Genomic DNA, 58873 nt, shown 5'->3' with positions numbered 1-58873 from the left:
TAGTAGCTTATTTTTTTGAATATTTCCAAAAGAAAAACAAATTAAAAACCTAATTGAATTCACATCCATTTTTTAGTAGAATCAAATAAAAATTAACTATAATTAAAATAATAAAAATGTAGAAGATAAGAAATTAGAAAATATTATGAAAATTAATGATTAATATTATGATGCATAAAAGTTAAAAACCAGTAAAAAATAATTTTTTAATTCACCTTTTGTTATTTTTATAGTATTAAAAAATTATGGATATTTTATTTTAACTATAATTAATTATTTTTTTTATAGAATGAATTATTTAAAAGGTTATATTAATTAAAGTAATGTAACAATCTGCAATAACTTGAAGTCATAGAATTTGATTTTAAATTTTTTTTTTTTGTGAAAATCAACAATACATGATAGAAAAATTACTAAGATAAACAAACAAGTTGTTAATGGATAAATTTTTCACAATACTATAATAAAAATAAAAATAATACAAAACAACCTTTTTTTTTTTTTTTTCAAAATCCAAAACTACAACTTGAACAAGCCCTTCACACCTATTTAGACGGCACCAAACCGAAGGGTTGAAAACATTGTCACCCGTCCATTGATGTTTCCTTGATAATTCACTCAACAAATCACAAGTAAAAAATCAAACGTAAAACCTTAAGATCATTATAGAACTTTACTCTTACCACTTAAACAAATTTTAGGTGCATAAAACAATACCCTTATTTATTTGTTTGTTTATTTGGTGCAAATCCTTTTTCTTCTATGCAACCTAATAAAAAAGTCCTCCATCTACTCCATGCCTCCTAGCTACACCAAGCTACTCATGAGACTCAAATCTCCCAATTGGGAGTTGAGGGTCAAAAAAAAATTAAACTATGTGAAAGGATAAGTGTGTGTGTGTGTGTGTGTGAGAGAGAGAGAGAGAGAGAGAGAGAGAGTTGAGAAATGAACTCAAGTTAGGTAGAAGTGATGTACCTTTGGCCAATAAAAAAACAAAACAAAAGTGGAGCACATTAAGCCATTGAGTCTACCCTTTTGATAAACAATTGTCAAATTCTACTTACTGCTCTTCCTCCCATCCTTTATTTATTTTTCTTCTTTCTTTTTTTAATATGAGTGAAGTGATGTGCTATATTGACTCACTGTTTCATGGATATTTCATCATACCAATTATGTCAACTTGCCAATTTGTCCAATTGTGATTAAGTTCATATTTAAGATTTGAATTCTCAACTTAGAGTAAGTCTTTAATTTCATTTACAATGTTGGAGATTTCCATTTCAAATTTTAAAAGGATTGAAAAAGATTGTGAAATAGGAGATTACTTTTTGTAGTGTAGCCTAAACTTGGTGTAGGCCACCAATCCAATCCAAAAAAAGAAGAAGCTGATTTTGCCATATTCCACTCAAAGTTATATACAGTGATTGAAGTCTATACTACAAAGTAGTGATAAAGTATAAGTTTGTATGATTGCCTTAATAGAATTAATATAATGTTCTACTACCATCCACCCAACTATCTTAGTCAGCCCTCCTGATCGGGAAAAAGTTACAAAAAAATTTATCAAAAGCATTGTAATTTATGATTTTTAATTGATAAGTCTTAATATCAAATCCTCTTGGTTGACAAAGAAAGTAATGAAATGGTAAATAGTGTGAGTGTGTGACAATCTGATTTTTCTACCATTATTTTTTTTTAAATAATAAACAGCAATAATAATCAATCATCAGTCAACTAACTCTGATACCACATATCAACATAACCCGACCTGAAGTGGTGTACCGGGTTATCAGTCTATCACATATAGGTATACCTAACAGCGGAAGTTCATATATATACACCATCCCAAATACAAATACCAGAACACTATACCATCATACATGTGTATATACATATTTATATACATCCCCAAAATCCACAAAGTACTCCAAGGGGTTACATAAAACACATCCCCAACTCAAAATATTTACCCTGACTACTAGAGTACCAGCTCTCCTCTATCTTGGAGCTCTCTCTACTCGTGTGTCCTAATTACGTGAAATGTTTAGATTTTGAGGTGAGACACTTCTCAGTAAGATGAAATAAATTATTGACAGTGTGTGACACATGAGTTTTAATATATCATCACATTCATTTAAATAATTATAATAACCGAAAAATATATAGATATGTACTCATAATCATATATATAAAACATAGTGTCATAAACTTTCATATCATTTTCATAATCATATACATAAGTTTCCATATCTCATATCATATACATACTTATTCATTTCTTATATCATATACGTACTCTTTCATTTCTTATATGCTACAACTCTCCTTCGCTGTATCAAAACACAACGGAACCTTTTGTGTGACGCATCACCGTAGATTACAAAGCCTTTTTCTCTCGAAGGAATTGTCAGAACTGGTGTAGTGATGAGTTACTACTTCAATTCTTGGAAGCTCTGTGCACACTCATCTGTCAATTCAAACCTTGCATTCCTCCTCGTCAATCTAGTCAAAGGGTTCGACAGTTTAGAGAAGCCTTCTACAAACCAGCGGTAGTATCCTGCCAGTCTCAAGAAACTTCTGACTTCCTGCACATTTTTTGGTCTTTTCCAATCCACTGCCGCCTCAATCTTGCTCAGGTCCACATAAATGTCACTCCTAGATATCACATGTCCAAGGAACGCTACTTGCTCCAGCCAAAACTCACATTTCTTAAATTTGGCATACAATCTCCTTTCCCTCAAGATTTTTAGTATTGTCCTTAAATGATCATCGTGCTCCTCTGGACTCCTTGAATACACCAGAATGTCATCAATAAAGACTACAACAAACTGATCCAGGTACTGATGGAAGACCCTGTTCATTAGGTCCATGAATACGGCAGGGGCATTAGTCAGCCCAAATGGCATAACCAGGAATTCATAATGGTCATATCGCGTTCTGAACATTGTTTTCAAAACATCCTCCGCCCTGACCTTTACTTGATGGTACCCAGATCGTAGGTCAATCTTCGAGAAAATATGTGTCCGTTGTAGTTGGTCAACAATTCATCAATGCAGGGAAGCATGTATTTATTCTTAATTGCCACTTTATTGATTTTTCTATAGTCGATTCACATTTTCATTGACCTATCTTTCTTTTTCACAAACAATACCGACGCTCCCCAGGGTGACACGCTAGGCCTGATAAACCCCCTGTCTAACAACTCTTGCAGCTACTTTTTCAACTCTTTTACTTCCGTCGGTGCCATTTTGTACGGCACTTTAGAAATCGGCGCTGTTCCCGGAGAAGTCGATAGCAAACTCACCTCACGATCAGGAGGCAGTCCTAGCAAATCTTCTAGAAACACATTAGGAAAATCCCTCACTATTGGGATATCCTCTAACCTCAACTCTCCTTTTGATGCTTCCTTTACACAGACCAAGTTTCCCTAACATCCCTCCAATAACAACCTCCTCGCCTGTATGGCTGATAACATCAGTGGTGGGGTACGCACATATGTCCCCACAAATCTGTACTCTCGTTCTTCTGGAGGTTGGAATACTACCTCTCTCGGGTAACGGTCAATACTGGTGTAGTTAGCAGCTACTCAACCCATTCCTAGAATTATCTTAAAACCATACATATTTAAGACTACCAAATTAGTTGGCAAGGTCCTCCCCTGAATACAGATTGGACAGTTTTTGAGTACCTTTCTACACAACACTACAGTTCCAGTCGGTGTAGTCACTGACAAATTGGCATCTAATGACTAAGTTTCTAATCCACAAAACTTGATAAACTCCCGCGCTATAAAGGAGTGAGTCGCCCCTGAATCGAACTTGATAAACTTCGATTGCTCTTTTTTACCTCACATTATCCAAATACTTGAAAAATGTAACGACCTAATTTTCATGCCATTTTTTTAAAAATTTATTTTCACGTATATAAATTGTAAAATTTCACCATTATGATATCTTCTAATATGAACCATAACATCATCACGGATCAGGTAAGGACCGTGGAACCTGTATTACCATCAACTACCTATGCAACGGAAAGCGAAAAGCAAATATCCACATCAAATATATACATTTCTAAAGAGTTAGTATCTCTCCAAAATATACATACTTAACCATTCCCAAAATGCCCTCACCTGGATTTAGGGACTACTCAAAAAGTGACTTCCCAAAATACTTACCCTCCAAATAAGGTAGTATTGCAGTCCCTTTTACCTGCGAGCCTGATATGCTCGCCTATCTGGTTCACCTGAAAAATAATGGAATGAGACAACTCTCAGTAATACGAAATATGCTATTACCAGGGTGTGACAGTTGAGTTTACATAATGGTAAAATCTGATTCAGAAGTACTGCAAATATTTGAGTATGAGGAAACACGTATAAATAATACATAGTATATCTTATACTTATGTTGCTTAACATAAACTATTTTTTTGAATATTCTATTCATAATCCTTCTAATATTTATGGGTATGTCTACGGTTTCTGTAAATCTAGATATATATAATAACTAAGAAAACTTCCTTGGATGGATAACTAAAAGTCATGATTTAACCCCTTATGACAGGGTTGTGCAGCCCGCAGACAAGACCTATCACTAGCTGGCCGACCAGGATAAGTCAATTGAATTCCGAAAGTCAGATCGTCCTCCTCAACCCTAACTGACGGGGAGCCTGTCCACAATATAGGCACAATCGACTAGCGAATATCCACATACTATCTAAGTTATGTGGTTGCACTCTGAACTGAAAATAGTTACTGTACCGTGCTCTAAAACTGATCTGGTCCATCAGGGCCTGATACTATATATGTAACTGATATTTCTATATTGCTGTTTTACCATGATTATGATATAACTCCATAACATGAAATAACTGATCTGAATATGCTGTATAATCTGAATACTGAATATCTGAAGATTTAAATACTAAACATTTGAAGTGTTATGGTTCTGAAATCTATAAATCATGGTATATTGAAAATGCTGTATTATTTATTTTTTGGAATATATTCCATAAAAATGTGATTATGCAAAATATGAAAATATCTATCTATTTGTAGATATTTTTACATACATATATATACCGTACATCGTGATATTTTGAAATTAGTATAAATTCTGTATAATAATATTTTCTACTAATATGTTGTAAATCATAATATCTGTAAGCTATAAAAATACTATACTGATCTGATACTAACTCATGCTACACAACTAAATAAAGAGCCTCTGTACTGAAATCTATACTTTCCCGAAATACATAAACCTACTTATAATATTACTAATTTAACTGGTATAGCATATTTTCCTTACCTAACTATTTGAGCACTAAATGCTATTTACAATCTCACACATGTGGCGTTCATAATTTCAACATCCTGAGATAACACACGTATAATTTCCCAATCAAACCACTGAATTCACCTAGATAATTATCACATACATATTCTCCCCAAATCCACATATGCACAATTTCTAGACTATAAACCATTTATCATTTTACCTGGATTCCTGAAATATCATCCACTGGGATCCTCAATCCATACCTGCAGGGTCTCAAAACACCCTATCCCTGAAAATATAATATCTTGATTTTACTTCATAAAATTTCAATATATTCTCATAAAATACCAAATCTAAACTCAAATAAACGTGGTAATACTAAAAATACCCAAATAATCTTCTTACCCTGATTTTGAGATGGTTCTCAAATTACTCAAATCGAATTTCTGCTTTAGTTAGTTTGTAGAGAATCTCCCCACGATTACCGTGGTAGCTTCTAATTGTCGAACTAAGGAGAATAGGAGCCAAAAACCTAGAGAGAAGGAGGGAACACCGACTTTTAGAGAGAAAAAGTGAATTTGGACGAAATTCTGCGCTAAAAAGTGAATTTTTGGCTATATATAGGTGGCGGACCATGTGGCCTCATTGACGAGCCACATCACCTCGTCGACGAGTTTATGAAGGAGGTTCGTCGATGAGCACATAACCCTCGTTGACAAGTTTCAAACCCTGGAACATGCCTCTCGGTAAGTTCTCATCGACGAGGCATGCATCCACGTCGACGAGCCCAAGAAGCCGATTCCCTTTCCTTTCCTTTCCCTTATTATTTAATTGTTATAAATTCTCCGAGTCTCTACATTCTCCCCTCCTTATAAAATTTCGTCATCGAAATTTTCTATTTGTATTGAACACTATCCTTAAAGAAAAATTAGGTAATTATTTTATTAATTACCCTCACTTATGGTAAAGGAATACCGTGGTTACATTCAAGGTTCTGGGAAATTACAAATACATAAAAAATTCTCTCAAAATCAAAATACTACCTATTATCACAAAATTTATTACATACACTAACTAACTTACATAAAAGAAATCTTACATGCTTACTTGAGTCTTTTCCTAATTATTGTTGGTCCCCACCAAGCTCCCAAGAAGCTTCTTCCACCGCGTGATTCCTCCACAAGACTTTTACTAATAGTATTTTCTTACTATGCAATTCTTGTTCCTTTTTTTTTTTTAAGATCTATACTTGAGTCTCCTCATAAGCCAAGGTATCACTGAGTTCTAACTTTGCATATCTAATGACATGAGAGGGATTGAGACGTATTTCCTTAACATTGAAACATGAAATACGTCATGTATTCTGAACAAAAATGTTGGTGAAGTTAGCCGCTAGACAACTGACCCAACCTTCTCAAGTATCTCAAATGGGCCAATAAACGTAAGGGTCAACTTAACCTTTCTATCAAACCTCATGACTCCCTTCAATGGTGCTATTTTCAAAAACACATGGTCACCCACTTTAAATTCCAATTCCTGGTAGCGAGTATCTACGTAACTGTTTTGCCGACTCTAAGCTGCATTGATTCTGTCTCGAATAAGCCGGACTTTATCGTACGCCTGCTGCACTATTTCTAATCCCAAAACTCACCTCTCACCCAACTCATCCCAGTATAAAGGAGAACGACACCTCCCACCATAAAACGCCTCGTAAGGTGTCATACTGATGCTCGCTTGATAGCTGTTATTGTATGCAAACTCAACCAATGGCATAAATTGGGTCCAACTACCTCCAAAATTCAGCATGCATGCTCGAAGCACATTCTCTAATATCTGAAACATCTTCTCAGTTTGCCCATCCGTATGAGGATGAAATGTCGAACTGAATGATAACTGAGACCCTAAAGCCTCCTACAAGCTCCTCCAAAACCATGACGTGAAACGTGGGTCTCGGTCTGAAACTATAGACATTGAGACACCATGTGATTGCACAATCTCCTGAATATATATATCTCTGCTAGTCTGTCCATGGAATAGTTGACTTTAATAGGGATAAAGTAAGTGGTCTTTGTCAATCGATCTACGACCACCCAAATAGCATTTTGTCCCTGCTGCGCCGGTGGTAAACCTGTCACAAAATCCATAAAGATGTGGTTCCATTTCTATTCTGGGATGAAAAGTGGCTACAATTGTCCTACCGGCCTCTGGTGCTCAGCCTTAACCTACTGGCACGTCAAGCACTGCTGCACAAATCGACAATCTCCCTCTTTATGCCACTTCACTAGAAATATTCTCGCAGGTTCCTATACATTTTTGTACTACCTGGATGAACCGTGTACAGGAGTCTGTGAGTCTCCTCTAGAATCATCCTTCTGATATCCACATCTGCAGGCACACACAATTTGGAACGGAAACGTAAAGTTCCATCATCAGAAATGTTGAACTCCTCTCCTTGTCTGTCTTGTACCCTAGCTATCAACTCTGCTAATTTTGCATCATCCCCCTGAGCGGCTTTAATTCTTTCTTGTAGGGTAAACTGCACCAGCAGGTTGGCACTAAATGCACGGTGATCACTCTCTACTAACTCTACACTGAATCTCTTTAAATTCATCAAGATCGGGTTCTAAACTACTACTGCTAACTGTACTGCACCCTCTAATTTATGGTTCATTGCATCAGCCACCACATTTGTTGGTTTAAGTAATTTAATTATTATTTATTTATTTATATTTATTTAATTTATTTTATTTTTATATTTATATTTATGGCCTTATTGGCCTTAGTTTGACATTATAATTCTTTATATAGACATAACTTAGAATCATTTTTTCTTGAGCCGAATGAGGAGAAAAGGTGTTATATTGGATTTGAATCAGATTTCGGATCAATCTATATTGATTGACTGCCTCCATTATGTTGTTGCTAGAAAATACCACTATTTTTGGTTTTGGAGATTACAGTATAGATTACTATGTAATGGGTACTAGTTGAACCAATGACTATTCATGATTCCATAATTGAATCAATTTCATATAGGTTCCAAATTATGTTATAGTCATCCATATTTTATATGTTCCCATTTCATATAAGGAGTGGGGTAAAATTTCATGTGATTCCGTAAACAGAATATAAAAATTCAAGGGTTTTCCATGAGATGGGAAATGAAAACTATTAGCCCCACATGAAGTTCGTGAATAAGTGATTGTCTGATAATGAGCAAGGAATATCCGTCTTTCACCACAAATGAAACTCGAAATGTAACTATCATTGTCATTATCATTACCGCTTAAAATGGAACTATCAATATGGATCTGAGAATGAAGATAACTGTCAATGCAACTATTAATGTAATTGATTCCAAACATATATGCCATGGTTCCTTACTTCGACAGGGTACAAATATCTAAATTTTATAGAATTAACAAATAAAAGAAATGATCAAAATCGATATGATTTGCCAATTTTATTCCATAGTGATTCAAAGAAGGTTTCATTTTTGAATGAAGGGTTACTAACTCAACGGTAAAGCACTTGACTTTTAAGTGCGGCTAGAATCTTTTACACATTTGGATGAAACAAGGAATTCGTAACATTCAAGACCTTTCTGTAAAGTAAATATTTGTTTTGTATACATATACAAATTTATTTAATATTATATTATCTCACCGTACTGGTAATGCCTCTAAATCTTCAATGCATGAACTACTGCAACCAATTCTAGATCGTGAGTGGGATAATTCTTTTCATATTCTTTTAATTGTCGGGACGCATAAGCTACCACTCTGCCCTGTTGCATCAATACACAACTGAGTCCTTTCAAGAATGCATCACTGTAAATCACATAACCCTCACCCCCTTACGGGATGGTCAAAACTGGTGTAGTGACGAGCCTCTGCTTTAGTTCCTGGAAGCTTTGCTCACAACTGTCATCCCATTCAAACTTGATATTCTTCTTAGTGAGTTGCGTCAGAGGCGCTGATAATGTTAAGAAACCCTCTACAAACCGGCGGTAATAACTTGCCAATCCTAACAAACTCCTTATTTCCTGAACGTTTTTCGGTTTGACCCAATTCAACATTGCCTCAATCTTGCTAAGATCCACTAAAATTTCATCCCCTAATATAACATGCCCTAGAAACACTACTTTCTTTAACCAGAATTCACATTTGCTAAACTTAGCATACAATTTCTTTTCCCCGAGTGTCTGAAGTACCAGCTGTAAGTGTCCCTTATGCTCCTCAAAACTTCTCGAGTAGACCAGTATATTATCAATGAAAATTACAATGAACTGATCTAAATACTGGAGAAAAATTCTATTTATCAAGTCCATGAATACCGTATGAGCATTCGTCAGACCAAATGGTATAACTAGAAATTCATAATGGCCATACCTGATCCTAAAAGCTGTCTTAGAGATGTCTTTTGCTTTAACCTTCACCTGGTAATAGCCTGATCTGAGGTCAATCTTGGAATAAACCCGTGTACCTTGAAGCTGATCAAATAAGTCATTTATATGGGGTAGAGAATATTTGTTCTTAATGGTTACCTTGTTTATCTCCCTATAATTTATGCACATCCTCATAGACCCGTTTTTCTTCTTTACGAATAGGATTGATGCTCCCCAAGGCGATACGCTAGGTCTGATAGACCCTTTATTCAACAAATCCTACAACTAGTACTTTAATTCTACCAATTCTGCTGGAGCCATTCGGTTAGGAGCCCTAAAAATCGGCCCCGTTCCTGGAAGTAAATCTATAGCAAAATCTACCTCGCGATTGGGAGGCAACCTTGGTAGATCTTCTGGAAAAACATATGGAAATTCTTTTATCACTAGTGTACTATCAAACTTTAATTCATTTTCAAACACCTCCTTTACAAAGGCCATAAACCCCTGACATCCATCTAGGAGCAGTCTTCTTGCCTGCATGACTAACACTAACTGAGGTGGGGAACACACTTATGATCCCACAAATTTAAATTCTTGCTTGCCTGGTGGCCTGAATATCACCTCTTTCATACGACAATCAATATTAGCATAATTAGCTGCCTACCAGTCCATACCAAGTATTACATCGAATCCATACGTATCTAACACAATCAGTTCAGCTGGTAACACTCTTCCCTGAATTTCAATTGGATAATTCCCGGAGCACCCTACAACACTTCATCATTGATCCTGACGGTGTAGCTATTGACAATTCTACATCTAATAACTAGGTCTCATTTTCAGACAATTTAACATAGGCCGCAGACACAAAGGGATGGGTGACACCTGAATTAAATAAGACAATAACTTGATATGATAAAATAGTAAAGGTACCTGTCACGACGTTACCTGCAGTCTCAACGTCTCCCGGCTTCAAAGCATAAACTCTCGCAAGGGCTACATTCCTTTGTTGGCCTTCACGGGGCACCTAATAAGCTACCCAGTAGAGTCTAGGTGCTGGGACTTGGATCGGTGGTCCTGGGCATGCTCGTGGAATGTGGCCGAGTCTTCCACAACGATAGTAGGCATCTCTCCCAGCCCGACACTCTCCAAGATGCTTCCTCCCACACGTATGACACACAGGGTAGGTTTGTACACCCTCATTCTCACGAGGTCCCGTCATCTGCCTCTGACTTCCACTGTAATGGTCTCCTCTCCATGGGCCTCGGCTGGAACTCGCCTAGAAACCCTGAGGCGTAGGTCTCTTCCTCTGACTCTGAGCTGCGGTACCCCTCTACATGCCACTCTCAATAATCGCAACGCTGTCTACAACCTCCGCGAAAGTCTGAACCTGAAAATCAATAACCTGTTCAAACAAATTAAGTATGTTGTTATAATTCAGAATAAATTAAGTATAAATGACTAGTAAATTAAAATTACAACAATTTAAAATGACTTTGATTAAATTGCAGTAGTTTAATATATATATATATATATATATATATATATCTATACATATACACATATACATGTATTACTAACACATCTACAAAACTATTAAAACAATCAACATAAAATTTTTTTGGGCAAAAGACACCCACCTCTCTTGAGATTTGTCAAAAAGACAAGAACTTTCATTGAAAATTTAAAATCTCATATATATCTCCTCAAGTTTGAATTTATGAACACTCATACTCCCTTATGTCAACTTTCTATTAACATTCAAATAGAAGTTAAAAAATATTTTTAATTTAATTATGCCCTATATGAGGAGCTGCTAGCTTCTTACACGTGATGGGGTTGAATTTTTTTTTCCCTTTTTGCCCTTATTTACATAGTGTCTTTAGAAATAATTTTTAATAATAATTTTTTTTAATTACACCCTCAATCAGGAATTGTTAGTTCCCCACATGTGATGTGATCATGTGATTGAATTTTTTTCCTTTTTTGTCCTTATTTACATAATGACTTTAAAAATAATTATTTTTCCTATTTTATTCTTAATTTTTTGCGAGCATGGAATTTGTATTTGAAAATATTTTTGGTCTTTTTCGCTTTTAATTACATACTGCACATGACTCATTTGCCTTTAATATTCTTTTTTTTTTTTAGATTAATTCTGCGCCCCTTAAAGTTGACTCCACAACTCCAAAGTGAGAATAAATTCAGGAGTCCAAGGGCAGAAATAAGTTCAAAAAGATTTAAACACCTGATCTCGTGAAAGGTACTCCTGCAACCCGCACTATCACCTGAAACAAACCTAGGCATACTCTTCTTCTTTCTTTATTCTTATTAAGTTCGGTTCACATGGCCTACGTTCATCTCTATCAAATGAAAATTAATGCTGCAGCATCTTTGCAATATATAATTAAGGGTAAAATAGGAAGAAAAAGAGAGAAAACAATTATTTTCTTTTCTTGGGAAGAGTCAGGAAAGTGACTGTCCAATCTTATCTAAAAATTGAGAAAAGCGACAAACGTGGGGAACCATAAGCGTCACGGGGATGTCACGTGGTCCCTCTGGTATTCTGCAACAGAGCTTTGTCTAGTTCTTGCGATGTTAGTTCCCATGGCTTCCAGTCGTCATCAATCCCATGATTAATTTCTCTCTCTCTCGCTCTCTCGCTCTCTCTCTCTCTCCCTCATGGTGTCTCCCTTTCTTTCCAATGGCTTCGCTTCACTCACAGAAAGCTAATGGCGATACTTGCGACTCTGCCCAGGTATCCAAGAAGCCCAGGCTCTCTCTCTCCCCATTATTCATCACTGACTCTGATATCCGATCCGAATTCGCCCACCACGACCACGCCGTCGCCCGGCTCAACAACGGCAGCTTCGGATGCTGCCCGGCCTCCGTCTCCGCCGCACAGGCCCAATGGCAGCTCCGCTTCCTCCGCCAACCAGACCACTTCTATTTCAACCAGCTCCAACCCGGAATCCTCCGGTCTCGGACCCTCATCAAGGAACTCGTCAACGCCGACGAGGTTGACGAGATCTCCCTCGTCGACAATGCCACCACCGCCGTCGCCATCGTCCTCCAGCGCACCGCCTGGGCCTTCTCTGAGGGCCGCTACTGCCGCGGCGATGCGGCCGTCATGCTTCATTACGCCTACGGCGCCGTCAAGAAGTCCATCGGAGCGTACGTCGCACGCTCCGGCGGGTATGTAATCGAGGTCCAGTTACCTTTCCCTGTAAATTCAAATGAAGAAATCGTAAATGAATTCAAAAAGGCCCTGGAGAGAGGCAAATCTGGTGGTCGGAAAGTGAGATTAGCCGTAATTGATCACGTCACTTCGATGCCCTCTGTGGTTATACCCGTTAAAGAATTAGTAAAGATTTGCAGAGACGAAGGTGTTGAACAAATCTTCGTAGATGCTGCCCATGGAATTGGGTGCACGGATGTTGATATGAAAGATATTGGGGCTGATTTTTACACCAGTAACTTGCACAAATGGTTTTTTTGTCCTCCTTCTGTTGCATTTTTGTACTGTCGGAAATCTCCGGCGATGGCAGCTGCGGCGGATTCCGACTTGCACCATCCGGTAGTGTCTCATGAGTACGGAAATGGATTGGCCATAGAGAGTGCTTGGATTGGGACTAGGGACTACAGTGCTCAACTGGTTGTTCCTTCTGCGTTTGAATTTGTCAATAGGTTTGAGGGTGGAATTGACGGAATTAAGAGGAGAAACCATGAAGCTGTTGTTGAGATGGGGGAGATGCTGGCAAAAGCTTGGGGGACGAACCTAGGGTCACCGCCAGAGATGTGTGCGAGCATGATCATGGTTGGTTTGCCAGCTTGTTTGGGGATTTTGAGTGAGGCAGATACTCTGAAGTTGAGGACACATTTGAGGGATAGATTTGGGGTTGAAGTGCCAATATATTATCGACAGAATGGTGGGGAGATTGGCCTTGTAACAGGGTATGCTCGGATCTCTCATGAAGTTTACAACACCATTGATGATTATTTCAAGTTTAGGGAAGCCATTAACAAACTTGTTCATGATGAATTTACTTGTGCCCTGCTTCCAAATTGAAAGGTTTGTTCTTCATCTGTGGATTGAGTTTTTGATTTAGTTTATGAGCTCTTCATCTATACATGTGTGTTTTGCATTAGACGAGAGCTTAAAAAATATCTTGTAATTGTTTGTGATTTTTCTTTTGCCTTGGATTTTGGTGCCTATGTTGAACATAATTGTTAGCATGTGTTGTACGTAATTGGTGTTCTTAAGGTATGCCTGCTTATATTTCCAAGTCTACCAAAATTACTAGCATTCATAATTTAAAGTATTTACTACATACCCATATAATTATGAATTTGATAGGGTTATTTGTATAATGGTTATTTGATCATATAACATTGAACTATTCACTTTTGAATTTGTTGAGCAATTGGGTAAAATGGAAGACCTAAAAAAAACGATAGGTCTCTCACTCCATTTATAATATATATAAGTACAATAGGAATGACCATAATACCCTTACTAACTCATGCTTATTACTAAAAAAATTCTAACACATAGTAATAATGCTAAAAGACTAAATAACCTCCCCCTCAAGTTGGAGCATTTATATCATATGCTCCTAGCTTGTTACAAATAAATTTCACATGAGCACCTCCCAAGTCTTTGGTCTGAAACTTACTCAGTAGAAAAAGCTTTAGGTCTTGGATGCCACAACCATCATCACCAGTGATCACAATGTCATCCACATATACAATAAGAAAAATACTGTCTGATGGAGCATGATGATAAAACATAAAGTGATCTATACTGCACATCGATGAAGGTTGAACTCAAGTACTACAACACTAAAATGGCCAAACCATGCTCTTGGAGATTGTTCTAATCCATACAATGACTTCTTGGGTTGACATACTAAGCCTGACTCCCTTTGAGAAACAAACCCAAGGGGTTGCTCCATATATACCTCCGCATGAAGATCACTATGTAGGAAAACATTCTTCACATCTAATTGATAAAAAGGCCAATGACAAGTGGTGGCTAAAGAAATGAACAAACGTACTGAGGCAAGTTTAGTAATCGGGGAGAATGTGTCTAAATAATCCAAAACATACACCTGAGTATACCCTTTAGCAACAAGGCGGACCTTCAAACGAGCCACATAATCATCAGGATTTACTTTCACATTGTATATCCAGCGACAACCAACCACGGACTTATCAGGAGGAATAGGTACCAAATCCCAAGTATCATTATCATGTAGTGCACGCATCTTTTCAACCATTGACCCAGAATGGGATAAGGCTTTAGAAATAGATCTTGGAAGAGCAACAAAAGACAGAGTACTAGCAAAACATTAATATGAGGGTGACAAGAAATCATAATAAACAAAATTACAGATTGGAATAGGGTACAAGTGCGATTACCTTTTCGAACAGTTATTGGAGGATCAACATCATGAGAAATAAGATCATCCGATGAGGAAACTAGAGACACTGTAGTAGAAATTGGAGGAGGCACTTCCCCCTTGAGTCGCTGTGTGTATGCATGCAAATTGAAATGATTCATGCGATGATAAGGACTCAAACTGGATGAAGATGTAGGAGGAATGGGCACAGATACTAGGTTTGGATCTGGAAGGCAAGGCAGAGGAAGGGAGTCATCAAGTTCAATATAACTTAAGGAATCGGATTAGTATGATGTCGACTCAAAAAAGGTGACATCAGCAAAGACAAAGAATTGATGTAAAGTAGGACTATAACATCAATATCCCTTTTGAGTATATGAATAGCCTAGAAAAATGCATTTGATAGCACGAGGATCCAACTTATCCATTCCTAGAGATAGTTGATGGGCAAAGGACATACAACCAAATATATGAGGAGGAAGGGAGAACAAAGGAGCCCTTGTAAAGATAACTAAATATGAGATTTTACCACCATGGACAGAGGGAGGATGTCATTTTATTGATAAGGGAGTAAGCTATGAGCACAACATCACTCCAGAAGACTTTGGGGACATTCATTTGATACAATAGGGTACGAGTGACTTCAAGAATATTTCTGTTTTTTTGCTCTGCAACTCCATTTTGTTGTGGAGCGTGAGCATAAGAGGACTAATGGATCATACCAAAGTTAGTCATATGAGTACTGAATTGGGTAATGAAGTACTCCTTAGCATTATCACTATGAAGTATCCTTATTGGCATATCAAATTGATTCTTTATTTTGGGACAAAAAGCACAAAAGATTTCAAACAACTTGGAACAATCTTTCATTAAATATAACCAAGCCATCCTTGAGTAGTTATCAACAAATGTAACAAAGTACCGAAATCCCAACTTTGATCTCACACGACTTGGACCCCAAATATTAGAATAGACAAGCATGAAAGGACTAACCACCCGTTTGTTGACCCAAGGAGCAAAGGGAACATGTTCATGCTTGCCAAATTGTCAGGACTCACACTCAAGATTAGACACAAAACTCAATGTAGGAACTAACTGTTTCAACTTGTCCAAGGACGGATGACTAAGGCGACAATGGGTTTGAAGTGGTGTAGCTGCGACTGTGCAGGCAATGGGTGGAGAAGGCGAAAAGTAGTAAAGTCCACGAGCCTCATGACCCCTGCCAATTGTCTTTCTCATCTTCAAATCCTGGATAACCACAAAATCAGGAAGGAATGTGATAGAACAATTTAGTGACTTTTAGGGGTGGCAAAACGGGTTAATGGGTCGGGGTTTGGGCGGGTTGTAAATGGGTAGGGGTTAAACCCAAACCCGTTTGTTTAATAAACGAGTGACCTATATAAAAATATTATTTAATTATTTTTAACTATGGAAAAATGAAAATAAAAAATAGAAAAATACAAACAGAAAAGTAATTGTCAAATATGAGTCATAGTTTAAGATCTATTAATGTAATTTATCTTTAAAATTTGAGAATGAGTTCAAATGGTGAAAAATTTGTGTACATTATATTTCTTTTTAAGATCTACGTGGGAGTATATTGTGCTAATACTAAGCCACTCATTTCATTTATTCCAATTCCTTCAAATTGAAATTGACAGTGAGAAGGGACAATCTATCTTCCTCGCAAAATCCAACAGCGGAGAGTAGCCCACCAGAAAACAAGCACCCAAAACCCTCTCTGCCCCCCTCTTGCGATAAAGGCCAAGCATTAGGGTTCGTAAATCCTCTCCACCATCGCTGATAAACATTTCTTCATTGAGGAGCTAAAGCCCCAACCTGATAGATCGATCAATTCACAGATTGATCGCAGTAAGGATCAAAGAAGTAAGGATCGATTCATAGATTGATGGCAGTAAGGATCAAAGAAACAAGGATTGATTCACAAATCGATCAATTCACAAATCGAGATGGCAACAAGGATCAAAGAAGCTCGATCGTATGTGCCTCTTGGCCTTTGCGGCAGAGGCTCTGCTGCTTTGCAGATGACTGGGAATTTGAGATGAGTCGATAGAGTTGAGTGAGAACTGAGAAATGAGAATGTGAGAGAGTCGAGAGATTGAGAGAATGATAAGAGCGTCTCAGCCACACCTCTGCGGCAGACTGTAGAGGCTCTGCAGATTAGAGGTGAGAGTCTGAGATGAGTCAAGAGAGATGGGTGAGAAGTGAGAATTGAGTCTGAGAAGTGAGAATGTGAGAGAGTCGAGAGACAGGAAGTTGGGAGAGAATTGGTAGACGTAGAGAGAAGAGAACCCTAGTATATACAACAACAACAAAACCAAGCCTTAAGTCCCACTAGGTGGGGTCGGCTATATGAATCCTTTTCCGCTAATTTATGCGAAAGAGAACCCTAGTATATATATATCAAATTAAAAGGGTTACCTGGCAGGTACTGACCCATACATAAATGGGTCACCTTCTGTTAAACCCGAACCCGATTTAGACGGGTGGGTTACGGATCACCCACCGGGTTTCAACCCGTTTTTCCACCCCTAGTGACTTTGTAAGCTTGCTAACTGATATAAGATTGAAAGGAGATTTAGGAATGTATAAAGTAGAAGAAAGAGATATAGAAGGAGTAGGATTTATTGTTCCTATCCCCTTAACAACAATTGTGGATCCATCAGCAAGGTAACTTGAGGGAAATTTTTAGGATATTGGAGATCAGAAAAGAAGTTGGTTGCATTTGTTATATGGTCAGTGGCAGCAAAATCGATATTCCAAGGACTAGTTGAAGGATACCAAATGACATGCAGGACTACCTTTTTGGGCAAAAAAGTAATGTGATAAGATGCTTGTTGAGACAATTGATACTGTAGAAACCTTGGATACTCCTGTGATATAGTCACAATACGCAGTTCACTCAAACAAGTGACTAATGAAGGAATCATACTTTTGGGATTTGCAAACGCCATCCCAACATTCATAAACTCAGACCAATGATCATAAGATTAATTGTTGGAACAATCAGAACAACCATGAACAAGGTGACCCACCTTGAACAAGCCACAGATAAATTAGTACGGCTGCCATAGCACCAAGAAACTCACACACAGCCTCAAGAAAGCAACACTCAGCACTGGAACAATTGGAGACGTGAACCACCGAAACTACCATGAACAAATCACCAACAACCTTAGATGCAGCCCCAAGAAAGCAACACTGCCACAGCCTCACACAAAAAAAAAACAGCTTATGGGCACTGCCACTGCCCCAAGAAGGTCACCAATGACCGTTACTAACACCGAACAACAACTTATGAATTACCATGAGTGCATTGTCACAACAAAGATTGGATCTTGGAGCAAAATCACATGCCCAACAGCCTGATATTTTGGTATATGGAAGGAATTAGAATGGGGAATCGAAAAAAACACAGCAAATCCCACTGTTTCAGACTCAATAAACTCAATAACCATTGATAAACAGCTTCAGAAGCATCAAACAACCATTCCTTGGGTGCCGCACTGCCACGGACGAGGTGAACAACTTACTGACAGATATAGCGCTGCCACAGCCTCACAACTGAACATATGGATGCTGCCATGGCTCCAAAAAACTCTCAAAGAAGCTTCCACCAGCCTTGAACAAAAATTAACGGAAAGCCGCGGGCTTGTGAGTGCATAGTCGGAAAAGGTTGAATTTTTGAGCAAAAAACTGACCTAACAGCTTGATAATATAGGCTAGAGAAGGAATCAGAGCATGACATAGGAGAAAAAAAAGAAAAAGAAAAAAGGTGGCCGGAAATTCACACGCGCGCCAGTGCGTGGGGTCGGCCGGTCGACATTTGGCTGGTGTGTGGGGGCACATGGGGGGGTCCTTCGGCAATGAGGTTTTGTGGGATGAGTTGTCGGGGGGGGGGGGGGGTTGTTTATGGGTGCATGGTTGGTTTTGTGAAATAATATGGGATGGAGGTGAATCTAGGAAGGACAGCCGCGGGAATGATGTTTTTTGGCGATGGCTGAGGAGAGTAGGGTTTAGTTTGGATCACGCTCTGATAACATGTTAGAGTATCACTTTACCTAAAATCTTAAGCTGTTAGGTTGTGGGCTAACAATGTATATCAAGCTTTAGCACTCCCTCGCATGTGCAGCTAGATAGCATGTGGAGAGATAAACACACGATAAATAACACCTGTGATAGGGAACATAATTTTTTTTTCAAATGTACACAATAAATGCGGGCAACAAGACTAGAACCCAGGATCTCCTGGTAACCAGCTCTGAGCCTCTGATACCATGTTGAGTAATTGGGTAAAATGGAAGACCTAAAAACAATGATAGGTCTCTCCCTCTATTTATAATATATGTAAGTACAATAGGAATGACTATAATACCCTTACTAACTCATACTTATTACTAAAAAAACTCTAACACATAACAATAATAATGCTAAAAGACTAAATAACCATTTTACTAATGAAAAACTAGTAACATGTAGGTTTCATTTGTTGCTGAATGTTCCTTTTGTTATGAAGATGATTTAAAGTTTTACTCTTTGGGATTTGTGAGAAAGTTGAAATGCCATTCGTTAAAATTCAAACCATGATGCTTCAACTGGGCTTTCGTTCATAAGTTTCCTTTTAGACAGACTATCTTGGTCTGGCATGTAGAATTGAGAATTATGATTCATTTGATTGGGCAACTTGATGCAATTGTAAGTCACTATTTCCCATTCTCCCCCTTGTAGGTTTGTCAAGCTCTCTATAGCTCCTAAAACCCCACCTTGGGTGATTAAAAGCATTGATCCAGATTGTTTGAGAGTGGATCTTTTTCTAGACATTGTTCCAATATATTAAGAAATGCATTTTCTACTTTATCTCCCATTTATGCAATGAAAACAAAGTCCTTTCTATATATGGATGCAAGATGTTATCACGAGCTACTATGAAAATAGTATTTCACTTTGCCTTTGTTAGAGGACTTTGTGAGAGGAAAAGGAAAGTAAAAGAAAATAAGAAAAAATTTAGCACCAAGGCGAGAGGGGTTCTCCTTATCATTCTTCTAGTCAAATTGAGCAAGCTTAAGCAGGACTTTATTAACACTTTTGAGGAATTCTTTAGATCGAGTAGATTTGTGAGCAACATCAACGCCACTTTTCTTACCGTGATCCTGAAGAAACCCGGGGCAACCAACATTAAGGACTTTCATCCAATTAGTTTGGTGGGAAGCATTTATAAGATCCTTGCTACGAGGATCCAAAGAGCCACTTCGGAAGTCATTGGGCAACATCAACATGCCTTTGTGGTGGGAAGACGGATCATGGATGCAGCCCTCATAGCTAACAAGGTGGTGAATACTTATCAGAGGGAAAAGGAACACGGGTGGTGTGTGAACTTGAAACGGAGAAAGCCTTCGATCGCGTTAATTGGAACTTCCCTCTCTATACTTTTAGGAAAATGGGATTTGGGGAGCAAGGGTGTAGTTGGATAGCTCATTGCATCAACACACCAAGTTTCTTAGTGTTAATCATTGGGTGCCATACTGATTCTCCTCTAGAGGACTGAGGCAAGGGAATCTTTTATCCCCCTTTTTGTTCATTGTGGTGATGGAGGTGCTAAGCCTCGTGTTGAAAAAAACTGTCGAAGAAGGGCTAATGAAAGGCCTTAGAATTGGTAGGCACGAAAGGTCCTTGGTGGTCACTCATCTCCTGTTCGCAAATGGCACTATCATTTTTGGTGAGGATGACCCTCTCCCTATTTTGAATTTGAGATATATCTTGGCAGGGTATGAGGCATTTTAGGGTTGAAAGTTAACCTTGGAAAAAGTGAAATCATTTTGGTTGGAGAAACTGTAGACATGCCTCTCCTTGTTGGCTTTCTTGGCTGCAAGATGGGAACTTTCCTTATTAACTACCTTGGGCTACTTCTTGATGCCAAATTCAAAGATAAAGGAGTGTGGACCCCATCATTGAAAATTTTGAGAAAAGGGTTGGCTGTATGAAAGAGGAATTTTTTATCAAAAGGTGGTAGGCTCACTCTTCTCAAAAGCACCTTGACAAATCTTCCCATTTACTTAATGTCTCTCCTTCCCCTTTCAATGTGGAAGATTGGGAACTAAACCAGCTCACAGACTTCTACAACTTTCTCTACAACTTCCAGCACCAGAATAGTATGGATTTTCTAGTTTGGGTCTTTGATGAGAAGGGGGTCTTCACTGTTAGATCCAACTACAGGAAGCTCTTTCCTTTGGAATCAAATAGCTTTTATTTCCCTTGGACTTAGATTTAGAAGATAGTTGTCCCCAAAAAAGATACCTTTCTTGCCTGGTAGGCAACTTAGGTAAGATCTTGACATTGGATTATCTGCAAAGAAGGGGTCTGTTAGTCGCCAATAGATGTCCCTTTTGCATGGCTGACGCAGAATTAGTAGAGAACATCCTCCTTCATTGTACTTGGACTAGGAATCTTTGAAATATGGCATTGACTTTGATTGGACAATGGTGGGTTTTCGCTAACTTTGTGGTAGGGGAACTCTAGGCCTAGAAAGGTATTTAGGCAGCAAAGAGAAGAGAAAGGCTATGACCCTCATTCCCCTTGCAATTTTCTAGTGTGTTTGGAAAGAGAGGAATAGGTGAGAGTTCAAAAATTCAACTTTAGCACTCCAAATCAACAAAGAGCACTGGTTTACTGTGGTTAATAGCTGGCATAGTGGGACGGTTGTTAATGACTATAATGTAATCTTTGATTTTTGTGACAGCCTTTAGTGTGCTTGACTTGCTGTACCATGGGCTAGCATTGCCTTGATGTCTTTTCAATAAATGTTCCTTATGAAAAAAATAATATCCCTTTGTAATTTTTCTCTATCTCAAATACTTTAATAATTAAAATTTATTAAAATATTATTGAAAATCAATAAAAATAAAAAACTAATGACGTGTAAAATTTTTAAAAACATTGTTTATTATATATTTATTTTAATGCCGCCTGTGATGGCCTCAATGTCTTAAATTTTCATACAATTGATCCCAAGCTTGAGTAAATGAGGATGGTTGCGTTAGGTAGTTGACAGGTAGCGTAAGCCATAAAGCTTGTCAGATCACTTTGATGTGAATCCTTACCGATTATTCATTGGGGCGTCCCTTAAGAGTGACATGTTGCACCTATGCCACTTAGATGTAGCGAAAAGTGGGCGAAGGTGGGCTTGGTTGTCACTCTGAAGTGACGTGCCGTGTAGGCACCCGAGTGTAGTGTCAAATATGCTGGGGTTCTTACATCATTTGGGATATGGGCATTTAAAGAAGTTAGTTTAGGAGACTACGATTAGATTAGCAGGGACATTTACGGGAAAAAGCATGGAGATAGTGGATACAATGATTTGAAGAAAAATCAATATAATCTACCTTCAAGAAACTAAGTGGGTAAGGGAGAAAATTAGAGAAACTGAAAAATCAAGATTCAAACTATGGTGCACTGGAAATAAGAATCATAAGAATGGGGTTTGAATCATTATAGACAAAGACTTAAAAGATGGTGTTGTTGATGTTAAAAGAGTAGGAGATAGAATCTTAGAAATCAAGATGCTTTTAGGTCAAGAGATAATAAATGTCATTAGTGCTTATGCTCCTGAACTAGGCTTAGCAGAAAACTTTAAAAGACATTTTTCGGAAGATATGGATAGTATTATACAATAGGTGTTGGGACTATGAAAATATTCATAGGAGTAGAATTGAATGGACAAATTGGAAATGATAATGAAGGTCATGAGAGGTTACATAGAGTTAATGAGTTTGGGGACATGATCTTAGATTTCATCATGCCATATGATTTCATTACAATGAATACCTGCTTTAAAAAGAGACATGAACACTTAATAACTTAATAACCTTTGAGAGTGGACAAAATAAAGTTCAAGTAGATTTTGCTTGACTAGGAGGATAGATCAGTTATTATGTAAAGATTGTAAAGTTATCCCAAGTGAAAGATTAAATACACAACATAGAGTTTTACTGTTAGATATATGTATTAAGAAATGAAAGAGAAAGGGTAATATAAATCAGCGGAAGAGAACTGGGTGGTGAAATCTAAAGGGAAAAAATATAATAAAATTTAAAGATTAAATGATCAAAAATATTGTTTGGAAAATAAAGGATGGTGTAGGCAAACACTCTTTGGAGTAGGATAGCTAGCTTTGTTAAAAAGATTAGCAAAAAAGATTTTAGGTGAATCAAGAGGAAGATTCTTGGATAGCAAAGAAGGAACAGGTGGGATAAAGATGTCCAAAAAGCTATAAAGACAAAAAATTTGGTATAAAACATAGCAAAAGTGTAGAAAATGAAAAAATTTGGAAAGTATAAAGGGGCAAGAAAAGATGCAAAAAATGCCGTTAGTGAAGCTAAACGTAGACCATTTAATAATTTATTTGTTAAATTAGATACAAAGGAAGGGTAAAAGACATTAAAACTTGCGAGAGCTGAAGGAAGAGCAAAGACTTAGGTAATGTAAAATGTTTAAAAAGTGAGAATGATATTGTCTTGGTTAAGGGAAAAGACATAAAAAAAAGATGACGAAGTTACTTTTGATTAAATATTTAATGAAAACCAAGCAGAAGACTTAAATTTAGAATTGACAAATGAGAAAAAGACTAAAAATGTGATATTTATTCGCAAAATTGGAGTAATAAAGTTAAGTTTGCATTAAAAAATATGAAAAATGGAAAAGTTGAAGGACCATATTTAAGTTTGCATTGACAAATGGTGGGTTTTAGAAAGAAAAAAAAAACGAGCGTATGTGGTAGGTATGCTGATGTCATTAAGGATATGTACGATGGAATAATGACTAGCGTTAGGACTACAGGTCGAGAGGCTTGGGAATTTCCAATCACAAGAGGTGCTCATGAAGGATTTGCTTTGGGCCCTTATTTTTTTTGCTCTAGTGATGGATGAACTTACTAAGAGTATCCAAAATGAGGTTCCATGGTGTATGTTTTTTGCAAACAATATTGTCTTGATCGATGAAACTAGGGGTGGAGTAGAATCTCTAAGTAAAAGTAAGACAAAATATATGAAATGCAATTTCAGTCATAGTAAAAGGAATATCATAAAAAAGGGTAAACTTGATGGTAAAAAAATCAATAACACTAGTAGGTTTTCATACTTTGGATCTATTATGCAAGCTGAAGGAGAAGTTAAAGAAGATATAGTGCATAGGGTTAAAACAGGATGGGTAAACGGAGAAGTGCTTTGAGCTTGTTGTGTGATTCTAGAATATCCTTAAAAGTAAAAAGGAAGTTCCGTAGGACGGTTGTAAGAACAACAATGCTATTATGAACCAAAATGTTGGGTGACTAAGAAACAGCAAATGCAAAAAGTAAAAGTTGTTGAGATGAAAATGCTAAGGTGGATGAGTGGTATAATGCTAAAAGATAAATTAAGGAATGAACGTATTCGTGGTAAGTTAGGTTTTAGTAGAAGATAAGATAAAGGGAGAGACGTCTCAAATGGTTTGGGCGTCTACAACCTAGGCCAAATAGTGCCCCAATAAGGAGTGGGCTAGTTACTATGAGGAGCAGTAGAAAGGGTAAGGGAAGGCCTAAAATAACTTTGAATGAGATACTAAGGATTTAATAGCCATGAATTTGTTGGAGGAAATTACCTATAATTGTGTAAATTGGTGGAAAAGGATTGAAGTAGCTGGTAGCCGACCCCACTGAATGAAACTTGAGACTTGTTTTTGTTATTATATATTTACTTTCTTTTTTTATATTTATTTTTTCTTGATAAAAAAACAAGAAAAGGTAATTTCCTTTGGGCTGGCTTAGTTGTGGAAAATATTTTTATTTTCAAATTTTCAAATAATTACAAAATGCTAGCTTATCTTTTAGTTTTTCAACTTTTCTACCCAAACACTCGAAAATTAGAAAGTAAGGTGGCATTTTTTGTAATTATTTGAAAAATTTGAAAAAAAAAAATGAAAATTGTTTTTCTTTCCACAAGCATGATGCCACAGTTCCGACAAGATACCTGAGAGAGATGCACTCGCACAATGTCTTCCTTCGACACCATAGGATTCATGCATTATGATGAACATTTTTTTTTCCTCCCAATGACAAAGGATATTTTTTCATAATAGAAGAGAAAAATGATCCACTTCTTTTTGATATCTTGCTATCAGTTGGGGAACAACAATGGTTAGCGATAGGGCTGCATTTGTTTCTCTTCAAAAGAACGGCAACTCCGTGGGTAAGGATTTTCAGGGCATCTAATAATTTTATTGTCATGTAATTAAGGGTGAATGGCTATAGGCACTTCCTCATCTCGAGAGAAGTTTCGAAATAAGGGTGTGATCCAAATGATATGCATGCTAGATGGAAAGGAAGCAAGGGGTTGGAAAAATGTTTTTTAAGGGGACTAAGAGACGAGCGCAAGGAGAGTTAAAATGCCCACCACCTTAAATTTCGTTTCCTACATAAACATGGGAATGAGATGGTAGGTATCACATTTTGAAGAATGTTGAAAGATGCCTTGAACCAAACACCCCCTTAGAGGTAAACAACTGAGTGAAAATGAAGTGGATGCCAAAGATTTGGATAACAATGTTGATAAAGGAAGCAGGTGATGGATTTGAATGACTTGGAGAAGTTACCTTTAGATTTCAAAGATGAAGAAGATCATTCAGTAGCCTTTTTTGATCTTGAAGATAATGAACTTCTTATCAACTAGTTGCGGTAGATGGGAGAAAGTGCAAGTAATGCAGAAACATTTAACTTGAAATATAAATTCTGAGATGTTTGGAGGACATTGGTGTTGGTGTGGAGGTTGTGGGTCTTAATTTAGGCCTTTAGGGGCTCATTAGTGAACAAGCATTAGGTTAGTCTTGAACAGGGAGATATGGATGAGGGAGGGAATGAGATTTTAGTAGGAACCAATCAGCAAGTGCTAGGGTCAGCTTGCCCTATTTTGAATATTTGAAAATTCTATAATTCCTATTCCCTTACCAAACTCAAGATGAGGGACTTGGGAACTATGAGTCAATGACATATGATAATGTTGTAAATTCCCATGGAATTCTTCCTATTTCTCTGCAGACTCATACAAACTTCAAATGACCGAAATGCCTTAGTGTGCTAGAAATTGAGGAGAGATTCAGTATGGCTGACCTTTTAGGAGACGAAAGCAATAGGCTGCTAAAAACTTCTCAATGACATGGATCTTAGTTTGATGATTCCTAATGGAGAGAGAGCTAGATTTTAATAGGAGGGTCTTGGCGAAAGGAAAAAGGCAAATAAGTTGAGTAGGGAGTTGGTTAGGCTTGCTTCTTTAGTTATCTGCTACAAAGGGAGTAGGTCTTTGGGTGCTAATAATGGAATTAAATAAGGATTTTGTCTTGGAATGCAAGGGTTAGGTGTGGTAATAAGAGGAGAATGGCGAAGTAGTTGGTCAATAACATTAGTACTGGTATTTTATTCTTGTAGGAGTTTGAAGCAGGGGAAATAGATGCCTTGTTCTTTAAAGGCATATGGGATTCTAGCTTTAAAGAGTGCACATCTTTCCTATCTGCTCGGGCTTTTGATGATCAACTACTAGCTTGGGATGCTAGAGTTGCTACGTTTAGAGACTGTCATTTTGGGTCTTTTTCCATGTTGGTCTTGCTAGAGGTTATAGGTGTTGGAGAGTGGTGGATTATGTCAATTTGTAGCCCCACACGGTTTTATTTCTCCAATGAACTAGCTAGCCTTTTGGTTTTTGAAATCCTTGCTGCATGGTTGGTGGTGTTATTTTTCAATATCGTTAGGAGATCTAGGAACAGGCTGAGGGGATCAAAAGATTAAGAGATCAAGAGTGACCTACATCAAGAGGAATTTTGATTTTTTTTTTTTTCGTTTGGGACTTTGGCCTTAGGGATGCCCCTTTGAGCAATGGTAATTTTACATGGTAGGCTTCAGGTTATAGATATGCCTATAATAAGATTGATAGATTATTGGTTGCTAGTCTTTGGGAAGTTTTTTTTTCTTTTTTTTTTTTCCCCCAAATGTTGTGTTGGAGGTTCTAGTTAGCCCAATCTCTAATTATTGTGCGGTGCTCTTAGACTCTAATACTATTCAATGGGCACCATTTAGATTTGAGAATGTGTCGTTGACACATCCTCGTTTCAAGGATAATGTTTAGATTTTGATTAAATGAATGACCTAACTTGAAGATAAGTCTCTCCCTAGATCCATGCATTGTTGAAGAACCTTTAGAGTTGGATCATGTTCAAGAGGGTGCAACGACATCACAAATTTTGCCAGTGGTTGAGACAGTTCCGCAAAGTGAGATGGAAGAGGGGGAGTTTGTACTTGAAGAACCGAGGCCTGAAGTGGAGATTTTGTAGATGAACACAAAACAGTATGAGATTGAGCAGAGGGAGGAGATAGATTGTTGAACCAATCTTGGGTGCTCCCGACGCTGATATTTTGATAGTGGAAGATATTATAGTTGTGCGTGATCAGTTGATGATATCTTGTAACATGGTTTCAGAAATCTTGGAACAAGAGTGTACAATCATGCCCAAGTATGTCCTACACATAATTGTGAATCGGATTGGGAGGTGGAGACAAATACTTTGGAGAAACTCCCATTGGAAAAAGGCTATTGTTCGGATGATGATTTACATGTTCCGCTTTTTAAGTTGAAGGATATTAATGGGCAAAGTGGGAAGAAGTCTCAACGGGTTATTATCCATCCAAAGAAACTTGATTTATGATTAATGCAATTAGAGTGTGGAATGTGCGGGGTTTAGGCATGTCTAAAAGCAGTTTACAAAAGTTAATGAGGAAATTTTTGCCTTCTATTTTCGTTCTTTCAGAGCCATTTTCTGATGAAAGTTTGATGTTGCAATGGGTTGGTTTTCTAAATTTTTTGAATTTTTGTGCGAATGCATCAGTGGGGGGTAAACATTGGATGTTTTGGGAAGAGAAAATGCACTTTGAGTTACAACATATGTCTGATCAAGTTATTTCAGGTATTTTTAGTTCTGTGGACAAGAATTTCTTGGCTTCATTTGTTTATGCTAAATGTCGTCAAACAGATCGCCGAAAACTTTGGAATGATTTGGAGGTTGTAAAGAGGGATGATTTTCCTTGGTTAGTGGCGGGAGATTTTAATATCATCCGTTCAGATTCGGAATGTGTTGGTGGTCATATAAGGCCGTTATCGGCTATGGAGGAATTTAATACTTGCTTGGACAACTGTGGTCTTATGGATTTGGTTGTTTCTGGCAGCAACATGTCTTGGTGTAATGATCACTGTGGACATTCTCGGAGATGGGCAAAATTGGATAGAGTCCTCTATAATTCGACTCTTCTCCAATCTTTGCCAAATATTTATTTTGAGTATGGAAATAGGAGGTCTTCAGATCATAACCCATTGATTATTCGGTTTCATAGAGATTTGCATAGGTATGGTCCTTCTCCCTTCAGGTAGCAGAATATGTGGAGCACTCATCAGTCTTTTAAGTCTTGTGTGGAGGAAGCCTGGAGGGAGGAATTCCTTGGCACGAGTTTAGTTAGACTTGCTGCTAAATTGAAGCATACGAAAGTTGCAATCCGAAACTGGAACAAGCAGGTATTTGGATATGTGCATCAGAACATTAAAAAACTAGAGGAAAGTATGGAGGTTCTAGAGGCTCAGCTTCAGGAAGGGTATTCGCCAGAAATTGAGGAAGATTTCTTCCTTTCTAAACTCAAATTAGAAGCATGGGAAAATAGGGAGGAGATTCGTATTTCTCAGCAAGCCAAAAAGAAGTGGTTGGAGGCGGGTGATAATAATACAAAGTTCTTTCATGCTTTTGTGAACCAAAAGAGGAAGAAGGCTATGATTCATTCATTGAAGCTTCCGAATGGAGAAGTGTTGGATTCTATGGAGGCTGTTCATGAGGGTGCCGTAAGGTATTTTCAAACTTTCTTAACAGTTGTAGGACCCAGTCAAACAACTTACCTTGATATTATATCTCCTATGGTTTCTGAAGAGGAGAATATTGCTCTTTGTCGTGCACCGTCCGAGGTGCAGGTAAGGGATGTGCTATTCTTTCTATCCCGAGAAATAGTAGCCCAGGTCTGGATGGCTTTGGTTCGGCTTTTTTCCATGATTGTTGGGATATTGTAAAAGAAGAGGTGATTGATGCAGCTAGATATTTTTTTGCTGGGTCTCCTCTTCCTAGATTTTATTCTGCATCTTACATTGTTCTAATCCCAAAAGTTCAGAATCCCTAGAGTTTTGACAAGTTCAGGCCTATTAGTCTTTGCAGTGTTATCTACAAATTTTTTTCAAAAATTATTGTTTCAAGGATGACAGGTTTGTTGTCTTCTTTGATTTCTTCGGAGCAGGGAGCTTTCATTCCCGGTAGAGGTATATTTGAAAATATTACATCGGCACAAGAAATGGTTCATTCACTGCATAAGAAATCTAATGGTGGAAATGTAATGATCAAAGTTGACATGGCTAAGGCATATGCTAGGGTCGATTGGGATTTTTTAAACTTGGTTCTGAAAAGCTTTGGTTTCTCCCAGAGATTTTGTGGTTTAGTGGTGGAATGTGTTTCCTCCTCTTGGTTTTCCATTTTGATGAATGACACTTATAAAGGTTTCTTTAAACCTTCTCGAGGGCTTTACTAAGTAGACTCTCTATCTCTTTATTTGTTTATTATTTTACAAGAAGTTCTTTCTCGGCTTCTAAAGAAAAATTTTATGGAGAATAAGATAGGGGCTTGCTATCATCCTCGTGGGGTGCCTTTGGTATCTCACCTACTCTATGCGGATGTCATTCTTATTTTTGCCAATGGTAAGAGAAGTTCCATTCGAATGCTTATCAAGACTCTTAAGAAATATGAGGATTGGTCTGGTCAAATGATAAATAAAGACAAGTCAAGTTTTTTTTTTGTCAAAGAGAATTGCTTATGCTCGGAAGCGATCCTTGTTAAGGATGACTGGCTTTGCAGAAGGAAGGTTCCCTGCTGCATACTTGGGTGTTCCTTTGGTATCGGGTCGTCTTACGGCCCGTATTTTAGAGCCTTTAGTTGCTAAATTGAGGAAAAAGATAGCGGGTTGGAAATTTAAGCTTTTGTCTCAAGGGGGCTGCTTAACTTTAATTAAGCATGTATTATCATCAATGGCGGTTCATCAATTGGCAGTAATTGACATTCCTAATATTATCTTCACAAAGATAAATTCTCTGTTTTTGATTTTTTTTTGGAGTGGAGTAAATGATAAAAGGAAAAGGAAATGGGGTTCCTGGCCTAATATATGTAAGCCTGTTTGTGGGGGTGGTTTGGGTATTAGGGATTTTGAGGAAGTAAAAAAATCATTGCATATGAAGTTTGTGTGGAGATTGTTAACTATGGATAATCTATGGACTCAATTCTTTAAAGCCAAGTATTTGAATAATAAACACCACTTGAGAGAAATGAAGCCAGATAAAGGAACCAAATTTTGGAGATCGATTGCACGTGTGATACCTGAAGTATTAAAGCATGTTCGTGTTCATAGTAAAAAGGGTCGGCCTTTTTCTGGTTTGATCGATGGTTAGCCTTTGGTCCCCTTTGTGCTAAGGTTCAGGAAATCAGAAACTATAAGCTACGAACACGAGATTGTTGGGATAGAGATGGGTGAAATGTTGATTTATTAGTGGATCTGTTGGGTGAAGAACAGGCTGAGGAAGTAATGAACTCTGCTATTTCTTGCAAGGAGGGTCCAGATACAATAATTTGGGAATCTTCAACAAATGGAAAATTTACCACAGCAAGTGCTTGGGAAATTATAAGGGAGTGTAAAGAGGAATTCTTAGTTTCAAAATGGATCTAGCATCCTATGTTACCAAAACGGGCGTCAATTTGTATGTGGAAGTCTTGGTTCGCTTGTCATCCGATTGATACTCGTATTCAGGAAGTAGGTGTTCAGATGGCCTCTCGGTATGATTGTTGTTCAAATGCCAAGATTGAATCTCTAGACCATGTGTTTTGCATGGGATCTTTTGCTTGGGAGGTGTGGAAACAAGCAGCAGTGGCGTTGTATGGCAACGAATACATGGAAAGCCAGATTTAATTTTTGGTTTAGTTGTGCAAAACAGGCCTCACAGTTAGGCATTTTGGTAGGTCTCATACCTAGTCTTATTATTTGGAGGCTTTGGACTCGTCGATGTAGAGCCAGGATGAAATCAATTCATGATTCGGTGAGAACTGCGTGGCTTGATATTAAATATTGGATGAGATCCATTTCGGACAAGTTAACTAAATGTGCACCTGCTTCTTGCACGGATATTGCAGTCCTTCGTGCTTTGGATATTCAAGTAAAAAATGTGAGGGCTTGTCTTCCTCGTGTAGTCAGATGGTGTAAACCTGGGATAGGTTGGGTTAAGTTGAATGTGTATGGAAGCTGTAGAGGTAACCCAGGTAATTGTGGTGGTGGAGGCGTAATAAGAGATAAAAGAGTATTATTTAAAGCAACTTTTTCCTCATTACTGGGTTATGGAACCAATAATATGGCTGAATTGAAAGCAATTATTATAGGGTTTAATCTATGCAAAGATCTCGGATTTGATTAAGTGGAGATTGCCTGTGACTCTTCTTTGTTGGTTCAGTGGATTAATTCTGGGAAGTGTTCGGCTTGGAACTTATGGGAATTGTGGGAAGTTGTGTTAGCATTGAGAGACATACATTACAAAGTGGAACATGTTTATAGAGAGGCGAATCAAAGTGCGGATTTCTTTGCCAAGCAGGGTGAATCTGGTATATCTAGATCATATAGTTGCTAGGATGATCTTCCACAGCAAGTCAGGGGAATGATTCGTTTGGATTTGTTGGGATTTCCTTCCTTGCACTCATGATGCTTTGTGCTGGTGTTTGTGAAGGTTGTAGTGGATGGTTTATTTCTCCAGATCTTCAGGAGTTTTGTTTGTTTTCCACTTATAGTTGTTTAGTTCTTTTTTTTTGTTTGGTTGTTGCTCATGGGTTTATTGGTTTTGAATAAGTTGGTTAAGTCAGTTTTAGATTCTTGAGGTTTGATTTTGTTATCCCCAAGTCTCAAGGTTGGAATCACGGTTTTCCTCCGCCATAAGTGAGGGGTTTTTTAATAAAGAAAGGAGGTGCTGCCCTCTTTTACCAAAAAAAAAAAAAAAAAAAAAAAAAAGGGTCTCTCCCTCTATTTATAATACAAATCAGATACATTCTAATGACCATAGTACCTTTACTAACTCTCATTAATTAACATACTAACATAATAATTATACTAAAGAACCATGAACACTTTCCCTTAAGTTGGAGCATAAATATCAATATGATATGCTCCTAGGTTGTTACAAATAAATTTAACACAAGCATCTCCCAAAGATTTGGTAAACAAATCAGCAAGCTACATGTCAAAATTTACATATTTGTTAGTAAAAAGCTTCTGCACAAGTTTTTCCCGAACAACTTCAATGTGTTTCGTTTGCTTATGGAAGATCGAGTTGGAGGTAATATGAAGAGCAGCTTGATTATCACACATTAACTCCATAGATTGAGAATGTGGAAAACCCAAATTTTCCAACATGTTCTTCAAGCAAACAAGTTCACAAGTAGTGTGAGCCATAGCTCTGTACTCTAATTCGGCACTTGACCTAGCCACCACAGTTTGTTTCTTACTCTTCCAAGAAATCAAATTACCACCAACTAAGATGTATTATTCGGTTGTGGATCTTCAGTCGGAAGGTGACCAACCCAATTTGCATCTGTGTATCCTTGAATATAAGTGTGACCTTGATCTTGATATAAAAACCTCTCCTTGGTGCACCGTTGTGATATTTGAAGATGTGAATCATAGTTGTTAGAATCTTACGATTCTTGGTTTGTTCATATCAACTTCACACCAAATTGATTTGAATCTTACTAGCGAATCTAAAACCTACTGAATCATTGTCGAACCTTATGAATCTAATGAATCAATCCGAATATATTTTAATTCACACAATTCTAGATGTATCATATCCTAACAAACCTGACTACTTTAAAACCCCCAAAACAACATTTATTTCTGAAAACCATGGTGTAGTCCCAAGAGGGGGGGGGTGAATTGGATTTAAAAAATTTCTTTTAATTCTTTTCAAGAATTCTTAACCTCTTTTAATTCTTTTTAATGAATTCTTTAACCTAATCTATTTCTTTCAATGTATTCTTGATTTCTTGTTGATTTATCAAATACACAATAAAAACTTAAAAGAATATTCAATCCACAACCATATACCAACAAAGTACTTAACTAATCATTCAACCAAACCAATCAATTTTCCAATCAACCACAATATCCAAACTAAGATATAAGATTCAGCTTTTGTTTGTTTACAGCCTTGTATATATGAAAGTTTGATTCAAGCCCTGTGATAATGAATTTGCTTTCTCAAAATGAAGTGCAATATAAAATCCAACACTCTTTCCAAAAGTTTAGACGTTAAATAAACTTTCAGTTTAAAGAGTCTTTGGGTGTTTCACCAATCAACGTACTCCCTTATGGTTTCCGCAAAGTATGGATCAACAAACATACTCCCTTTCGGTTTCCGCAATCCCAAAAACTAATTAAGCTTAAGTTTATTTAATATCAAATTCATATAGTGTATATGATTAAGGAATTTAAAACATCCACGCAATTTATAAAGAGAGTAAGGGAAAGAGAGTGACACCGGATTTTTACGAGATTCGGCTTATCCCCAGCCTACGTCCTCGCCTTTGGCAAACCACCAAAGGATTCACTAAACTAGTTCCTTTTCCGAGCGGAACAACACCGTGACACACTCCTTCAGTAGGCTAGAGCCCGCCTCTCCAAGTGATATCCCCTCACTCGGTTACTCCTTCAATTAGGCTAGAGCTACACCTCTCTAAGCGATACCCCACGCTTAGCCAATGATCCAAACACCTTGGAATCGTCAAAAATACTGCAAGAATACAAAAGAGTAGCTGCGTACAAGAACACTCTCAAATAGAGTAGATTAGTACAAATTCAACACTATGTACTTCAAGAATTTAAATACCAATATGAAATAGAATTGAAGCTCAAGTATAGAGATTACCAAGGGTTCTTTTGTGATTGAGAAAGCTCAGTATAAGAACCGTAAGTTGATGTTTCAATAGCAATTCAGATTCTTTCCCCCAGCAAGAGTATGAGCAATAGAGAACTTTGAGAGAGATTGAGAGTTTGAATACAAGTGTGCTATGTGATTGTCTTGGTTAATAATTTCTTGGGATTAAGGTAGTATTTATAGACTTTTTAGGATTAGTTTCCTTGTTCCCCAAGTTACTTGGAGTGTCCACCAAGTTTTTATAACGTTCATATTTGAAAAACTGATTTTTAGAATTTTCCCGTTGAGGTTTAAAAATTCAAATTCCCATGGAGTCAGTTGGCTGGACAGGCGACTGGGTAGTGTATTTTACAGGATCAGTTGGCTGGACAGGCAGCTGATACCTTTCTGTCTGTCCAGAATTTAACCCAAATAAATGTCAGTTGGTTGATTGGACACAGTTCAAAAATGTCAGTCGGCTGGGCTTGTCAGTCGGCTGACTATTTCTAGTTCAAACTGTCAGTCAGTTGGGCAGTTTATCCATTCTGGTGTTTTGTCAGTCGGTTGGCCAATCTCAATGTGTTCTGCTCAGTTGGCTAACCAGTCCATTTTCTGAAAAACTTTCATTTTTTATTTTTAAACTTTTTTTTTATTTGAATGGCTCAAATGTGACTTGTTAAAAACATTTTTTGGGGTTTTAAAATCTGGTCTCTAAGTCCATATTCAACCCTAAAAGTGCTTCAATAATATTTCAAAAGATATTTAAAATATGAAGCACTTATATAAAGATTTCTAAGACTTTGAACATTCTTGGCGCTTGAGTCTTCATGCTTGTCTTTTCTTTGAACTTCTCTTGTTTTTCTTTCTTTTTGATTCTCTTGTTTTTCTTCAAGCTTTGATATACTTTTAAGCTTTCCCTCATTTTCTTCAAGCTTTAAGATATCATCTTGAAATCCATACTTTAAGTTTCATATGATCATCCTTCTTTGAAGTATTAAGCTTGCAATGGATCCTTGACCTAATATTTCATGCTTGATCCTTGTGAGTCCTGAAATATCATTTCTTAACCAAATATGTTAAGTTTCTTCTTATTTGTTAGCATCAAAATAGGATATTAAGTTTTGTAATGCCAACAATTTCCTTTTTTGCTTTTGTTTTTACATTATTACCTTCCATTCCTTGTCCATGCCAACAATTTCCTTTTTCTTGCTTTTGTTTTTTATACTTGTTGATAAACACCAAAAGTACTATTTTTTTTTTCTTGATTCTTTCGATTAAACAACATAAAGTTCATTTTTTAAAATAATTCTCTTTAGTTTTCACTTGCTTAGGGTTTTTTTTTTTTTTTCAAAATTTAAATGTACTTTACCATTTTGCTTCTTGTTTGTATATCAATATATGCACGTCATTTAGAGTTGATTTTTGGAAATTATATTGAATCTTACGATTCAATTCAATTCTCGATTCTCTATTCTCAAAATTGGAATTTCAATTCATGATTCAAATCTCAATTTGACAACTATGATGCGAATTACAACATCGCAATGACTTGTCCTTGGAGAATCCATAAATTGACTCACAGCACTTGTTGCAAAAGATATGTCTGGCTGAGTGATTGTGAGATAATTTAACCTTCCAAGAAGTCCCCAGTATCGTCAAGGATTAGGCAACAAATCATCCGACTGTAACTTGCTATTAGGATCCATGGGTGTTTCAATCGGTTTGGATCCCAATAGCTTAGTCTCATCCAACAGATTAAAAACATGCTTCCTTTGTGACAAAATAGTTCCCATATGAGATCTAGATACTTCTATACTCAAGAAGTATTTCAATGGTCCCAAATCTTTGGTTTGAAACTATTAGATTATCACTTTACCCAAAAGCTTAAGTTGTTAGATTGTGGGCCAACAATGTATATCAAGCTTTAACATTCCCCTGCACATGTAGCCCGACAACACATGGAGAGATAAACACACTATAAATAGCACCCATGATAGGGAACACTAATTTTTTTTAAAATATCACATAGTAATGTAGGCAACAAAACTAGAACATAGGACCTTTTGCTAACCAGCTCTGATACCATGTTAGATTACCACTTTACTTAAAAGCGTACACTGTTAGGTTGTGGGCCAACAATGTATATCAAGCTTTAACAAGAATTTTGGTCTGTGAGAAATTTTTAAGGCTCTGGATACCTTGATCATCATCACCTATAATTACAACATCATCCACATACATAGTAAGAAGAATCCTACTCGATGAAGTATGACGATAAAACACAGAGTGATCCACTGCACACCATTGAAGGCCAAACTCAAGCACTACAACACTGAATTGATTAAACCATGCTTTGGGAGAATGTTTTAAACCATATAGTGCCTTTTTGAGCCCACACACAAAGCCTGAATCCCCCTGAGCAGCAAACTCAGGTGGTTGCTCCATATAGACTTCCTCTCTTAGATCACCATGCAAGAAGGCATTGTTCACATCTAATTAATGCAAAGACCAATGGCAAGTGGTAGCCAAGGAGATGAACAAATGTATTGATGTAAGTTTGGCAATTGGGGAAAAAGTGTCGTAATAATCCAAACCATACGCCTGAGTATACCCCTCAGCCACAAGACGTGCCTTTAGATGAGCCAGAGAACCATTAGGGTTGACTTTCACAGTGTAAGCCCAACGACAACTAACCATAGGCTTGCCATGAAAATATACCAAGTTCCAAGTATCGTTATCCTGTAAATCATTAATCTCTTCAACTATGACATTCCTCCACCCATAATGGGCTAAGGCTTTTGAAATAGATTTAGGAAGACAGTAGATGATATGGTAGTAACAAATCAATAACAGGAGGGTGGTAAAAAACATAGCAAACATAGTTGGAGATTGGATGTTGTGTACATGTGCGTTTACCTTTCCAGACAACAATGGGAGGATCAACATCGTGGGAAATATGATCATGAGATAAGGAAACCAAAGGTGTGGTAGTGGAAGCTAGAGGGGGCTCTCTTCCTTGGAGCTGTCGTCATGAATACACCTATAAATTAGGACAATTGAGAATATGAGAAGGACTCAAACTACTTGGAGATGCAGGTGGTTGATTGGGTAAGTACAACAAACTAGGACCTAGAAGATGAGGTAGAGGAAGAGACTCATTGAGATCAGAAGCACTTAGGGACTGATAGTAGTAAGGTGTAGACTCCAAGAACGTAACATTTGTAGAAACATATAAGCGAATGCAGCACATGATTATAACAACGATATCTATTTTGAGTATATGAGTTGCCCAGAAAAACACATTTTATAGCACAAAGATCCAACTTATCCACCCCAAGAGTTAGATGATGAACAAAGGACACACACCTAAATATATGAAGAGGTAGAGAGAATATAGGTGAATTAGGGAAGAGAATGGAGTAGGGAATTTTACCACTAAGAACAATGGATGGCATCCTATTGATAAGATAGCAAGTAGTAAGTACAACATCACTTCAAAACACTTTAGCTACATGCATTTGATAAAGTAAAGTGGGAGTGATTTCAAGAATATGTTTATTTTTCCTCTTTGCAACCCCATTTTGTTGAGGAGTGTTGGCACAGGATGATTGATGGACGATACCAAATTGAGTCATATAAGTAGTGAATTGAGTATTGAAATACTCTTTAGCATTATCCCTCTGAAGTATTCGAACTGGCGAACCAAATTGAGTCTTTATTTTGGAACAAAAGGCACAAAATGTATGAAATAACTCGGAACGATCTTTTATTAAATATAGGCAAGTCATCTTTGAATAATCATCCACAAAGGTTACAAAGTACTGTAAACCCAACTTACTAGGACCCCAAACATTATAATGGACTAACATGAAAGAGCTTGCAGTGTATTTATTGACTTGGGAAGCAAAAGGACACGATGATGCTTTCCCAACTAACAAGACTCACAATCAAGACTAGACATAGAACTCAAATCAGGAACTAGACTTTCTCCTTTTCCAACTAAGGATGACCATGGCTACTATGATTCTGGAGATGTGTGACTGCAGCAGTGCAAGTGGTAGAAGTAAATAGTCGCTCAAAGTGATAAAGTCCACTAGCTTCACACCCTCCGCCAATTGTCTTCCTTGTCGTCAAATCTTGAATAACCACAAAATCAGGGAAGAATGTTACTAAAAAATTCATGATTTGGTAATCTTGCTAATGGACATCAGATTGAAAGGAAACTTGGGAATATACAAAATCAAAGGAGGAGAAATAGAAGAAGTGGGCTTTATAGTCCCAATTCCCTCAATGGCAGTGCTGGATCCATCAGCAAGAGTAACACAAGATAATTTTTTAGGATACTAAATAGTAGAGAAGAAATTAGGTATACTTGCGATATGATTAGTGGTAGCAGGGTCTATGACCTAAGGACTATAAACTAAGGACTTGAGGAGTACCTCTACCTCATCCATCTCTACCACCACAACTACTTGAACCACCTTAATAACTTTTGTGGTTGTTTGGTAAAGAACTAGAATCACCTTGTGTAGCAAAGGGTGTCCTTTCAAAGTTAGATGCCAGAGCAGGAGAATGTGTGCTGAAGGAAGCCCATAGGACGCAAGAATAAACATTGGAAAATGACGGCAACTCTATACTACTAAGTACTTGGTATCGGACAATCTCAAACTTGGGTTTCAATTCCACTAGAAGCCAAATAACTATCGTCTACTTTCTCTGCTTCCGCATCTCACAAACATTAGCGGTTATAGATTGTATGATGTTAAGCTCCTCATGAATATGTTTCATCTCTCCAAAATAATCTGTAATGCTCTTATCTCCCTATTATAACTGAAATTACTCCTGGGATAAATCATATATATATGTGCAATGTTACTAGAGTACAGAAGCTTGGCAAATCCCAAATCTCCTTGCATGTATCTAGATGCATGTACGTCCATGCAATCTGAGGCTTTGACGAATTTCGCAAGAGGGAAACAATCAAGGCATCTTATTGAATTCACACTTCTTTTCTCTCCTTATCAGAGGGACTACATTGGAGAAAATGGTCATATTTTCCTAATCTTGCTAAATAAACCCAAACAGCCTTAGACCACTAAACATAATTCTTTCTATCCAACCTTTTTTGGATTCATAAGACTCCATCCTAATACTCACAAACCAGCAGCCACACCACTGTCAAACAAGAAGAACAATCAAAACTAATTAGGATAACCACAAATGAGGAAAAGAACTGAAACAACCACGGACAAGGTGAACCACCCACAAACTGATAAAACACTGCCATAGCCTCACAAATCAACTTCTGAGCATTGCCATACTCCAAGAAACTCACAAAAAGCCTTTACGGACACTGAACAACAACTAACGGATTACCATGAGTGCATGGTTGAAAAAGGTTGGATCTTTGAGCAAAAAACATCCTCAACAACTTGATAATATGGTCTAGGGGAGGAGTCAGAACATGCTGGAGGAAAAAAAATCAGAAAAAGGTGGCTGGAATCACTCTTATGCACTGACGCCTTGGGGTCGAGACTGGCGGTAGTCAGTTGGCGCCTTGGGAGGTTTCTAGATATGGGATTTTGTAGGGTTATATTTCAGAGGGTTTTTTTTTGGCTATATGGTTGGTTTTGTGAAATAATGAACTGGGTTGGTGGTTCTGAGAAAAGCAGCAACGGGAGGGTGTTTTCTGGAAACAACTGAGTGTGATAGGGTTTAGGTTGGATCATGCTCTGATACCATGTTAAAATTTTGATTAAATGAATGACTTAACTCAAAGATAGGTCTCTCCCTCTATTTATAGTACAAATCAAATGCATACTAATGACCGTAATACCTTTTTTAACTCTCACTAATTAACATACTAACACACTTAATAATAATACTAAAAGATTAAAATAACCAATAACAGATAATATCAAGGTGTGGTGGAGATTTGTCATGTTTAGGGGTGGGAGGGCTTTAAAGTGATGAAAAAATTGAAATTTTTGAAAGATAAATTGAAGCAATGGAATAGTGTGTGTTGGAAATTTGAAGGAGCAAAAAATTAATATGTTTTCCTGAGATGGAGGGGATGGGATGGATTGAATTGGAGCAGTGTGGGCTGCTGGGCAAGGAGGATAGGCGGCGTGCTTCTGCTGGGAGATGAGAGGAATTGGTGTTAAAAATCAAGGATAAAATGGGTGAAAGAGGGGAATTGTAATTCTGGGTTGTTTCATAGGGTAGGAGGAGGAAAAGGTTTATTGAGGAGTTGGAGCTTGAATCAGGATGTCTTGTGAGGGTTTAGAAACAGATTTGAGATGAGATACCGTGCTTTTATAACTGTTTATATACAGTGGACTGCCAGCATATTGAGTGGCTTGAGTCCTGTAGGGGTGTACAAGGCTATCTGGTCAGAACAACCTTTCAAGGTTGATGAAGGTAATAGGGTAGTTCTTGATATGGATAGGGATAAAGCTCAAGGTCCAGATGGTTTTACAATGACTTTTTATTCTCAAAGCAGCCGGGAAGTTTTGCAGGATGATATTATGAGGTTTTTTGGGGAAAAAAATATGAACTCAACCTTATAGTTTTGATACCTAAAGAGAAGTCTAGTAGGGTGAGAGATTTTAGGCCTTTTAGTTTAGTGACTAGTTTTAGATGTTATCAAGGTGGTTGAGGATGTGAGGAGGAGGGATAAGGGGGGCTTGGTTCTCAAATTGGATTTTCAGAATGCTTATGACATGGTGAATTAGAATTCCTTAGACCAAGTGATTGGTAAGAAGGGTCTGGGATCAGTGTGTAGGAATTGGATAAAAGGGTGTTCTAGTTCTACAAATATGCCAGGTGATTTTAATGAACACCCTAGGGAGTAGTTTAATGCTTCTCAGGTGTTTTGACAAGGGGATCCTTTGTCTCCTTTCTTGTTGACCCTCATGGTTGATGGTCTAAGCAGATGCTGATTTCTCATGCTCAATATTTAAGTTAAGAGGCTTATCGGTTTGAGAGAAGAGGTTGAGGTGTCCCATCTTCAGTTGCAGAAGATACCATATTTTTTCTGGAGGATCATGTTGGGAGTTGCAAAAGGTTCTCATTTTGTTGAGAATTTTTAGTACGTTTCAGGGTTGAAGATCAAAATGTCAAAGAGTGGTGCGGCGAGGGTCTTGGACAAGCTGATGGTACTTCATCTCTTTAGACTATCTATTGCTCATAATGCACCAACTTTTTTTTCTTTTTGTATGCATGCGCCTGCTCGCCCCGGGAGTGGTGGTGGTGGTGTTGGGGCTGCGGCAGCTCTTCATATTGTGATTTCCACTTCTTTAGGAGTCTCAACTAAAGAAAGATTGATAAGCTTACTTATTTTCCCAGTCTGTCGGATTCTTTCTTTCCTCAAAATCGGGAAATGCATGAGTCTGGCTTAGGGATTGCTTGGGTTTCTTTCTGTTTTCTCATCTTTCTAGAAACCCCCTGTTCTTTTCATTTTTATCATGTCATTGTAATGGCCAAGGTTCATTTTTAAGGTCTGGGCTCTCATTTGGATTCTATCTCTTTAACATGATTAATACAATGACTTGTTACAAGTAAGGAGACCCTATGAAGCTCTTAGCCCAAATATTTGTATATTGTCTCATGAGTTCAATGAGACTAATGTGCACCTGTCCCCAGTGGCGAGGAATCTTTGGGAAGCTCATTTCTCATGTTTTAGTGAAATGTGGGTGGCTTTGCAATATATTGAGTTCTTACTTGTGAGATATCGGGGTTTTGAGAAGAGTAGAGATGGGAGGGCTCCATGGTTTGCTTGCAATTTTTTGGACACTGGCTTGAGAAGAATGGGAGGATATTTAAAGCTCAATCAAACCCTCCTGCCCAGCTGTGGGATGAAGTAAATATTTTTTCTTTTGGGCAATTCTTTTGGATTTCTCGCTGTCCAATCTTAAAGGGATTGGAGGGCAGCACTTGTAAATAGCTAATTTATGGAGGATGCCTTATCCATCTTCTGTACTATAGTTTATTTATTAATGGATCTCTATTATCTTTATTAATTTTTTTTAAAAGAAAATATTTCTTTCCACGGCTGAGCTTGCCCTCCATTTTTATTTTTTTTTTTCCTTTTCTTTCTTGTTTCAATGTTCCAAACAGAATTTTGGTGAGAGTATAAAAAAACATTCAAGTAATTGTTTTTCACCAATCAAGGTTAGGGACTTATGGACAATCACGTAATTTATGGGATTTGAAGTAAATAATCACATTGTTAATTTACTAAAATCAAATTGTTCTTGTGATTTATAACCATCTAAAATTTCCTATTCCCATTAATTGCAGTTACTCTGTTTTGTATTCTTGGGCATTGGGCATATTTCCAGTTCAGGTTTGGCAAGTGCATTGTGCTGTTGATGTTAAACATCAAAGAAGAGGGGGAAAATGTTTCTGTTTTCCACTCCTCTCCCATGAGTATGCTTTCAAGAAATGGAATGGAATGAAACATGTCATTACCTTCTGCATACTTGGCAAGATTGGGTGATTTAGATGCTTTAGCTGCCTTCAATAATTGGGGAAGATGCTTTACCTGCCTTTATTAGTTGTTGAATAAGACATCACAGACTAGATTAGATATGCAATTAGTGTTATCTTTCTTTAAGATCCAGTTTTCCTTAAATTTTCTTTTCCCCTGTTTGTGTTACCGTATTTTCCCATGGTTATCATGATTTCTTTTTCTGATGCAAGGGCTTGGCAGTCATTCCATTTTTCTTATGTATATATCTATCTTCATTTTCTAATCTGTTATGACTAACAAAATGCCAAAGTCAGATCTATCTTCATTTTCTAATCTGTTATGACTAACAAATGCGAAAGTCAGCATCTATTTCATTTTAGCAACCATTCTAGGTTTAACTTTAGGAATTGGGTGTCTGCCACTTCCAAATATTGTGACTTGCATTTCAATAAAATGGTAAGATGTGAACCAAACTCCATTCTTTTTTCCTTTCCTTCTTCTATGTATCTTCCCCAACATTTTGCAATTCCTTGTTAATGGTTTTTCTTCTTTTTGTAAGTGCCATTGTTTGGAGTTTTTTCCTGTTTTATAATTAAAAATAAATAAAATATAAAATAATACTCTGAACAGGGAATATTTTCTCAAAATAATGCTCACGTAATCTCGCAGCTTCATGCTGCGAGATTTAAACTGGTGGCCACTCTGCCATCGACGCGTGGCAAAGAAAGAAACAGGGGTAACGTGACGTGTGGCGACGGGTGAAGAAATCTCGCAGGTTGGACCTGCGAGATTTGAGAAGCGATCGAACGGAGAGGCGACGCGTGGCTGCGAGGTTACAAGCGATCGTGACACGTGGTGAATCTCGCATGTCCAACCTGCGAGATTTAAGAAGCGATCGAACGGAGAGCGTGCCACGTGGTAAATCTCGCAGATCCAACCTGCGAGATTTAAGAAGCGATCGTACGGAGAACCTGTGGGATGAACTTGTCCTCGTTGCATCGTAAATTATAAAAACAGAGGCTCATTTTAAGTCATTTTTCTGGGTTGGCCTTAAAGAAGAACCACAACACGCCAGTCACATTCAACAACTTACCAGCTCTCCAACACAATGAACCCAACCACAAAACGATCTGGTGTTTCAACACCAATAATGCTGAAGCCTAAAGGTTATCAAACATAATTTGCTCAAATAACGCCAGTAAAACTTAACTTAAAACTTGCTTTCAAGGATTGGCTGCATCACTTGCAATTTTATATATATATATATATATATATATATATGTATATATATATAATATTTTTATGTAGATATTAGGAAATTTCAATTATCTAAAAAAATACATGCTTATCTGGAAAAACAGATACTCCTACTGCTTATATTAATTAAAAACCAAAAGAGAACGTCTTCATCACTCATCAAACATGACCCTTTTGCCTTTCGAAATTCCAAATTTAGAAAAAGAGAAAACAGACGAGCAGAAGCATATTTGGTGAGTTGATATGGAGATGTTGAGCACCTTGATTTGAAAATTTCAACTCAAAATTTGTTGGATCACAAAGCTTCTCCTAAATCCTACTTTATAAATACATAACTAGTTAGAGTCTATAGGAAGAAGAACTAAAAAATTACAAAGCAATGGCAGCTAAGGGGGAGACTTGCAAGAAATGTGAGGAGGAGGATACAAGGGTAAGGCAGTAGTAGATGAAGAAGAAATGAAAGCTTATCAGGACTACTATGGATTTTGCAACCATTGCAACAAAGTCTTCCAAAAAGAGCGAGGTTTCCTCAATCATCAGAAGACCGTCCACAGCAATGAACGGTTCGTGTGCCCAAATTGTGATCCAACTAGTTATGTATTTATAGAGTAGGATTTAGGAGAAGCTTTGTGATCCAACAAATTTTGAGTTGAAATTTTCAAATCAAGGTGCTCAACATCTCCATATCAACTCACCAAATATGCTTCTGCTCGTCTGTTTTCCCTTTTTCTAAATTTGGAATTTAGAAAGGCAAAAGGGCCATGTTTGATGAGTGATGAAGACGTTCTCTTTTGGTTTTTAATTAATATAAGCAGTAGGAGTATCTGTTTTTCCAGATAAGCATGTATTTTTTTAGATAATTGAAATTTTCTAATATCTACATAAAAATATTATATATATATATATATATATATATATAAATATAATTGCGAGTGATGCAGCTAATCCTTGAAAGCAAGTTTTAAGTTAAGTTTTACTGGCGTTATTTGAGCAAATTATGTTTGATAGCCTTTAGGCTTCAGCATTGTTGGTGTTGAAACACCAGATCGTTTTGTGGTTGGGTTCATTGTGTTGGAGAGCTGGTAAGTTGTTGAATGTGACTGGCGTGTTGTGGTTCTTCTTTAAGGCCAACCCAGAAAATGACTTAAAATGAGCCTCTGTTTTTATAATTTACGATGCAACGAGGACAAGTTCATCCCATAGGTTTTTCGTACGATCGTTTCTTAAATCTCGCAGGTTGGACCTACGAGATTTACCACGTGGCACGCTCTCCGTTTGATCGCTTCTTAAATCTCGCAGGTTGGACCTGCGAGATTCACCACGTGTCACGATCGCTCGTAACCTCGCAGCCACGCGTCGCCTCTCTGTTCGATCGCTTCTCAAATCTCGCAGGTCCAACCTGTGAGATTTCTTCACCCGTCGCCACACGTCACGTTATCCCTGTTTCTTTCTTTGCCACGCGTCGATGGCAGAGTGGCCACTAGTTTAAATCTCGCAGCATGAAGCTGCGAGATTACGTGAGCATTATTTTGGGAAAAAATTCCCTGTTCAGAGTATTATTTTATATTTTATTTATTTTTAATTATAAAATGGGAAAAAACTCTTTCTTTATCCGTCGCCATACGTCACGTTACCCCTGTTTCTTTCTTTGCCACGCATCGATGGCAGAGTGGTCACCAGTTTAAATCTCGCAGCATGAAGCTGCGAGATTACGTGAGCATTATTTTGGGAAAAAATTCCCTGTTCAGAGTATTATTTTATATTTTATTTATTTTTAATTATAAAACGGGAAAAAACTCTTGTTTGTGTGCAATTTTGTCGGTTGGAAAACATATTATGTTTTCTTCTGATCAATGCATGTTCAGACCTGCCAATGGTGTCTGTCTTAGCTTTTTCATTCTCACTCGTACAAGAGATTGCAGATTCTGTTTTGGGTTTTCTACATGAGAGCTTTCTCTTAGTTGCTATTGTGACATTTAGGCCCCACTTAGGTTAAGGATATTGTGAGAGAAAAGAACAAGAAAAGGAAAGAAAATTATTTTTTTATTATATTTTCTTTCCGTCGAAAACACTATTAAGTGTTAATGTATGCTTAGATATGATTGAAACCTAATAAAAATTAAAGCTTAATGGCGTGTACGATAAAAATTTGTTTATTAGTTTTTGTGTAGTGGGATAATTCGAATACGGCTATATCTTTCCATTCCTTAGGAAAGATTATCTACTAGTTCAATGGCTCAATGGAGTTGAAATAGATCAGGAGAGAGTGGTTGTAAGAAATTAATCGATATCCTTTATTGCGATTGAGGAAAGAAGTGGGATGATTTGGCTGAAGTGGATAGTGGGATGATTAGACCGAAGTGATTGGTGAAGTCATAATTTTTTTTCAGCTTTTGTTGCCAAGTTTGACTTTGCACATCAAGTGGCACATGGTGGTTTTTGCTTTGACCCCTTAATCATTAAGTTTTGTGAAATAGAAAAAGAGGGTGTCAAGAGAACCTCGTGGCCCAACCTTAAAACATTGTAATATTCTTTTTCAAACCTACCATGGATCTTTAATAATGCAAAGGAAAGGAAGGGAAAATATGACCCATTTCGTTGATGAATCTGAAATTTAAGTTCTAGTTTAATTCGTTGAACTTAATAAATGAATTTAAACGAATCATTGAGTAACTTCTGAGCAGTTTGCCTCGTTTTTTGTCCTAGTAAAATAGGCTCAAAATGAATTTGTTATTTTTCTTAAAAAAAATTTATATAAATGAGAGTATTTCAACACCATCACAGTAAAATTCTAAACCATGTTTGGATAAGATAGGAGAATGATAAGGCAGTGTTTGGATCTCGAAGGTTGCCATGGGCGACGGGAAGCATTAAGGAAGGCTAAAACACGATCACATGAAATCGTCAAACAAACAAGGAGCGTGTAAAAAGGCTCTTTCTTGCGGGGTTGGACCTTGACCTTGACCTCGACAAACGTGTCAGTGGCGGAGTCTTCATATATATATATATATATATATATATATATATATATATATATATAAATATTGTCCAATTTTGTCACCGTACACGCATCCCTCAAATGACTTTATGTTGTAACTCTCCCCCACGCGCTATTAGGCCGCCACCTCCCCACGCGGCTATACCCAAACACACAAAACACACACATAATAATAATAATAATAATAATAATAATAATAATAATAATATGACTTTATGGCAAAAGACAACGACCTCCTGTAAAATCTAATAAAAATAAATAAAAATTTTCCTTAATTCAAATAAGTATTTTTTTCGAGAAAAAAATATTAGAAGTTATTCAAATACGAGAAAAAATAAGACAAAATAAAATTTTAATATCTTGTAAAATAAAATTTATTCATTTGTGCAAAATATATTTCTTTCCTTTCTCATTTTTGTTGATATGTCTTATTTTTTCTCGTATTTGAACAACTTCTAATATTTAATATAGAGATAAATTGTAATAGACATTGTGACCCGAATGAAGTTTGAATACTTGCATCTTTCCTATTTAATCTTCATGAAGTTAAGGAGAAACTAGTAACGGATGGTTCCAGCATGTAAGATTGGGACTATCTAGTCACAAGATGTCTTGTTAGCATTTAGACCAGTACGAGTAAGAAGTATTGATTATTAGATTAGTTGTAATTTTGTGTATTGTGGCTACTAGTTGATTATGAGTTCCATTTTAAGGTTGAAAAGTTAAGAATTTTTATTTTTAAAGAGAGCTAATGGCTATTAATAAATGCCATGCGTCAAGCTTATTCAAAGCATTATGTTTGTCTGTAGCTGCTTCCCTTATGTATGTGGGATGTATAATTATAATTTAATAGAAGTATCAGTTTATTCATTATGTCTATGCCTGAGCGTAAAATGTGAGTATGACTCCTCAGTCAGTTTCATGTTTTCTAGTGTTAGAATTAAAATAGAATATGAAGTTTTTTATGGCATAGCGAGTGTTCATCAATCATTGTAAAAGTCATTAGAATTTGTAAACGTGTCAAGTGTACTTGCCTCACTCACTAAACACATGTTATCTATAGAGGTTTTATTAATGAATTGTGTTTCTTTAATATATATTGCGTCATTCTTATTTGCTTACATGCTTGCTAGCTACTTTCACTTGCTTTGTATTCGATGGTTGTGAATGTGTTAGTGGTAAACTATAGTATACTTTCAGTTAATTAGTTGAAAAAAAGTGTTTTAGCTAGTGTTATACGATCCTTCACAAGGTCATGACAATAGGACAAGTAGTAGCATTTTGGTAAATTATTTTTCAATTTATGTGTATTTAGATTAACTGTTATTTTGAATTTTCAATATTATTGTCATTGCATTTTGTTAAAAAAAAAAAAAAATCTTACTCAGATGCATATATATATATATATATATATATATATGTATTATATTTGTAATATTAAAATACATCCCTTTGATATATTTGTTTGGATCATTATAATATTGACTTAAGTGGATAGTAATTGAATTTCCATTAATCACAGCTTATATTGCTTTATAATTGGGTTGAATTACCAAAAATTCTTTTAAAATTTTATTCATTTCAACATTGGTTTAATTAATATTCTTTGTGCATGATTTAAATGAATCCATGAAAATACCTATACTGTAAGGCCGCACAAGGACATATGCTTCACTGTAGCTGACTATTCTGCAGCCATCATTCGTAATAATGATAGTAATCTACACATTCTAATATTATATTTTCAGACAGAGGAAATAAGATTAGGAATTTCTCAAAGCTTTTCTTTCTATTGATAGACATTTGACAAGAGGAATAACAACAACAAAATCAAGCCTTACCCACTAGGTAGGGTCAGTTATGAATCCCTTTTCTATCAATTTATATGATTGTAGACAATTTCTTTCGACTAATTCAGAACTATTAAATTGTTATTATTTCATTTTAAGTTATTTTATGTCTATTCCTACCCCTTTCACTGTTTTTCATAATAATTAATCCTTTTGCATTATATGTCCTACGATATAAGTGCCTAAACTATCTGAGTTGTTTCTGTCTTATCTTCTACAGGAGTTATAATTAACTTACTGTGAATATGTTCATTTCTTAATTTATCATTTAATGTTATATCACTAATTCATTTAAATATTCTCATTTCGACAAATTTTACATTTTTGATATGCCGTTTCTTAGTTGCTCAACATTCTGATCCATATAACATAATTTGTCTGATAGCCATCATATAAAACTTTCCTTTCAATTCTAAAGATATTCTATCATCACAAAGCACACTCTGGAACACTTCATTTTACTTAGCCTGCTTTAACTCTATTCATTATATTCTCTTCCATTCCTCCAACTTGCATAATAGATCCAAGGTTTTTTTAAGCTTAGAGAACTTAATATCCTTTACGATATGTTTATATATCATTTTCAAATATTGATATTCACAAATAATTTTTCTTTGTTCTTTAGATGCAATTTATTGAGAATTGGGAGTATTTGCTCCTAGTTACTGTAGACACCCCAAATTGTTCGAGGTCTTATATTACAAAGAACTAAACAATTTCATTATTTCTTCTTACATAAAATACGAAAAAAAAAAAAAAACATAAAAGGAAAAATGGAAGTGGGCTAAGGCGGTCTTCAATCTGCAATCAACAATGAAACCTAAGAGAGAAAAGCGGGGGTTAAAAATCATGTGCTAAAATTTTAAAATAAATCTGACAGTGCGGATTAATGTGATGATTGATGAAATTGGAAGTTAATTGAACAAATTAATCAATCAAATTATCACAAGGTTAGAAACCATGTACTAAATTCCAAAGTAAATGTGACAGTGCAGATTAATGTGATGATTGACGAATTTGAAAGTTAATTGAGCAAATTAATCAATCAAAATTATCACACTTAAATCCAAACAGGTTTTGAAAGCCTATAAATAGGGAGGATTTTAGAAAGGATGGACACACAATATTCACATAACAAAGGAGATATATATGGTGCAGGGAAGTTATAGTGAGAGTTGTTGAGAAGATTTGCATACAAGCAGAGTAGGAATTTTGAGGGGTGTTTTAACAGAGGAGCAGTTTATAAGGTGATTCACACACATTCAGACATAAGCTATTTAGAAACAGTGAGCTTTCACACAGATTTGCTGGGGAAAATTGTTGAAATCAGAGGCTTCAAAAAATCACAATTTGTATTCTGAAATTGTAGCAAAAGAGTCGCAAAGACCGATGGAGTTGAAGACTTGAGGTGTGTATCAATTTTAATTTCATTTTCCATATTCTATTTTATGAAAAATGCATTGAAAAGGAATCAGGATTCAGATCCAATTTGTGGATCTAATACATTGAGTTCAACTTGGTACCCTAACCATCCAATGGCCCGACCCACTTTAAGGGTCTAGTAACTCGATCCATTTGGCTAGGTTAATCTGTTTGACTCAGGGACTTGCAAACCCAGACCCAAGTTGGATCTGGGTCCATTAATACTCCAAGCTCAGTTGTGAATTTTAATTTAACTGTGGGCCGAACCCACATGTTAAAATTGAGCCCATGTGCTCAGTTTAGACCCAAACGTGGACTTAGGTCTAATTTCAATTTAAACCTAACTAAGCCTATACCAAACCAAAATCCATCTTGGTGAGTTAACTCACCGAGTCAATCCGAACTCATCCCATTGAGTTCAAGGGAGTCCAACCAAGAAAAAAAAAAAACAAAAAAAAGAAAATCAAAGGTGTTTGGTTTGCAAGAAAATAAATAGGAAAAGGAGAAAAATACTTTGCTTGGGTTTCATTTTGGTGTAGATCTGAGGAACTTGAGGAGCCTATCTCCATTGTTGAGTAGATCTGCAAGGAAATCATCATTAATGAGTGAATAATAGAAAATGAGGAAAAGAAGCAAAAAGAAGAAAGAAGCCGAGCAGATTTAGATTTGGAGGACCAAACAGAAGAAGACAAGAAGAAGAGGAAGAAAAAGAAGAAAGAAGTCGAGCAGATTTGGAGGACCGAATAGAAGAAGAGAGGGAGGCTGAGAGAGAGAGAGAGAGAGAGACGCCGGGGGGGGGGGGGAAGAGGGAAGAGAATTTGGGAGAGAGGAGAGAGGAGAGAGAGAGAGAATATTGAAAAATGAAAGAAAATAAAAGATTGATTTTTTATATTTGGGGGAAGTGGGCCACGTGTCACAGTGGTGACACATGACACTCTATGGACCAAGCATTGAGGGGGTGACGTGGCCCAATCTCGGCTGTCCAATTTGTGTTTTATCTAGACGGTTAAATCTCCACGTCAGCGATCCACGTTTTAAGGTCCATGCAAATTATGTGCTGACACGTATCACCCCATTTCATTTTTTTTTTTTTAAAAAGAGGAAAATAAAAAGAAGAAGAAGAAGAAGAAGAAGAAGAGAGGGAGGTCGAGAGAGACAGAGAGAGAGAGAGACGCGGAGAGTGAGAGAGCTGGGGGGGAGAGAGAGAGAGGGAAGAGAATTTGGGAGAGAGGAAAGAGAGAGAATATTGAAAAATGAAAGAAAAAAAATTGATTTTTTATATTCGGGGGGGGGGGGGGGGGGAGTGGCCCATGTGTCACCATATGGTGGTGACACATGGCACTCTCTAGACCAAGCACTAAGGGAGTGATGTGGCGCAATTTTGGCCGTCCAATTTGTGTTTTTTTTGGACGATCAGATCTTTGCCACATCAGCGATTCATGTTTTAAGGTTAAGGGCAAATTAGGTGCTGATACGTGTCACTCTATTTCAATTTTTTTTAAGAGGAAAATAAAAAGGTGCCACGTGTCACCACTGTGGGTGGACACGTGACACCCGTAGGTTAACCCGGTTCATTTTAAATGAATCAGTTGACCTGATTCACTATTTTATTTATTTATTTTATATATTATTTTATTTAATATTTTTAATTAGTTTGTAATTTTAAAAATAGAGAAAAATAGTAGAAAAATCACTAAAAAGCAAGAAAAATTTGGAAAAAATATTTTTGAAGTCAAGAAAAATATTTCGAGTTATTTTGACTCAAAAATTTTTAAAAAATGGAAAATAAAATACCAAAAAAAAAAAAATCTTTAAAAATCCTAAAAAATTTTAGAAAAATATTGAAAAAATTCAGAAAGTTTTTACAAAGATTTTGAAAAATCTAGGAATATTTTCAAAGGTAAATTTTGATGATTTTACTCATTTTTGGTGTGGGTGCGTCTCGATGATTTCAAAAAGGGTAAAGAGATATTTTAGACCTTACATGTATTAGCTTCGAGGGGGGTTTATCTAACAAGACACCCTTATTTTGAGGTCTTATTAGACATTCCTAATGGCGCTATAATTTTTTATTTTCCTTTTTAATTTTTATATATATATATATCTATTTGTTTACTTTTATTTATTTATTTATTAGTTTACATTAAAGGAGTTAATTAAAGACCATTAAAATTTAATTTAGAAATAATTCATAATTAATTAGGTACCGTTTGTAGAACGAGTGTGTAGGGGGTGCTAGTACTTTCCCCTCGCATAACCGAACTCTCAATCTCGATTCTAGTAAAGCAGACTAAGACTACTGGTTTCTTGGCTTAAGAGTAGTCTAGAGACCAATCAATGAGTAGTGAATAGGTGCTTCGACTGCATCAAGATAAATAAAAGGTTAGTGGCGACTCCATTCAAATTTCAATATCTTTTATCCCTCACCATTCTTGACCCTTCTCCGGGATGTTGCTACAGTTTGGCGACTCCATTGGGGATATAGAGAGTCAACCTATCAATTAGTTTTGAATTATCCCGAATATGAATTTAATGGTCTTTTGATTATTCCATGATGTTTTGTTATGTTTTTTGTGAATATTTTGCTTGTATTTAATTCTTATATGATTAATTCTTGTATGTATGGAATGGATGGATAAACATGTGCAAGGTCTAATGATATGTGGGGGTTAGGGGGACAGACTTTTAAAATTTATGTGAACACACAAATTTTCACTAGCCTCTTACCCGGGCTTTACCTTTTAGGAATTGAAAGGAGCACAATAACGTTAGCTCTCATGAGACAAGGTCTTTGGCGGTGCATGAACCACTTTGCTCGGTGTGAACTTTTTGCAAGCCCATTGGATGAGGATAGAGGACATGCTGGGAACTTGTTGTTGATAAGAAATAGAGCTTGAACCACACATATTTTAACTATAGTTTCCTCCCTTAAGATAGAGCCATGGTGAAAACCTGTAAGTGATAAACCTATTGGGGGTTGGGACAGGAGTTTTATCCTTTTTCACATTACTTAGTCCAGTATTTGTTGTGTCTGTTTGAATTCCTTTGTGTGGTGTCTCATATGTTGCATCCACATTAGACATACATGCCGCTTTGTCAAGATTCTGGAAAAGCTCGATTTATTTATAGAGGGTTTGGTAGTATACAAGGAAGAGGAATTTGCAGTACAATTATACTTGGAAAGTCAACAAATTCGTTGGGGAGATAGTCTGAGCAGAGAAGCTAGGATCGTGCTATTGGCTCGGGTTAGGATGGACACCTAGTCAAATTATTTGGAGGAGCTAAAAATCATCTGGGCAGAATGGACACCGGAACGATGTCTGAGGTTCTCTCAGTTGTACGACCATATTGGATTTTTGCTGCATATATCGATAAACTTAGAGAGATGATGAACATGCTAGTAGAATTTTGGAATCCCTCGTATTGTTGTTTCACCTTGGATGGGGCAGATATGATTCCAACTATTGAAGAACATACATCGTTATTACACTTGATGAAGCTTCAAACACCGTACCAGATGTATGGACATAACCTTAAGGTGACCTTTAGAAGAGAGCTAGGCAAAGCAACAAAGATTAAGCCTAAGAAGATAAATAAGAAAATTGGAATAAAGGATAGAGAAATCACTTGAGAGTTTTTGAAGACCATGGTAGAAGGGGAAGAAAGGGAAGTGATTCACTTACACATATTAGCTCTTGTCATTTATGGTTTGGTTATCTTACCTAAGAAATTGTGAGTTATCGACCAAGCTACACTTTCTTTGTGGTCCAAGTTCAGAATGGAGTCAACCTAGTACCATTTGGTAGAGACATTTCTATCTCTCAATGCTTGTTGGACAAAAGGGCGAGGAAGATTGAGGTCCTACGTTCCATTGCTTTATGTTTGGTTTGTAAGCCATTTGCCATGCAGCGAGGGTTCCTTCCGTCCTATATTCTCAAAGCTTCGAATTCCTCTAGATGAGTTTAAAAGGGTTGAATGGGAGGATTAACCCAACAAATTTGAATGGAATGAAAGAATGCCTAATTTGGCAACAAGAGGGTTTGTTTGGGAGACACCATGGATGTGATACATTAACATGTTGTATAGATGCAGGGAATTTCCATGGGTTCCATTACTAGGCCCATGGGGAGGAATAACTTACGTATCTCTTATGTTCATATCATAAGACAAATGAGATCATGTCAGTTCATATTTATGACTTATGGTCTAGTAGGTTCAAAGTTTGCTTATGATCAAGAGGAAGCTCAGAAACAAATTGAAAAATTCATGTCGACATGGAGATATGTGTATTTGATAGATTCAGGCAGCCAGGTCACTGAGGTTCAAGAGGGTTATGACAATTGGTGTATCGGCAGAATCAATCCTTAGGTGGCAAAGTTTCAGAGGATTCCCACTTTTCAGGAAGAGTCATCAACAGTTACTCAATCCCAGAAAAAGGAGACTTAGAAGGCTGGATAGATACAAGAAAAGCAAAGTTGCAAGAAGAGCTTCGTTCCACTGAAGAGAGGGCTATAGGGGCTGAGTTGAATATTTGATAGGTGAAAAGAAGGGAGCAAGTGTTAATTATCGAATTCCAGAAGTGTGTCAAACAGAAAAGGGACAAGTTCCTACAAGTTGAGGAAGAAATGATAGTTTTAAGAAGAAAAGGAAAAGAACTTCAAGTTGAGGCTGAATTAAATGTTGAATTATTGAAAGCTACTAAAGCTGAGAATGAAAGGAAATCCTGGAATATACATAAATTAGAGACCCAATGGCAAGAATGGAGGGATGAATGCAACCAGTTGTAGGCCAGGTATCAGAGGATCATACCTTATGTACAAAGGGCACGATACTGGGAATCTGAATTTCAGACTTTGGATCATTAGGCTTTTGAAATGATCGGTTAAATGCAAGGAGCTGCTAGCAGAGCAAGGGTTATGGTAGAAAAAATGAAGCAAGTGGAACATGGGGTATATCCAGGGCAGTTTGACTCGGAAATGACTTAAACTATTCATGATGTGCATAAAGAGTTGGGTTGGCCAGGGCGTTTCCATTAAAAGTATATGTATACTAAAATTTGTTGAAAAATAAAAGTATGATTGCCTCTAATGAAGTAATAAGGATTTTTCTATGAATTTTGGCAAAGTGGTTGTTTAGGTTGCATTGCATTTATGCATTTCATACATAGTTAGACATACATAGTCATTTCCAATGGGTTATTACTCATATTCCTGTTGTCTGTAAAACCAGTGTGTTGGGGTGGTAGAACTAAAATTAGGGGTTTCAACATTGAGCATAACAAGACAACCTCTCTACATCTTTGTAATTCCAGGAGAAAGGTTAGAATCATTGGGAAGCATTTAGAAAGCCACATGAGAGCTCTTAAGCAAAGTCATGAGAAGATACGTCAAGATGTTCGGGTGATTAAGGATCAGATGAGTAAGTTAATGGAGATACTCACCACTATGAGCAAACGGAAAACTGTGCAATCTCTAGAATCTGCAGTTGAAAGTGAGTCTCTATTTCCATTAGAATTTACATTTGTTAGTGAGCATCCTTAATTACAACTGGTGAATTTATCAACTTGAATTTACATCTATTAGTCAGCATCCTTCATTACAACTTGCTTGGGACCAAGCTTGCACCCATTTATCCCAATGGCGTCGGTCCTGGAATTTCAACCAAGGAGAAATGTCCAAGCACCACCAATCATCAATCCTGATATCCAAGGAAGGGAAATAGTTGAGGAAACGATTAAGGAGCTTACCCCTTGTTCGGAAATGAATCATAAATATGAGGTATTGGAAGAACATTTGCGAGCTATAGAGGGAGCAAACATGTTTGATTTGGTGGATGCCTTTAATATTTGTTAGTGCCCAATGTGATTTTACCCCCAAAGTTCAAAATCTCGGATTTTGAGAAGTTTAGTGGGCCCAAATGTTCATTAGCTCATTCAAGGATGTATTGCCAGAAGATGGCTTTGCATTCTGACAATGATAAATTGGTTATCCACTGTTTCCAAGATAGTTTGACTAGGGCAGCTATAAGATGGTATATTCAGCTAGACCGAACAAAGATTCACACATGGAAGGATTTAACTCATGCTTTTATTACCCAGTATAGGCATGATATAGCTCTAGACATGTTGACTTTACAGAGTATGGAGAATAAGATGAATGAATCATTTAAAGAATATACTTATCGATGGAGAGAACCGACAGCATAGATTTATCCTCCGGTTGAAGATAGGGAACCGATTTCTTTATTTGTTAACTCTCTCAAAGTTCCATATTTTAGTAATCTTATTAGAAGCACTTCCCTAGAATTTTGCCGATTTGGTAATCATCGAAGAGCAAATTGAAGGAGCGGTCAAGATGGGAAAAGTGAAGTATACAAGGACAGAACAAAATTCTTCAAAATGGATCAGGAAAAAGAAAGAAGAAGAGGCCCAGATGATACAAAGTCACCTATACGAAGAAGAAAGATGGGCAAGTAAGAATAGTATGTTTGAGCCAGCGGTCAGTAACGTAGCACAATAGGGTGCACGACTGCATTTGATTTCCTCTGGTCCTCCACCAACATTGGCACAAAAAAATATACAAATGCCAGAAAGAAGAATGAGAAGAGCTGAAATTCAACCAATTCCAATGACCTATACATAATTGTTTCCATAATTGGTTGAAAGGCAATTAGTTGCACTTATATCGAGAATGCTAGTACGTCCTCCATTCCTGAGATGGTATGAACCAGATTCTCGATGTGAATATCATGCTAATGCCATTGGACACTCAATAGACAAATGTTGGTCTTTTAATCCTGATATCCAAGGAAGGGAAATAGTTGAGGAAACGATTAAGGAGCTTACCCCTAGTTCGGAAATGAATCATAAATATGAGGTATTGGAAGAACATTTGCGAGCTATAGAGGGAGCAAACATGTTTGATTTGGTGGATGCCTTTAATATTTGTTTAGTGCCCAATGTGATTTTACCCCCAAAGTTCAAAATCTTGGATTTTGAGAAGTTTAGTGGGCCCAAATGTTCATTAGCTCATTCAAGGATGTATTGCCAGAAGATGGTTGTGCATTCTGACAATGATAAATTGGTTATCCACTATTTCCAAGATAGTTTGACTGGGGCAGCTATAAGATGGTATATTCAGCTGGACCGAACAAAGATTCACACATGGAAGTATTTAACTCATGCTTTTATTACCCAGTATAGGCATGATATAACTCTAGACATGTTGACTTTACAGAGTATGGAGAAGAAGATGAATGAATCATTTAAAGAATATGCTTATCGATGGAGAGAACTGACAACACAGATTTATCCGCCGGTTGAAGATAGGGAACCGGTTTCTTTATTTGTCAGCTCTCTCAAAGTTCCATATTTTAGTAATCTTATTAGAAGCACTTCCCCAGAATTTTGCCGTTTTGGTAATCTTTGGAGAGCAGATTGAAGGGGCGGTCAAGATGGGAAAAGTGAAGTATACAGGGATAGAACAAAGTTCTTCAAAATGGATCAGGAAAAAGAAAGAAGAAGAGGCCCATATGATACAAAGTCACCTATACGAAGAAGAAAGATGGGCAAGTAAGAATAGCATGTTTGAGCCAGCGTTCAGTAACGTAGCACAACAGGGTGCATGACTGCATTTGATTTCCTTTGGTCCTCCACCAACATTGGCACAAAAAAAAAAATATACAAATGCCAGAAAGAAGAATGAGAAGAGCTGAAATTCAACCAATTCCAATGACCTATACATAAATTGTTTCCATAATTGGTTGAAAGACAATTAGTTGCACTTATATCGAGAATGCTAGCACGTCCTCCATTCTTGAGATGGTATGAACCAGAATCTCGATGTGAATATCATGCTAATGCCATTGGATACTTAATAGACAAATGTTGGTCTTTTAAGCACAAGGTGCAAACTTTAAAATATGCAGGCTGGTTGGTGTTTGACACGAAGGAGCCTAATGTACATGGGAACATGTTGCCTAATCATAGTGGGAATGTAGTAAATGCCATTGGGTTGGAGGATTGACTGGTAAATTGAACTAACATGAAATAAAAGAGGAATAAAAAAAAAGGGTGACGGAATCAAATGAAATTCTTCATTCTTGTCAATAAGAGGAATACATTCTTTGTGTTTAAATTATTTTGAATATAAATGAAAAAAAAATGCATTTCAGTCTCACCTCATCACATCCTCCTTTGATTATCACCTTTTGTCAAATTTTATATTTGCTCGTGGTTTGTGCAGTGATACTAGGAATGACTTTGCTAGTACACAGGACTTGGAATAGATAACTGGTTTTGAGAATCCATTCAACGGGGCAATGAAAAATGAAAAAAAAAAAAATTGATGAAAAAGAAAAAAATGAAAAATAAAATAAAATGAAAAAACCTCGAGACTGGTGCATATTAGGAACCCTGCTTTAACATTGTTCTCAATAGTTTTAAAAGGATGAACTAGTCTAAAGGAATATGTTGACAATCCATAAACACCCCAGTGAAAATAGGAGGGGTCTTATCAGGAAAATTATTATCAGTGTCTTATGGGTATAATGATTATGTTATGATCAAATGATGGGTGACCATTGTTGGCCGACCAGTGTACCCAAAAAACCAAGTAATGTATTGTTTTTATCATTTGTCAATCCATTTGAGCATAAATTTAAACTAACTTGTTCTTAATGTCAATTTACCAAAAAACATGGGTTTGAGTCTCTTAGTGTTTGACAATTCATTTGAGACAATGGCT

At 36.9% G+C, this 58873-nt stretch overlaps 1 protein-coding gene across 4 annotated transcripts; it reads left to right on the top strand.

The window, feature by feature from the left end:
• Window positions 1-12282: 12282 nt before the first annotated feature.
• On the top strand, window positions 12283-48877 carry LOC131154414 (probable L-cysteine desulfhydrase, chloroplastic). Of its 4 annotated transcripts, none has more exons than XM_058107170.1 (2): window positions 12283-13741; window positions 42431-42885. In XM_058107170.1, the coding sequence occupies exon 1, from the start codon at window positions 12302-12304 to the stop codon at window positions 13736-13738; it is 1437 nt and encodes a 478-aa protein (XP_057963153.1). In that variant the 5' UTR covers window positions 12283-12301; the 3' UTR covers window positions 13739-13741; window positions 42431-42885. The 4 variants fall into 4 exon arrangements, with proteins under 4 accessions (XP_057963153.1, XP_057963154.1, XP_057963151.1 ...); XM_058107171.1 differs by lacking the exon at window positions 42431-42885 and adding an exon at window positions 48657-48877 and having other exon boundaries at window positions 12285-13741; XM_058107168.1 differs by lacking the exon at window positions 42431-42885 and adding an exon at window positions 48606-48877 and having other exon boundaries at window positions 12285-13741.
• Window positions 48878-58873: the final 9996 nt, after the last annotated feature.

Source organism: Malania oleifera, chromosome 4 (genome assembly GCF_029873635.1).
Source record: "Malania oleifera isolate guangnan ecotype guangnan chromosome 4, ASM2987363v1, whole genome shotgun sequence".
Taxonomy (NCBI): Eukaryota; Viridiplantae; Streptophyta; class Magnoliopsida; order Santalales; family Ximeniaceae; genus Malania; species Malania oleifera.
Note: the sequence above shows the minus strand (reverse complement) of the source record. Positions and strands in the feature narration are given on the sequence as shown.

What these genes read in the sequence shown, in the direction of transcription:
- LOC131154414 (XM_058107171.1), top strand. Translation starts at nt 12,302, where the DNA reads ATGATTAATTTCTCTCTCTCTCGCTCTCTCGCTCTCTCTCTCTCTCCC.